Here is a 72,089-nt window from a genome sequence, read left to right as displayed (position 1 = left end):
CCAGTAGTAATTGGCAAACCCTAAAAAACACTGCATCTCCTTTACCGTGGTCGGAGTCAGCCAATTACGCATGGCTGTAACGCGCTCCCCAGAGGTGGAAATGCGATAAACCAGGAAGGAAACGGCTTGTTTGGAGAACACACAATTCTCAGCCTTGACGTACAGGTCATGCTCCAGCAGTCGCCCAAGTACCTTACGCACCAGAGACACGTGCGTGGCGCGTGTGGCAGAATAGATCAGTATGTCATCGATATACACTACCACCCCCTGCCCGTGCAGGTCTCTGAGAATCTCGTCTACGAAAGATTGGAAAACGTCTGGAGCATTCTTCAACCCATACGGCATGATGAGGTACCCACTGTATGAGTTCTGTTATACTCACAGACATTATTCAAACAGTTTTAGAAACTTCAGAGTGTTTTCTATCCAAATCATATGCATATATTAGCAACTGGGACTGAGTAGCAGGTAGTTTACTCTGGGCAACTAATTCATCCAAGCTACTCAATATTTTAATGTAATAATCCCCCAGCCATAAGAAGTTGTTAACTCCTCTAGGGCCAGAAATGAAGCAGACAGCCAGATGGCAGTAGTACCAAATGGTGTCCTGCCCAGAAGGCAACTTGGCATACCAGGAGATTTGCCAAGGTTATCCCTTTGGTTATATCCATGCCACCAGGGTATGAAGCCTATTCTTGGAGGTTCTACACACAGTATGTCTGTGTGTGTGTGTGTGTGTGTGTGTGTGTGTACATACATATACATATACACACACAGTGGGGAGAACAAGTATTTGATACACACAGTGGGGAGAACAAGTATTTGATACACTGCCGATTGTGCAGGTTTTCCTACTTACAAATCATGTAGAGGTCTGTAATTTTTATCATAGGTACACTTCAACTGTGAGAGACTGAATCTAAAACAAAAATCCAGAAAATAACATTGTATGATTTTTAAGTAATTCATTTGCATTTTATTGCATGACATAAGTATTTGATCACCTACCAACCAGTAAGAATTCTGGCTCTCACAGACCTGTTAGTTTTTCTTAAGCCCTCCTGTTCTCCACTCATTACCTGTATTAACGGCACCTGTTTGAACTCATTACCTGTGTAAAAGACACCTGTCCACACACTCAATCAAACAGACTCCAACCTCTCCACACTGGCCAAGACCAGGAAGCTGTGTAAGGACATCGGGATGAAATTGTAGACCTGCACAAGGCTGGGATGGGCTATAGGAAAATAGGCAAGAAGCTTGGTGAGAAGGCAACAACTGTTGACACAATTATTAGAAAATGGAAGAAGTTCAAGATGACGGTCAATCATCCTCGGTCTGGGGCTCCATGCAAGATCTCACCTCGTGGGGCATCAATGATCATGAGGAAGGTAAGGGAACAGCCCAGAACTACACAGCATGTCATATGTCTGTACTCTATGTCTGTACTGCATGCAATACCTATTTATATTGAGGTGGACATCTGCTGGTGCAAGACTTCCCTCAAGAAGAAAACAAACAAAGGAGGAAACAAAGGAGCAAACGCCAGCTAGCTCCAACCATGTTGCCTTGAGGTGCGTCCATCAGAGAGACAGACAGACGAATGTGCTGCAGAGATATACACATACAGTCTAACTCTGCCAGAGGCCACCTCCATCACCCACAATGGCTAGCTCAAAAAGCCCAGTGGAGCTGCTGACAGATTGGGCCTGTTGAGAAATGCAAGCCAAAGTGTTGTCTTCGTCCCAAATGGCACACTATAACCTATTTAGTTGACTAATTTTGACCAGGGCCTATAGTGTTCTGGTCAAAAGTAGTGCACTGAATATAGAACAGGGTGCTATTTGTTATCGTAATGAAAGCAAATTTCTCATATTTGTTACATGAAGGGGCTCATCTCCTCTCGTCTATCTGTGTTGGTTATGAGTAGTTAATGGGGTCAGCTTCCAAGACTTCAGAGTAACACATGCACACACTGTTACGTCCGTCTCTTGGAGGAGGGAACGCAACTGCTACATCTCAACTCCCTGTGGAGTGAAAAAGTATGTGATCATAGGTGTGGGGAAGGACAGAGGCAGAGAAAAATACCATTTACAGGGATTTATTATTCCTTTAACATGGGGAAAAGAGGCTGGACGGAACCAAAGAAAATAAAGTAAAAATGAAAGACTCCCCTCTCCTACCTTACCACTACTTACCTAACTTTTAGCACCACCTGGCGCACTAACAAAAATACAGGGGGTCGTCCGCCCAGGTCTTAGCTAGTGTGCATAGACAGATGAAATACTACGGGTTATGTATGCCCGTATGCCTCAACACTCCCAAGGTGCGTTCCCCTTCCCCCCCTGGGAACAAATTAAACAGAATAATTGACCAATAATTTACGTGAACAATTTCAATTAACCAAAACCACTAAGTCCTATTGGCAAACACATACCTCTGAAGGAGCGGCCTCAAAATCATATCAACAAAACTTTCACTAACCAACACAGGACATAAAAATAATCTCTCTTCTGACAAAGGAACACTGGGTTTTATCAAGCTGGAGAAGGAGTTGGTAATTGAAGAGACAACTGTTTCCCCTGACGAGAGGGAGGAGTCAGAGCGCTAATCAGTGATGGCGGCCGGCCAATCAGCTGCTTTAGGATTCCAGGAAGCCATTTCCTGAAATACACACACATACAAACCCACAACAACACACAAACTGGGGAACGTAACACACACCCACACACAGACACAGGCACACATGCAGAAACATAGACACCCACACAAACAGACACACATACACACACGCACACCTATCCTTTTCAAAATATGAATCAATCCATCTTTGAAATGAAAAGAATCTCAGAGAGTCATTACTTCAATTTTCATATCACACTTTGTGCTTTTTCAAATGATTCGGCTGACAGGCAGCATTCGATCTCCCTCTATCTAGTTCTGACTTGATATGCCTCTTGACATTATAAAGTATATCAAGTTTCTATAGGAGTGCAACAGCCTTCAAAGTCAAAGTGTTGGCAGTGCTGCTAATTGGACTTCCAGACAGGGATAGAGGACAGGCGAAGCATATAAATAACTCCCATATCATTCAGTGGCGGTCGATGCCGTTTAAGATGAACATGGCCTCATTTCTATTATAGCATATTAGATGCTTGTCATTCATATTCCGTTCACCCAGTTCAATGTAACATCGATAGGTTACATGATACTCTAATTTCCCTATACCCATCATGAGGTTGCTGCAACCGAGCCTATGAATGAAAGTTTACAATGTAGGCGTACACAGGTAGAGAGAAATATTTGAGGTGACAGACAGTGACACATGGACAGACAGTTACACATTCAATACCGCCTTGCACATTCTCCAATGCGTCTAGCTAATGTAGGGTGTAATCATGAGTCCAACAGTTGCAAACAAAAGTTTCTATTGGACAAATTCAGGTTTGCTTATCCCCCGTTTTGTTCCGTTTGCCTCCATTTAAGAAACGTTTAACAACACAATCTGCAGAATGAATGCACCCCTAATCGCGTGTATACACAGTTCCTTCTTGTGTCTATGCGCTCTCCCTCTCTCGACTTTTCCCTTCATTTGTGGACTTCAATGCACAACACATCAGCTGTATGTTCCCCTGCTCGCCCAGTGTAGTAGTAAATACCGCACAGCACCCTGTCTCACCTATTACTCTTTTCACCCTATGATCACTTGGCCACACAGCTGATGGACTGTTTCAATAACGCGGTACCTCATTTTGTTTACCTGTCGGCCCCAGCCTCGAACTCAGGTCCTGTATGTAACTGACCCGCTCTGCCCTTTCTTCACCATTTAGCCGTTGTTGTCTTAGCTCCCCTGATCAACACCTGTGATTGCTTTATGCCTCTCTCTAATGTCAATATGCCTCATCTACTACTGTCTTGGCTAGTTTTATTTTATTTCACTGTAGAGCCCTCAGTCTTGTGCCTTGAATCTATTCTACCACACCCAGAAATCTGCTCCTTTTATTCTCTGTCCCCAACGCACTAGATGACCAGTTCTTATAGCCTTTAGCCGTACCCTTATCCTACTCCTCCTCTGTTCCTCTGGTGATGGTGATGGTGATGGTGATGAGGTTAACCCAGGCCCTGTTGCCCCCAGTTCTACACCTATTCCCCAGGCGCTATCATTTGTCGACTTCTGTAAAAAAGTCAAAAAGCCTTGGTTTCATGCATGTTAACATCAGAAGCTTCCCCTCCCTAAGTTCCTCCCTCCGCCAACCCTGATGTCCTGGCCATGTCTGAATCCTGACTTAGGAAAGCCACCAAAAATACTAAAATGTCCTTCCCCAACTATAACATTTTGCGCCAAGATAGAACTGGTGGAGTTGCAATCTACTGCAGAGACAGCCTGCAGAGTTCTGCAGAGTTCTGTCATGCTATCCAGGTCTGTGCCCAATCTACTGCAGAGACAGCCTGCAGAGTTCTGCAGAGTTATGTCATGCTATCCAGGTCTGTGCCCAATCTACTGCAGAGACAGCCTGCAGAGTTCTGCAGAGTTCTGTCATGCTATCCAGGTCTGTGCCCAATCTACTGCAGAGACAGCCTGCAGAGTTCTGCAGAGTTCTGTCATGCTATCCAGGTCTGTGCCCAATCTACTGCAGAGACAGCCTGCAGAGTTCTGCAGAGTTCTGTCATGCTATCCAGGTCTGTGCCCAATCTACTGCAGAGACAGCCTGCAGAGTTCTGCAGAGTTCTGTCATGCTATCCAGGTCTGTGCCCAATCTACTGCAGAGACAGCCTGCAGAGTTCTGCAGAGTTCTGTCATGCTATCCAGGTCTGTGCCCAATCTACTGCAGAGACAGCCTGCAGAGTTCTGCAGAGTTCTGTCATGCTATCCAGGTCTGTGCCCAATCTACTGCAGAGACAGCCTGCAGAGTTCTGCAGAGTTCTGTCATGCTATCCAGGTCTGTGCCCAATCTACTGCAGAGACAGCCTGCAGAGTTCTGCAGAGTTCTGTCATGCTATCCAGGTCTGTGCCCAATCTACTGCAGAGACAGCCTGCAGAGTTCTGCAGAGTTCTGTCATGCTATCCAGGTCTGTGCCCAATCTACTGCAGAGACAGCCTGCAGAGTTCTGCAGAGTTCTGTCATGTTATCCAGGTCTGTGCCCAATCTACTGCAGAGACAGCCTGCAGAGTTCTGCAGAGTTCTGTCATGTTATCCAGGTCTGTGCCCAATCTACTGCAGAGACAGCCTGCAGAGTTCTGCAGAGTTCTGTCATGTTATCCAGGTCTGTGCCCAATCTACTGCAGAGACAGCCTGCAGAGTTCTGCAGAGTTCTGTCATGTTATCCAGGTCTGTGCCCAATCTACTGCAGAGACAGCCTGCAGAGTTCTGCAGAGTTCTGTCATGTTATCCAGGTCTGTGCCCAATCTACTGCAGAGACAGCCTGCAGAGTTCTGCAGAGTTCTGTCATGTTATCCAGGTCTGTGCCCAATCTACTGCAGAGACAGCCTGCAGAGTTCTGCAGAGTTCTGTCATGTTATCCAGGTCTGTGCCCAATCTACTGCAGAGACAGCCTGCAGAGTTCTGCAGAGTTCTGTCATGTTATCCAGGTCTGTGCCCAAACAGTTAGAGCTTCTAAAATCCACCTTTCCAGAAATAAGTCTCTCACTGTTGCCGCTTGTTACAGACCCCCCTAAGCCCCCAGCTGCGCCCTGGACACCATATGTGAATTAATTGCCCCCATTTATCTTCAGAGTTTGTAATGTTAGGTGACCTAAACTGGGATATGCTTAACACCCCGGTCGTCTTACAATCTAAGCTAGATGCCCTCAATCTCACCCAAATTATCATGGAACCTACCAGGTACAACCCCAAATCCGTAAACTCGGGCACCCTCAAAGATATCATCCTGACCAACCTGCCCTCTAAATACACCTCTGCTGACTTCAACCAGGAACTCAGCAATCACTGCCTCATTGCCTGCGTCCGTAATGGATTCGCGGTCAAATGACCACCCCTCATCACAGTCAAACGCTCCCTAAAACACTTCAGCGAGCACGCCTTTCTAACCGACCTGGCCCGAGTATCCTGGGAGGATATTGACCTCATTCCGTCAATAGAGGATGGCTGGTTATTCTTTAAAAGTGCTTTCCTCACCATCTTAAATAAAGCATGCCCCATTCAAAAAATGTAGAACCAGGAACAGATATAGCCCTTGATTCACTCCAGACCTGACTGCCCTTGACCAGCACAAAAAACATCCTGTGGCGTACTGCAGTAGCATCAAATAACCGCGTTATGCTGTATGCAACTTTTCAGGGAAGTTGGGAACCAATATACACAGGCAGTTAGGAAAGCAAAGGCTAGCATTTTCAAACAGAAATTTGCATCCTGTAGTACAAAATCCCAGAACTTCTGGGACACTGTAAAGTCCATGGAGAATAAGAGCACCTCCTCCCAAATGCCCACTGCACTGAGGCTAGGAAACACTGTCACCACCGCTAAATCTACGATAATTGAGATTCTCAATAAGCAGAGCTGAAAAATCTGGACCCCTACAAATCAGCTGGGCTAGACAATCTGGACCCTCTCTTTCTAAAATGATCCGCCGCAATTGTGGCAACCCCTATTACTAGCCTGTTCAACCTCTCTTTCGTATCGTCTGAGATCCCAAAGATTGGAAAGCTGCCACAGTCATCCCCCTCTTCAACGGGGGAGACACTCCAGTCCCAAACTATTACAGACCTATATCTATCCTACCCTGCCTTTCTAAGGTGTTTGAAAGCCAAGTTAACAAACAGATCACCGACCATTTTGAATCCCACAGTACCTTCTCCGCTATGCATTCTAGTTTCCGAGCTGGTCATGGGTGCACCTCAGCCATGCTCAAGGTCCTAAACGATATCATAACCACCATCGACAAAAGTCAATACTGTGCAGCCGTATTCATCGACCTGGCCAAGACTTTCGACTCTGTCAATCACCGCATTCTTATCGGCAAACTCAACAACCTTGGTTTCTCAAAGGACTGCCTTCCCTGGTTCACCAACTACTTCTCAGACAGAGTTCAGTGTGTCAAATCGGAGGGCCTGTTGTCTGGACCTCTGGCAGTCTCTATGGGGGTGTCACAGGGTTCAATTCTCAGGTCGACTCTCTTCTCTGTATACATCAATGATGTCGCTCTTGCGGCTGGTGATTCTCTGATCCACCTCTACGCAGACGACACCATTCTATATACTTCTGGCCCTTCCTTGACACTGTGTTAACTAACCTCCAGACGAGCTTCAATGACATACAACTATCCTTCCAGGGCTTCCAATTGTTCTTAAATGCAAGTAAAACTAAATGCATGCTCTTCAACCAATCGCTGCCCGCACCCGCCCGCCCGCCCGCCTAGCATCACTACTTTGGACGCTTCTGACTTAGAATATGTGAACAACTACAAAAACCTAGGTGTCTGGTTAGACTGTAAACTCTCCTTCCAGACTTATATCAAGCATCTCTAATCCAAAATTAAATCTAGAATTGGCTTCCTATTTCGCAACAAAGCATTCTTTACTCATGCTGCCAAACATGCCCTTGTAAAACTGACTGTCCTACTGATCCTTGACTTCGGCAATGTCATTTACAAAATAGCCTCCAACTCTCTACTCAGCAAATTGGTGCAGTCTATCACAGTGCCATCTGTTTTGTCACCAAAGCCCCATATACTACTCCCCACTGCGACCTGTATGCTCTCGTTGGCTGGGCCTTGCTTCATATTCGTCCTCAAACCCATGGGCTCCAGGTCATCTATCAGTCTTTGCTAGGTAAAGTCCCGCCTTATCTCATCTCCCTGGTCACCATAGCAGCACCATAGCATGCGCTACAGCAGGTATATCTAACTGGTCATCCCCAAAGCCAACTTCAACTTTGGCCACCTTTCCTTCCAGTTCTCTGCTGCCAATGACTGGAACGAACTGCAAAAATCACTGAAGCTGGAGACTCATATCTCCCTCGCTAACGTTAAGCATTAGTTATCAGAGCAGCTTACAGATCATTGCACCTGTACATAGCCCATCTGTAAATAGCCCATCCAACTACCTCATCCCCATATTGTTATTTATTTTATGTATATATTTGTTTTGCTCCTTTGCACCCCAGTATCTCTACTTGCACATTCATATGCTGCACATCTATCACTCCAGTGTTTATTTGCTAAATTGTAATTATTTCGCCTTACCTCCTTAATCTTACTTCATTTGCACACAGTGTATATAGACTTTGCTATTGTTTTATTGGCTGTACGTTTGTTTATTCCATGTGTAACTCTGTGTGGTTGTTTGTGTCGCACTGCTTTGCTTTATCTTGGCCAGGTCGCAGTTGTAAATGAGAACTTGTTCTCAACTGGCTTACCTGGTTAAATGAAATAAAGGTGAAATAAAAAGGCAAAAAAAACTTTCCAAGCCCAACCATATCATACACACAGTCTACATATTTGTTCCCATATTAGCTAAAGTAACGTCGTACTCAACATAGCTAACAGAACTAATGAGTTAGGAACCCTTTATATAAACAATTATGCAGTAACGTTACAGTAAGCAGTCCATACCTACACGTACGCTATCGTCAAAAGACGCAGGCCTCCTTACTGTCCCTAGAATTTCTAAGCAAACAGTTGGAGGCAGGGCTTTCTCCTATAAAGCTCAATTTTTATGGAATGGTCTGCCTATCCATGTGAGAGACTGAGACTCAGTCTCGACCTTTAAGTCTTTATTGAAGACTCATCTCTTCAGTAGGTCCTATGATTGAATGTAGTCTGGCCCAGGAGTGTGAAGGTGAACGAAAAGGCACTGGAGCAACGAACTGCCCTTGCTGTCTCTGCCTGGCCGGTTCCTCTCTCCACTGGGATTCTGGTTCCTCTCTCCACTGGGATTCTCTACCCTATTACAGGGGCTGAGTCACTGGCTTACTGGTGCTCTTCCATGCTGTCCCTAGGAGGGGTGCATCACTTGAGTGGGTTGAGTCACTAATGTGGTCTTCCTGTCTGGGTCCCCCCCCCCGTGTTCGTGCCATTGGGGGAGATCTTTGTGGGCTATACTCGGCCTTGTCTCAGGATAGTAAGTTGGTGGTTGAAGATATCCCTCTAGTGGTGTGGGGACTGTGCTTTGGCAAAGTGGGTGATGTTATATCCTGCCTGTTTGGCCCTATCTGGGGGTATCGTTAGACGGGGCCACAATGTTTCCCGACCCCTCCTGTCTCAGCCTCCAGTATTTATGCTGCAATAGTTTGGTTAGTCTGTTATATTTTCCCCTGTCTTATCCGGTATCCGGTGTCCTGTGTGAATTTAAGTATGCTCTCTCTCTCACTCTCTCTCTCTCCAACTCTCTCCAGTGCCATCTGTTTTGTCACCAAAGCCCCATATACTACCCACCACTGTGACCTGTATGCTCTCGTTGGCTGGGCCTTGCTTCATATTCGTCCTCAAATCCACGGGCTCCAGGTCATCTACAAGTCTCTCTCTCTCTCTCTCGGAGGACCTGAGCCTTAGGATCATGCCTCAGGATTACCTGGCCTGATGACCCCTTGCTGTCCCCAGTCTACCTGCTGCTCCAGTGTCAACTGAGCGGCCTGCGGCTATCCTGACCTGTTCACCAGACGTGCTACCTTGTCCCAGACCTGCTGTCTTCAACTCTCTAGAGACAGCATGTGCGGTAGTTTTTCCAAGCCACCATGCTTCTACACCTGCATTGCTTGCTGTTTGGAGTTTTAGGCTGGGTTTCTGTACAGCACTTTGAGATATCAGCTGATGTCAGAAGGGCTTTATAAATTCATTTGATTGATTGATTTAGCAGTTAAACTGGTGGGCCCTGGTGGCAATTAATTACCTTGACTTGGAAGAGTTCTGGTGTTGTTTTAGATCATCATAGCCAGCTAGCTAATATAGCATCCCTCTCTTTGAGAAGGGTGTTTGAGTAGGCTAAACTAGCTAGCTGCATTTTACATTGTACAAAATCTCTCTCTTGATTCTCCTTCATTTTTGAAGAAATTAATTTGTTAAAAACTCTTTACCTTTTTCCCCCAATAAAGTGATGTTGTATGGTGTGAGGATCTCTACAGTATATAATTCTGTCAAACAAACCATGATTGTGTTAGCCTGGTCCCAGATCTGTTTGTGCCGTCTTGCCAACTCCTATGGTCACTGTCACATTAATGTCATGTCAATGACCACAAATGTTGGCAAGAAAGCACAAACTGATCTTGGACCAGTCCATAGGCTAGCCTTGTATCATTGTGCTTTTTTCTTTCTTTCTTCTTTCTTTTTTCCAGCATGCATCCTCCCTCCATCTCTCTCTCCCTCTTTCACTCCCTTGCTCTCGCTTCCTCACCCTCTCCCTCTCTCTCTCTCTCACTCTCTCCCTCCCTCACTCCTTTCGCTTTCGCTTCCTCACTCTCTCAATCCCTCACACTCGTTTTCTCACTCTCTCCCTCTCTCAATCCCTCGCTGTGGCTCTCCTTCTTTCTCTCTTTCCCTCTCTCTCACACTCCTTTCTTCTATCCCTCCCTCCTTCCCCTTCCCCTCCCCCTGTCTTCTGCCAGGCATCAGGAGAGCAGCATGGAGGGAGAGAGAGAGTAGAGTGAACGCTTGGCTAGTAACAAGCTGAGGTGGAACAATATGCTGTTTTTTCCCTTCAGTTCTTGCCTCTCTTCTGTTCACAACCTGTTGGGTCCTCATGCCTTAAACACACGAGCGAGCACACACATCCACAAACAGATGCACAGACTCACATGGACACACGCACAAACACACACAGACACAATCACGAAAACAGCACGTGCATGCTCCCAATATCAGTCATGATCACACACACACACACACACACACACACACACACACACACACACACACACTGCAGCCCGTCCTGCCTCACAACACTGTCTCCATCCCTAACCACAAATACTGTACGTCACATCAATTTGTGCTTCTTTCACCTCCTTCCCCCCCCAAAAATTGGTCCCTCAACTGATTTTTCTTCCTGGTTTGGCAGAACTACTCCGCCATTCCTTGTTTCCGGCAATCATCTCTCTTCTTTACACCGTTCTCATATAAATATCTTATCCAATCTTCGCTCTCTCTCCCCCGCTACTCTCTCCTCTTCCATCCTATCATCTCTTCCCTCTGCTCAAACCTTCTCCAACCTATCTCCTGATTCTGCCTCCTCAACCCTCCTCTCCTCCCTTTCTGCATCCCTTGATTCTCTATGTCCCCTATCCTCCAGGCCGGCTCGGTCCTCCCCTCCTGCTCCGTGGCTCGACGACTCATTGCGAGCTCACAGAACAGGGCTCCGGGCAGCCGAGCGGAAATGGAGGAAAACTCGCCTCCCTGCGGACCTGGCATCCTTTCACTCCCTCCTCTCTACATTTTCCTCTTCTGTCTCTGCTGCTAAAGCCACTTTCTACCACTCTAAATTCCAAGCATCTGCCTCTAACCCTAGGAAGCTCTTTGCCACCTTCTCCTCCCTCCTGAATCCTCCTCCCCCCCCCCCCTCCTCCCTCTCTGCAGATGACTTCGTCAACCATTTTGAAAAGAAGGTCGACGACATCCGATCCTCATTTGCTAAGTCAAACGACACCGCTGGTTCTGCTCACACTGCCCTACCCTGTGCTCTGACCTCTTTCTCCCCTCTCTCTCCAGATGAAATCTCGCGTCTTGTGACGGCCGGCCGCCCAACAACCTGCCCGCTTGACCCTATTCCCTCCTCTCTTCTCCAGACCATTTCCGGAGACCTTCTCCCTTACCTCACCTCGCTCATCAACTCATCCCTGACCGCTGGCTACGTCCCTTCTGTCTTCAAGAGAGCGAGAGTTGCACCCCTTCTGAAAAAACCTACACTCGATCCCTCCGATGTCAACAACTACAGACCAGTATCCCTTCTTTCTTTTCTCTCCAAAACTCTTAAACGTGCCGTCCTTGGCCAGCTCTCCCGCTATCTCTCTCAGAATGACCTTCTTGATCCAAATCAGTCAGGTTTCAAGACTAGTCATTCAACTGAGACTGCTCTTCTCTGTATCACGGAGGCCCTCCGCACTGCTAAAGCTAACTCTCTCTCCTCTGCTCTCATCCTTCTAGACCTATCGGCTGCCTTCGATACTGTGAACCATCAGATCCTCCTCTCCACCCTCTCCGAGTTGGGCATCTCCCGGCGCGGCCCACGCTTGGATTGCGTCCTACCTGACAGGTCGCTCCTACCAGGTGGCGTGGCGAGAATCTGTCTCCTCACCACGCTCTCACCACTGGCGTCCCCCAGGGCTCTGTTCTAGGCCCTCCCTATTCTCGCTATACACCAAGTCACTTGGCTCTGTCATAACCTCACATGGTCTCTCCTATCATTGCTATGCAGACGACACACAATTAATCTTCTCCTTTCCCCTTCTGATGACCAGGTGGCGAATCGCATCTCTGCATGTCTGGCAGACATATCAGTGTGGATGACGGATCACCACCTCAAGCTGAACCTCGGCAAGACGGAGCTGCTCTTCTTCCCGGGGAAGGACTGCCCATTCCATGATCTCGCCATCACGGTTGACAACTCCATTGTGTCCTCCTCCCAGAGCGCTAAGAACCTTGGCGTGATCCTGGACAACACCCTGTCGTTCTCAACTAACATCAAGGCGGTGGCCCGTTCTTGTAGGTTCATGCTCTACAACATCCGTAGAGTACGACCCTGCCTCACACAGGAAGCAGCGCAGGTCCTAATCCAGGCACTTGTCATCTCCCGTCTGGATTACTGCAACTCGCTGTTGGATGGGCTCCCTGCCTGTGCCATTAAACCCCTACAACTCATCCAGAACGCCGCAGCCCGTCTGGTGTTCAACCTTCCCAAGTTCTCTCACGTCACCCCGCTCCTCCGCTCTCTCCACTGGCTTCCAGTTGAAGCTCGCATCCGCTACAAGACCATGGTGCTTGCCTACGGAGCTGTGAGGGGAACGGCACCTCAGTACCTCCAGGCTCTGATCAGGCCCTACACCCAAACAAGGGCACTGCGTTCATCCACGTCTGGCCTGCTCGCCTCCCTACCACTGAGGAAGTACAGTTCCCGCGCAGCCCAGTCAAAACTGTTCGCTGCTCTGGCCCCCCAATGGTGGAACAAACTCCCTCACGACGCCAGGACAGCGGAGTCAATCACCACCTTCCGGAGACACCTGAAACCCCACCTCTTTCAGGAATACCTAGGATAGGATAAAGTAATCCTTCTCACCCCCCCTTAAAAGATTTAGATGCACTATTGTAAAGTGGCTGTTCCACTGGATATCTTAAGGTGAACGCACCAATTTGTAAGTCGCTCTGGATAAGAGCGTCTGCTAAATGACTTAAATGTAAATGTAATATAGACAACCATTATTTGTGAGCAGCTGTAGGGTGATATATAGTACAAAGCAGTTATGGTGCAACAACAACATGCATTAGTCTTTCACACTGAAGTGTGTGTTTGAAAGAACTTTGCCATTTTCCTGAGTTTATTACTGCAGAGTCTGCCGTTGCCACAGTTACTACCATTTGATGGCTGTTCCTTAATGAGCATGCAAAGCAATCGCTACGGTGTTCACACACACACACACACACACACACACACACACACACACAATCGTTAGTCTTTGCTGCAGTTAATATCATATACCACCTTAACTCTAACAGTCATTAAATTCTGTTTAGTCCCTTACATCAAGGAATGAATGCCATTCTTGTCAGCCACAGTCATAGTAGAGTGATGGCCAAGTAGAGAAGAGAAAGAGGTGAGGCAGGGAGAACGTTTTCTAAATATAGGAAGAAAAACCAAGGTAGAAAAAGGATACAGTATATCACTGATTCAACAGAAAAGGTGCAATGTTAGATAACGGGCAGAAGAGAAGAATGGGGAGGATGGACAAAAGGTAGAAAAACCGCCAAGTAGAGAAGTGGCAGGGAGGAAAGAGAGAAAGGTAAGCAAAAAGGAGATATGACTGATTCTATTGAGCATCTGTGGAGTAGAACGGCTGTGATCACGCAAGAGGGGGAAAGGTGAGTTAACGTCTTTCTGTAAACGCTGCTGTGTTCTGCCAGTCAGCCTGAGCCTGGTGCTATTTAACATATTCTGATATAACACTGAACATGTTCTGCAGATTCACTAACCATGCCGTGAAATGTAAAAAAATAAATAAGACCTCAAGAATAACATGTTCATTTCTAGCATCTAACCAAGAGGAAATGGAGGGAGACAGAAAGAAAGAGAATAACTTCATTATGTTGCCAGCAACAGCATTTCTCCTGGTTTTTGAAGCAGGGAAAATACCAAACCAAGGTCAGGGAAACCATATGGTTGGAGCTGATAGGGAACTATAGGAAAAGGAGGGCCGAACAGGCCCCCATTAACATCGACAAAGGCTGAAGTGGAGCAGGTCGAGAGTTTCAAGTTCCTTGGTGTCCAAATCATCAACAAACTATCATGGTCCAAACACACCAAGACAGTTGTGAAGAGGGCACGACAACTTTTCCCCCTCAGGAGACTGAAAAGATTTGGTATGGGTCCCCAGATCCTCAAAAAGTTCTACAGCTGCACCATCGAGAGCATCCTGACTGGTTGCATCACTGCCTGGTATAGCAACTGCTCGGCATCTGACCGTAAGGCAGCTTCCTGACATCCAGGACCTATATACTAGGTGTTAGGTTGAACTACTTTTAATGAACATATAGTTCAGCTAGAAAACTCCTTGTTTAGCCATGCAAGGCATTCTTCAACCACCTGCCCCGCCTAGCCTGCTGGGTAATGTAGTCTAAATGTTATTAACACATATCAACAGATCTTCATTCCTTTAAAAGAAAACTACTTTTCTATGTAACTACATGTCACATCACATTTGTTTACTCAACCTGCATAACATGCAATTTAAACTAAATATAGTCTGTCCAACAATACTCAATTGTGTCTCTATTTCTTTTCACATAAACAAAACAACTTCTCTCTGCACACACCCTTGCTGCATCCAGGTTCTTGTAGTGATGTCTCAGAGTCGTTCATGATCTCCAGGTTTCAGTTCAGGTAAGTGTTTTGCACTTTTTTCGTGCCGCTGTTTTTGTTTGTCTTTCTGTTTTTCCTTCGCAAGTTTGACTTTGTGAGCACCTCTGGGTGTTAGCAAGTCCTCATGGATGGGTAGGTTGGTTCTGATGCGACGTCCCATCAACATGTGTGCAGGTGAAAGTCCGTTCTGCAGCGGTGCGCTGCGGTAGATAATCAGACATTTGAGGAAATCCTCCTTTCCATCGTGTGCCTTTTTCATCAGACCTTTGGCAATTTTGACTGAACTCTCTGCTAAGCCGTTGGACCTTGTGTAGTTGGGGCTGGAGGTGTTGTGTCAGAATCCCCAGTCGTTAGCGAACGATCGGAATTCAGAACTTGAGAACTGCGGCCCATTGTCTGAGTACAGTTCAGACGCAACCCCATGTCTTACAAAGACTGATTTCAGGTAGGTGATTACAGCTTTGCTGGAGGTAGTTGGCAGTATTGCTACTTCAGGGTAGTTTGAGTAGTAGTCGGTAACAACAATGTGACTTTTGCCATTGCAGTCAAAAATGTCAACTCCAACTTTGTAATACTGGACGAGGCAAATCAGCTTGCTGCTTTGGCCCATAGGTCAAACACAGTTCACATGAAGCAGTGGTCTGGCTGATTTCCTGGTTCATTCTTGGCCAGTACATTACTTATCGTGCTCGTCGTTTGTATTTTTCCTCACCCAAGTGGCCCTCGTGTATTTTCTGTAGCATTTCTTTGCGTAGTGTCAAGGGAATGACAATCTTGTTGCCTTTGAACACTACGTCATCCACAACAGTGAGCTCTGCTCTGCACATCCAGTAATCCTATATTCTCCTTGGACAGTTGTTTTTCTGTGCGGGCCATCCTATCAGTGATGTTGCTTTCAACTCTGTCATTGTGTGGTCAGCTGCGGTCTCTCTTTTGATGTGCTCTATTCTCTCAGAAGACACAGGAAGTAATGAATCCCAGTGTTCTTCTGTGTGTCGAAGCTCTCTTTCTTGTCGACTGCTCGAGAAAGAGTGTTGGCGGCGAACATTAACTTTCCCGGGGTATAGTTCATAGTCACATCATACTTTTGCAGTCTGATCAACATTCTCTGGCTTCTCATTGGATATCCATATAGTAGATGAAGAAATCTGTACCTGCCCTCAGGTGTGTTGAATGAGCATAGCCTTGAGATTGCATCGTCTAGCTTAATTTGCCAGAATCCTGATGAGGCATCAAGCTTACTGAACCACTTTGCTCCAGTAAACTGCGACATTATCTCTTCACTGGTTGGCAAATTGAAATGCTCTCTCTTGATTGCTTTGTTGAGATCTCTCAGGTCTAGACATATCCTGAGATCGCCGTTCTTTTTCACCACAATAACCAGTGAGCTTACCCAGTCTGTAGGTTCATCCATTTCTGTGATGACGTCCATCTTTTCCATGCGTCCGAGATCCTCCTTGAGCTTTTTCCTCAGTGCAAATGGAACTTTTCTGCATACATGCACAACTGGAGTAATTTTGTCATCAGTACATATTTTGTGTTCTCCTGGTAAACATCCAAGACCCTCAAACACCTCCTCATACTCAGCCAGTAGCTATTCTTGGTCATTTTCAGTCTGTGATGTCACTACTTTTTAACAAATTGAGCTTTTCACATGCATTGATTCCTAGAATAGGCTGTACACTCTTTTCCACGATCAGCAGTTGTGCACTGAACTGTTTTCCTTTGTGCTGTAAAGTTATTATGCAGCTTCCTTTGACTGGTACGTTCTCCCCAGTATATCCCGTAACCTGGTTTATCTGTGCTCCAGGATCAAGCTTGAATGGTATTACAGTTTCATTCACAGTCAATGGCACAATCCATTCAGCATTTACTGCATATTTCCACAGAATCAACAAAGACTTCTTCAATCTCCTCCTCGACTGTGTGAACCTTTTTCTTTGTAGCCTCAGCTTTGCAGTATTTTGAGAAATTATTATTTTTCCCACAGTTGGTACAGGATTTGCCACATGCAGGGCAATTTTGGGGCTTGTGGATGAATCCACATTTTCCACATGTAGTGTTTTGATTTCTCTCTTTTGCTTGTTTTAGTTTTGTAAGGAATTGTGTGTATTGCTCCTCTCTTTTTATTGTATACACTGACGTCTCATCCCTGCGCAGCTCTTTAGCTTGTGCTCTGGTGGTTTCAGCTGCTTTATCCAAAGTTAAATCTTGCTCACGCAGCAATCTCTCCTTGAGTCCATTATCAAGTATGCCACAGACTATCCTGTCTTTCACTAGTGAGTCTTTCAGATTTTCAAATTCACACATTTTCCTCAGTGTGTTCAGCTCAGCTCAAATACTGATCAAAACTGACTCACTGTTTCTGATCATGAGAGAAAAACTTGTATCTCTCAAACGTGACGTTCTGGCTTGGTACAAAGTACTCCTCAAATTTAGCCATTAGCACAGTCAATGTCAAGTTTGCCTCGTCTTGCTGAAAGCTATTGTAAATGTCCAATGCATCCTCTCCAATAACATGCATAGAAATGGAAGTTTTCAATTTGACATCATCTCCCCCTGCACCACTGGCTGCTAGGTAGATATTGAATCTCTGTTTGAAACGTTTCCAATTGTCAGCTAAATTGGCTGTTAACTACATAGGAGTAGGAGGACTAAGCCTATCCATGACGGAGAACAGGAACAGTGTCAATTTCTCTTACTTCAGCATGTTGCTCATCAACTTGCTCGTCAACAGATTCCAATGTAGCCTCGCTCTCGCTGCTGTCACTCTCGCTGCTGCGGCTCGTTGTCCTCGCTCTTGCAAACTAGCATCTTTGACTACTCACGTCACTTGACTTGTGGTAGAATGTTCAATTGGGGAAATTTTGGGGAAATTTGCAGAGTTACTCCTTTCTTTTCTCTGTCTCATCATAGCGACTACCAATCTGACACCATTGTATGTTTGTTCCTTAAATAATGACAAACCGGGGCGGTTTAACTACTTTTATTGAACTTATACTTCAGCTAGAATACTCCTTGTTTAGCCACGCAAGGCATTCTTCAACCACCTTCCCCGCCCGCATAGACTGCTGCGTAACCTAGTCTAAATGTTATTACCAGATAACAACACACTAGGCGGTGTCAGAGGAATGCCCACATAATTGTCAAAGACTCTAGTCACCCAAGTCATAGACTCTCAGGAGTGCCAAGTCTAGGACCAAAAGGTTCCTTAACAGCTTCTACCCCTAAGCCATGAGACTAATGAACAATTATTCAACTGGCCACCCGGACTATTTACGTTGATCGCTGTTTATTATCTATGCACAGTCACTTTACAAATGACCTTGACTAACCTGTACCCCAACACATTGACTCGTACCAGTACCCCCTGTATATAGCCTCGTTATTGTTATGCAATTTTCTTGTTACCTCTTTTAATTTTTTACTTTAGTTTATTTAGTAAAGATTTTCATAACTCTATTTCTTGAACTGCATTGTTGGGATTTTAAGTAAGCATTTCACGGTGAGGTCTACACCTGTTATATTCGGCGCATGTGACAAATAACATTTGTATCCAGGAGAGTGTGAGGATTCACGGGTCTAGATAATGTGTCTGGACAAGACATCTCGCCCGTCTCTACCACCATCTGCTCTGGCCATGATGAAGAGGCTGTGTGGTGCAAACCGTCCCATTTGGCTGTTTGAGAGGGAGATTTAATAGATTTCAAACAAGCCACTTGCCAGTCGCCTGTTACCAACTGGGCGAAGAGGGGAAGCCATTGGCATTGTCACGTTTTACCAACTGGGCAACTGCGCATAGGGGGAACACGGTTGGCACATCACCTGTTACCAACTGAGCAAAGAAGAAAGCAACTGTTATGAATTGGGTGAAGGGGGTAAGTCATTGGCACAGGAACAATAAGAACCATAGGAACACTTATACAGTACGTGCCAACCATCAATAATTGCCATGTGTCTCCTAAAAGTGCCACTATCAACATGATCATGTCTCTTGTGACAGACTGGGATATAAGATTATCAAAATAAAGACAAACATCTATTCAATCTGTATTGCTGAAGTGTCACAGATTGTGCCACATACATTTTAAGGTAATTTCCCAATGAGCAGACATATGCAGTGTTTACTGTGAATGCACTCTCTGTTTACGAGGGAACATTGCCTTTTAATTCTAATCATGCTGTAACGCTGAATGACACGGATTGAATAGAGCTCGCGGGTAGCCAAATTAAACCATCCGCAGGCCAAATTCAGTTGAGGAACCCTGCCCTACACAAACAAAGACTGAGCAACACCTATGCCTACATTTACATCAATCGAGAAACAAAGAGCATTGGTGATCAATTCTAAATGGAATTCTCGCTCTACATGTCTGCAACGGTAAAGTGATGAAAGGCAGTCAGAATAATACCAAAGTGAAAGAGATAGTTTGTTCCATTCCAAAGTGGGGCTGGCTCAATGATTTTGTCGCTGCCATGAAATTGCTTCTTTGCAGCTTGGTCTTTTGAGCTGCAGAACATGTTCGTCCTCAGTCAAACGAACAAAGATGATAAAAAATGTCAAGATTACTTATTCAAATTAAGACGATAAAAAACATCAAGATTTTATTTCAAATGATCTTTTGAGCTTGGGTGTACGACACCAATATTTTCTCATCCAAACTAAGATGCTAAAAAAAATTTAAGATTACTTTTAGGACTAACTGTGTAAGTTAATGTTTCACTTAATGTTTTGCTCTAATCAGATACTGGTATTTTAATCATGAGATCCTATATTTCCCTGACACTAATGTTACAATCCATAGATTAAGTCTCACACCAACTCCTCCATTCATGTATGAAGTCATGTTCAAGCATACATTACTCTGTCACTTGGTGCTCGCTGACAGTCAGTGACAGCACAGCTCATGCCTCAATAATGCTGTCCACCAACCAATGTTTCAGAACCCTTTGTGAGGTGTCAGCAGCCTGTAGTCATCCCCAAGTCATTACATAGTGAAACCAGGGGGTTGTATAAAGGGGAGATGAGAAAGAAAGGAGGGAGGAGGAAAAAGAAAGGGTGTCACCAGAGATCTAGGCTGTCCTGATATATTATGGTGAGGAGGAGGCTTACTTCTTTGACTGTGGCATGAATCACCCGTTCACTCTCTCTCTCTAATTGGTAGAACGATGTCCTTAGAACCAATTTACATCAAGAAATGCTGCTGGGCTTGCTGTGGCCAGGCTGTCTCTACCTAACTCAAAGATTGGCCTGCCTAGTCGTGGTCTCTGTACCTGTTGTGGGACTGTGTACCTTTCTCTTTAATGGGGAAGCCTTTCCCCTCCTCTCAGCCAGGCCCAGATGGAAGGCTGCTCTGGAAGAGGCCTCCGAAGTTCAGCGAGATGTGTCTGTCTGTTTGTCTCTCTGTCAACATGAAAAGTAGAGGAACAAACCCTTCTAACATGCTCTGTTCTCTGTGTTTTAATGAGAATCCATTTCTATTTGGATCGATGGAGGTGGAGGTGGTTGTCAGACAGACACCGGGAGATTGTAACGTATATGCAGGGAATCAGGAAGCAGGTGATTAATAATAATAATAATAATAATAATAAACATGATTAAAATACAAAACAGGAGCCGCGTACTGAATGTAACCAAATCCAATACTTCCTGATGACTGAGGCTACAGAGGGCTATATGGAGGGACAGTAATCAGGGTAGTGATGAAGTCCAGGTGTGCGTAATGATGGGGAGCAGGTGTGTGCAATGATGGTTGCCAGCTGTGCGCAATGTGGCATCCAGGACCGGTGGTTAGTAGATAGCGACGTGGAGTGCCCGAGGGAGGGAGCAGGAGTAGGCATGACAGAGATAGAGAAGAGATGGAAATGTCTAGGCTGTTTTGATGTAATGTTCTACGTTAAGGATTTCTCTCTGCCCCATTAATAAATATGGTTGTGACACATTAGATCAGAGATGATTAAGGGGATATCTGTCACACCCTGATCTGTCACAGGTGTCAATCATCTTCCCCATTATCCCCATACCTGGGTTCTCTGTGTGTCTGTTGCCAGTTTGTTTTGTTGGTCATTCCTAACAGTGGTTTTCCCCTTGCTCTTATCTTTTTCTTGTTACTGTTTTCTAGATTTCCCAGTTTTGACCACTCTGCCTGCCCTGACTGGAACGAGCTCCAACGGACACTCAAACTGGACAGGTTGATCTCAATCTCTTCATTCAAAGACTCATCATGGACACTCTTGCTGACAGTTGTGGCTGCTTTGCGTGATGTATTATTGTCTCTACCGCCTTGCCCTCTGTGCTGTTGTCTGTGCCCAAAAGTATTTGTACCATGTTTTGTGCTGCTACCATGTTGTGTTGCTACCATGTTGTTGTCATGCTGTGTTGTTATGTGTTACTGCCTCACTATGTTGTGCTCTTATGTCTCTCTGATGGCAACACCGCCATCCTGACAGTAGAGGACCGGTTTTCCAAAGCCGCCCGAGATCTGCCCCTCCGGGTGGAGTCCCGCAATCTCCAAGATACTTACTCTGCTGTTCGTCTTCTGTTGCCCTGTACCCTCCGTATATATCCCACTTTTCATGTGTATGGGATCAAACCCATGTCTCACAACCCTTTGTCTCCTGTTTCCAGAATACTTTAGTGCACTACCCATAGGGCTCTGATCAAAAGTAGGGCCCTATATAGGGAATAGGTTGCCATGTGGGATGCAACCTGTGTGAACTCCAGAGGTACATGAGGCTTATATTATTAATAATGAACTGGTCCTCTAAGCCCTGTGGGTGGAAGAGTGTTGTATATTTCCTGAAGGGTTTAGTGGTGTGTGAACAAGAGCTAGTATAGCCACTTTACATAGCAGGAAATTAATGGCCATTATGGAGCCTGGTAAAGTGGAGCGTAATGAGGAGCGGAATTCAGAATATAGTCATCGACACAGTAAGAGAGGAATCAATGAAATGATGAAATGAAGAAAGCGAGAGGGAGAGAGAGAGTGGGAGGAGGGAAGAAGTGAGTGAGAGAGTGAGAGGGAGGGAGAAAGAGAGAAACTATAGACAGAGAGAAATGAAAATCTGCCTCTTTCTGACAATCTGATACAGTCTGATACTGTAAAATCTCTAAAGCTTTGAATCATTTCAATCGATCTACAGTAAACACAACATTTTTTTGGCTGACGTGTTATGAAGAGAACCCTTTGAAGAAACGTTTTTGGTTCCTGGAACCAAAACAAAGGTTATATAGCTCACAGTTATATCACTCCAATATATTGGTAACACTCCGCTGTGTGTACTGTGTCACAGGAGAAGGAGCTTCCCTGCCATAAGATGGAGGCGGTGTGACCTCAATCCACCCTGATGGTTGATGTAAGCCACCACTGTGGTGTTGTCCATTCTCACCAGGACATGTCTTCCCTTCAGATGTGGAAGGAAAGACCACAGGGTCAGCAGTACAGCTCGGAGCTCTAGTGTAATGAAGCGCCTGCCGCTCCAAGGAGAGCTGCCCGACCAGCCCTTGCCCCCCTCCCCCCTGCAGCCAATCTGGGAGAAGTCTGTGCTGACCAGCTCCCGGCGGGACATTCTCAGCATCTCCACCCCACCTAAGAGAAAGGAGCAACTTGCCCTGAGGCACTGTGCGGTCACCCGCAGCTGGCGGTGATGGTGGAGCTTCGGGTGCAGCCGGTGGGAGTTGAACCATCGTTGAAGATGCTGGACATGGAGCAGGCGCAGGAGCAGGGGAATCAGCAACGAGGCCACCATCAGCAAGCACAACAGGCACTGGCAGGTCAGGGCGGATACCACCCGCCCCTGCTGAAAGCGGTCGAGGCAAGATAAGATCGCCTGAACCCTTCTGGTGGGCAGGCGTGCTCTCATGGGGACTGAGTCCAGTTCCATGCCAATGAAGGCCCCCCTCTGGGTGGGCGTTGGACGACTCTTATTGTCATTTACAGTAATGCCCAGCCCGCCGATGTGGGTCAGAAGCATGTCTCTGTCTGGCAGGACCTGGGTCCTGGTCGGCGCAAAAACCAGCCAATCGTCCAGTTAATTGAGGATCAACAATCCTTGGTACGTGAGAGGTGCCAGGACAGTGTCCATGCACTTTGTGAAAGTGTGGGGTGCCAAGGAGAGGCCGAAGGGAAGAACCATCAATTCGTAAGCCGCCCTTCGAAAGCGAATCGGAGGTACTGCCAATGAGCTGGGTGAACGGGAACATGGAAGTATGCATTCCTCAGGTCCAGCATAACAAACCACTGGTCCCTGGACACGGCCTGCAACACGCGGTATTGGGACAGCATGTGGAACCTCAGTACCTTCAATAACTCATTTATAGACCCCGTGGCTGCGACACACGTTCTCTTTCATGTTCTCGGCGGACGTCCCTATGGTTTGAGGTACAAACCACCAGGAGTGGAACCACGTTACAATTCCCACCAAAAGGGTTAACCCTATTGGCACGATAGGTAGAGTGTTCCTGTACTATTCCACATTTTCAACATTTTCAATTAAATTATTAATATTGCCACATCAAAACCACCTGAGGCACCATTCAATTCCTTGTTAGATTATTTTATTTTTGCCTTGCCATGCACTATGCCTAGAACTACCTACGTCGACATACAGTAATTGTATCACTAATAAGCCTAGGCCCAGTAAATATGAATCATTTCCTTTCATTTGAAGTCCTGCATTTGGGAATTTATGAAAATAAAATTGCATTATGATGTTCTTGTACGCCAACAATGTTTTTATCATACACTACGTGGACAAAAGTATGTGGACAACTGCTCATCAAATCGCAATGCAAAATCATGGGCATTAATATGGAGTTGGTCCCCCTTTTCATGAAGCTCCAGACGAACAGTTATTGTGCTGATGTTTCTTGCAGAGGCAGTTTGGAACTCGGGAGTGAGTGTTTCGACCGAGGACAGATGATTTTTTACCTGCTATGCACTTTAGCACTTGGTGGTCCTGTTCTGTGAGCTTGTGTGGCCTATCACTTCGCGGCTGAGCCGTTGTTGCTCCTAGACGTTTCCACTTCACAATAACAGCACTTACAGTTGACTGGAGAAAATCTAGCGGGGCAGAAATTTGACAAACTGACTTGTTGGAAAGGTGGCATCCTATGATACTGTCATGTTGAAAGTCACTGAGTTCTTCAGTAAGGCCATTCTACTGCCAATGTTTGTCTATGGAGATTGCATGGCAGTGTGCTGGATTCTATACACCTTGTCAGCAACTGGTGTGGCTGAAATTGCCGAATCCACTAATTTGAAGGTGTGTCCACATGCTTTTGTATACATAGTGCATGTTCTGTCACATAGCCTACAATACGTGTAGAGATGAATCTATAGCTCAGCGGAATAGGCTAAAACAATTATCAGCCTACTATGCACAGCTTTGATGTGTTAGCCTATGAAAGAAAAAAAAACACTTGCAGTGCGCGAGTGTTTACATTATTAGACGTTTGGAGAGCGAGACCAAATCACTGCATGCACCTTTCCCACTAAAGGCTACCGTCAACATTATACAGACCGGTCCTCCTGAGAACAGGACTCCTCTCTTTCAACCAGACACAAGACCGAACAATTCTTGAATCATCCTAATGTTCTGTGAACTCTAAACAGAAGTGAAATCATTTTTGCTTTTCTATTCTTATTTCTGGGGTTGGGAAGTCTGTCATCGTTCTGTTTTTCATGTTCGACCCCTTGGTGAGACAGACCAACTGTAAACTGTGCACCTTGCCCTTTGGCGCGTGAGGATCAGTACACACCTTCCAGCCAATAAAACGCCGAGCAGGCGAAACAAAAGCGCGAGCCGTGTCCGACCAGTCGACCAGTAGTGCTTGGATAAGTTTTCAGCACCACAGACCAGAGAACAGTAACAGTCACAGGCGCGCGACAGTCCTAGTGCCATGGAGCCGTCCACTGCCCCTGGTGCTGAACCGGCTGATTTCGACATGTACTCGGTGATTCCGTTCAATGTCACCTACCCGGACGACGAGATGGGGTTCGTGCCCAACGGGGAAAACTACACCCAGCAGCTCCCGGTTCAGAGCGCCTCCAATATTATAGTAGCCATCTCCATCACCGCGCTCTACTCGGTTATCTGCGTGGTGGGATTGCTCGGGAATGTCCTTGTAATGTACGGGGTGGTGAGGTAAGGCTTTTCTACTGGAACCACCCGTGGCATATTATATTTAGCCTACTATCATTGGTGGGAACTTGCTTTTGAGATTATATGCCTTAATATTGTCTGTAAGAAAGCATGTGAATGCATATATTTGTGGGGATATACGTGGCTGAAAATGTACTTTTCTCAAGAAGGTTTTAGGCTATAGGGGAATCGTGTATTTCGTATAGAAATCGCGTTTTTTTTAATAGACCAATATCTCATGTGTGCCTCTCTTTGTGTTAGTTAAGCAAACCGTGTATTTGTCAAAAGCAAGCACAGGGCGCAAATGAATGATAAAATTAATGATTTTCTGTGATTTGAAGATGCTTCACTCTATAATACTTTTTTGTTGTTGTTGCTTTTGTTCAACAAGGAAACATTTTCGCTGGCGAAAGAGTAAATCAGTGTTTACTCGCGCGTGAGGACCAAAGGAAAGAGAGAGTCTGGTGGAGAGTGTGTGGTGTGTGTGTGCCTACTACACAGCACTCAAAAGAGTACTCAAATTGGGCTATCTTAAAAAAAAGTTTTATTTTCAAATGCTCCCATTTTACAGACAATAATTAGGATCAACGGGATTCTATTATTGGCTATTCCCAATCTGCACCCTCCCTTCATTTAAATAGTACTGATGTCAGTGATGGGTTTTTTGTTTATGATGACATTACCATGCTGAGTGTATTTTTAAGGATAATCATTTTGCCCACATCACAAAAATGCTCTAACAACCCCCCTCTGATATGTTCATAGACATGGCAGGCGATGACCAAACTTGGAGGACTGAACCCACACAATGTGTACCTAACTGAACCCTAGCAGTGTACTAAACTGAACCCTTGACAGTACTAAACTGTCTGGCATTATAAGACAGTGAGTATCCAGTCTAGTAAACTGGATGTCCAGTCTAGTGCACTTACTTCTGTTACTGCCCACTGCTGTCAGACATTATAAAACCGTATCCAGTCTAGTAGCTCTGAATCCACTAATAACTTTATTGCCCACTGCAGTCAGACATTATAAAACCGTATCCAGTCTAGTAGCTCTGAATCCACTAATAACTTTATTGCCCACTGCAGTCAGACATTATAAAACCGTATCCAGTCTAGTAGCTCTGAATCCACTAATAGCTTTATTGCCCACTGCAGTCAGACATTATAAAACAATGTCCAGTCTAGTAGCTCTGAATCCACTAATAACTTTATTGCCCACTGCTGTCAGACATTATAAAACAATGTCCAGTCTAGTAGCTCTGAATCCACTAATAACTTTATTGCCCACTGCTGTCAGACATTATAAAACCGTATCCAGTCTAGTAGCTCTGAATCCACTAATAACTTTATTGCCCACTGCAGTCAGACATTATAAAACAATGTCCAGTCTAGTAGCTCTGAATCCACTAATAACTTTATTGCCCACTGCTGTCAGACATTATAAAACAATGTCCAGTCTAGTAGCTCTGAATCCACTAATAACTTTATTGCCCACTGCTGTCAGACATTATAAAACAATGTCCAGTCTAGTAGCTCTGAATCTAATAATAGCTTTAGGGTTGGAATTTCTGAATTGAATTAAATTCAAACAATGAATTAGAATTTAATTTGAATTGGCCTCACCCCACAGGAAGCAGAATGTGAATTTAATTGAAGGAAGAAGAATTGAATTAAAACCAATTGAAACCAATTCAATTTAGAAGTGAAACATGAGTCTCATTCATTTCACAAATATTTTTATCAATGCCACTTATTAATGCAAATAATATACACACCATTTCAAATCTTAATTTGATTATAACTTAGATGTGAAGTAGTATTTCGCTTTGGCATGTCTCCATAAGGAAGTGTTTGATCTAATGCATTCTGGGATTTTTTTATTTCTGATATTTCGAACATTAAGGGAATTATGGATTATTATAGACAACTCACAACATGGTTTTAGAATATTTCCAGACCACTATAATAATTTACAATTGTTTCAAGAGAATGAGTTTAGAAAATTAAATGTTTCAACCTTATGCTATTGTAACCAAAATGATGGGGATGTGTAGAATAAATAAGTCATTTGAATTTAATTAAATTTATTTTAAATAAATTACACTTCCTTTCATTCAAATTCTGCTTCCTGTGGGGTATGTCCAATTGAAATACAATTCAAATCCATGAATTGAACAGAATTAAAGAGCAATTCGTGTCTCAATTCATACTTCACCCCAATCCTGTTATATACAGTGCCTTCGGAAAGAATTCAGACCCCTTGACTTTTACCACATTTTGTTACATTGCAGCCTTATTCTAAAATGTTTTAAGTAGTTTTTTTCCCTGTCACCAATCTACACACAATACCCCATAATGACAAAGCAAAAACAGGTTTAGACATTTTTGCTGATTTATTCAAAATAAACTGAAATATTACATTTACATAAGTATTCAGACGATTTACTCAGTAATTTCTTGAAGCATACTTTTTTTAAATAGTTGCTGCACAGCTATTTTCTGGTACTTCAGAGATGTTTGATCGTGTTCAAGTCCGGGTTCTGGCTGAGCCACTCAAGGACATTCCGTTCATCTTTGCCTCGATCCTGACTAGTCTCCCAGTCCCTTCCGCTGAAAAACCTTCCCACAGAATGATGCTGCCACCACCATACTTCACCGTAGGGATGGTGCCAGGTTTCCTCCAGACGTAACGCTTGGCATTCAGGCCAAAGAGTTCAATCTTGGTTTCATCAGACCAGAGAATCTTGTTTCTCATGGTCTGAGAGTCTTTAGGTGCCTTTTGACAAAGTCCAAGTGGGCTGTCATGTGCCTTTTACTGAGGAGTGGCTTCCATCTGGCCACCCTACTATAATGCCTGCTTGTTGAAGTGCTGCAGAGATGGTTGTCCTTCTAGAAGGTTCTCCCATCTCCACAGAGGAACTCTGGAGTGCTGTCAGAGTGACCATCGGGTTCTTGGTCACCTACCTGAGCAAGGCCTTTATCCCCCGATTGCTCAGTTTAGCCAAGCGGCCAGCTCTAGGAAGAGTCTTGGTGGTTCCAAACGTCTCCCATTTAAGAATGATGGAGGCCACTGTGTTCTTGGAGACATTCAATGCTGAAAAAAATATGGTACCCTTCCCCAGATCTGTGCCTCGACACAATCCTGTATCAGAGCTCTATGTACAATTCCTTCAACCTCATGGCTTGGTTTTTGACATATATAGACAGGTGTGTGCCTTTCCAAATAATGTCCAGTCAATTGAATTTACCATAGGTGGACTCCAATCAAGTTGTAGAAACATCTCAAGGATGATCAATGGAAACAGGATGCACCTGAGCTCAATTTCGAATCTCATAGCAAAGGGTCTGAATATTAATGTAAAATGTAAAAAATATATATTTTTCGCTTTGTCATTATGGGGAATTGTGTGTAGATTGCCAAGGAATTTTATTTACTTAATCACATTTAGAATAAGGCTGTAACTCTTGACATAAAGAGCCAGGAGGCTACTATCAGTATGAACTCTCCTCTCTGGTTTTCAGGGAAAAGATACGTATAGTGGCCTCTTCTGCTGTTTCCTGTCAGATAATGAAAGGGGTTGTCATGACAATGGACATTAGTTGGTTTTCCGAGAGCCATATATTTAAGAGAGTTCGTCCAGGTATTAGAACGGATGCCATGTTAGCTCCTTTATTCTCAAAATGTTGGTGATGTACAATATGAGAGTGCCTCCGACAATTCCCTATGAAATTACTCGCTGTCAACAAGCAAAACAGAGCAGTGGATTTAACATCATTTTTTTTTTTATTAGCATTCGGGATAATGTGTGTCCAGGTCAGTACTGTGTTTTGGTTTCAACAAACTACATATCTGCTTTCACTTGACATCTTCATAGGTTTTGAAAACTATCAGAAATAAACAGCACAATACGGAAGTGTCAATTATCACTTAGCAACAGCTGTGGAGGAGAAAGTGGCGCTCTCAGAACATTCAGAGAGAAACCGCTTTGGCCCAACTCTCAAAATATAGGACTCTGGTTTCTCCCTGTGGAGGTGCTTTAAAGGGGTTTTACTAGATGGTAGGCCTATACAGCTACGGACGGAAGTTACTTTTCGTGGCAGGTTAGGAGAATATACGCAGCAGGTTAGGAGAATGAACGTAACAGGTTAGGAGAGTTAGATTAAGGTTACGAAAAGGGTTAAGGTTAGGTTAGCTAAAATTCTCTCCTAACCTGCTGATACAGTATGATATGTGTTCCCTTCAGTGTAAACAGCAAAAAGAAACATGGAATCTGATCTTTTGACTCCAGATTTATACCACCTCCATATGTGGATCTGATTTCTGATACAAACCGAATCCTCTGTCTGGACGCACAGATCAGATTCTTTGCTCTAAAGTGGGGTTTTCTTTGCACATGACCTGCCATTACCATGACTACCACCCCAAAATGTAAGGAGAGAGAGTGAAAAAAAAAGACAGAGAGAGAGAGAGAGAGGCAGTGACAGAAACAGAGACAGAGACAGACAGAGAGAGTGGGTGTGTGAGAGGGAGAGAAACAGAGAGAGACAGGGAGAGAGAGCGGAGAGAAACAGAGAGAGACAGAGACAGAGACAGACAGAGAGAGTGGGTGTGTGAGAGGGAGAGAAACAGAGAGAGACAGGGAGAGAGAGCGGAGAGAAACAGAGAGAGACAGAGACAGAGACAGACAGAGAGAGTGGGTGTGTGAGAGGGAGAGAAACAGAGAGAGACAGGGAGAGAGAGCGGAGAGAAACAGAGAGAGACAGAGACAGAGACAGACAGAGAGAGTGGGTGTGTGAGAGGGAGAGAAACAGAGAGAGACGGAGAGAGAGCAGAGAGTATTTTATTATTTTATTAGGATTCCCATTAGCTGTTGCTGAAGCAGCAGATCCTCTTCCTGGGCTCCACACAAAACATAATACATGACATAATACAGAACATCAATAGACAAGAACAGCTCAAGGACTGAATTACACACATTTATTGGAAGAGACAGGGAGATATGAAGTGCGGAGAAAGTGGTGAGGTTGAGTTGGGTTCGATGCTTTCTGATTCTCTGAAACTGTGTGCTAGGCATGGAGTAATCAGCCTTACACAGGAAAGAAGCAGGAAAGAAAACATTGACTAGTGGAGTAAAATGAGTGTTTTAGCATCCACAGTCAGTCGCTATTGTTCATTCACTGTGAATCGTGATCGGCATTGGATATTCATTTTGAAAACACAGCAAAGTGAGTAATTAAGCTATTTAGTAGCCATCTACAGTATCTCCCCTCCCTCTGTTCTAGAGCGCTGTTGACTGGATCCATCTGGCATTCCAGGCAGGCTAAATCAAACACTCAATGTATTTGAAAGAAAATGAATACTATTTGAACCCAGGTGCCGGCTGCTTCAGAGGGAGAGCTGCCTGGGTAGATATGAAGGCTATGTTTTAGTATCCATAATAGCATTACTTATAATACGAGCCAAAGAAGACTCTTTTGTGATTACTGACTGAGGGGACTGAGGGGAGAGCTGGGGCTGACACCACCAATAATGTGGTTCATCCCTCTGTAACATAGCCCAGGTCAGATGCATTCGCTCTGCTAGCCAGCCAGACACACACACACACACACACACACACACACACACACACACACACACACACACACACACACACACACACACACACACACACACACACACACACACACACACACACACACACAGAATCAGTAATAGTGTAGAGATGATTGTACCCAATGTACTGTGCTATGACCTACATTTAAATGGCTAATGTTATGAATGAGGGTGTGCAGTTGATAAAATTACTTCTTTGAGTGGTGTAGCTGATGTACTAGGTGGTGTACTTGGTTTATTCATACGCAGGGCATAAGCAGAGCTGTCTTAGGAGGAAAACTCCCAAACGGGGGAGAATCATCCTATGAGCTTGAATAAGATGAACTGTGGTATACACCATAAGCTGACATCTTATAACTCTGATTAGGTCGAAATCCTTTCTTTGGGGAAATACATCAGGGTTTACCAAAACAAACAAAGAGCAGCAATTCCTGCCTGAAATATTGTACCCAGTGGAGTGGAAGCTTTAGTTGGGTGTTTTTTAGGACGGGTGTGAGTCAACACCAGCTCCCGTGTCTCGCTGCATGTCTACTCTCTTACTCAACAGTGTGTGTGTGTGTGAAGTGTGTGTGTGTGTGCGTGCATGTGCGTGCGTGTGTGTGAGAGAGAGCTCTCGTGTGTTTGTTCAGGGAAGTGGTGGGAAGCGAAGAGGGGTCGAGGGCACTTCCGCGGAGTATGGAGGAAACAGTGGGGTAGAAATGATGACAGATCAGAGCTGCAAATACACATTTTGACATCTTTCCCATATTCAAGTCATTTTAAACATATTCAAGTTATTAGCCTTATGAACATAGAAACTTGGTTGCTGTTTCTGTGCCACAACTGTTAAAAAATGTATACATCATTACTGGTAATTAGAATGTGTTCTTAAGTGTGAGTTTGGTGTGAAGTGTGATTTTACGATTGCTTACTAAAATGCGGTTGTTTACCTGTCCTATTTCTAAATACATCATGTCTAGTTGGGCACCACTCAGATGTTATTCTGGCCCACCAAGCCCAAAAGTTTGAGCACTGCCAGTCCAAATGCTAATGTCTCCAATTCACAGTAAACTTACTGAATGAAGGACCCTCATAAAAGAGTGAGTACTCTTTTGACTGTCTCCAAGCAGTGTGACAAACTGATGTTTGAGTCTGTGTCTCCCATGCACCACATTACTGTGTCAGCCCTCTGAGCTAAAGCCTAGGTAATAACTCATAGAGCAAACACAACTTTTCAGGTCTGAGGCAAGGTTAGCTATCAAGCAAGCATGGTTTACCAAACCACCTCCGTTACAGCAGCAAGACACACTACATGGACAAAAGTATGTGGACACATGCTCGTCGACCACAACTCATTCCAAAATCATGGGCATTAATATGGAGTTGGTCCCCCTTTTGCTGCTATAACAGCCTCCACTCTTCTGGGAAGGCTTCACACTAGATGTTGGAACATTGCTGCAGGGACTTGCTTCCATTCAGCAACAAGAGCATTAGTGAGGTCAGGCACTGATGTTGGCCGATTAGGCCTGGCTTGCAGTCGGCATTCTAATTAATCCCAAATGTGTTCGATGGGGTTGAGGTCAGGGCTCTGGGCCGGCCAGTCTAGTTCTTCCACACCGATCTCTGCAATCCATATCTGTATGGACTTCACTTTATACACGGTGGCATTGTCATGCTGAAACAGGAAAGGGCCTTCCCTAAACTGTTGCCACAAGGTTTGAAGCACATAATCGTCTATAATGTCATTGTATGTTGTAGCGTTAAGATTTTCCTTTACTGTAACTAAGAGGCCTAGCCCGAACCATGAAAAACAGCCCCAGACCATTATTCCTCCTCCAAGCATGATTCATCAATCCGGAGAACGCGTTTCCACTGAGTCCAATGGTGGCAAGCTTTACACCACTCCAGCCGACGCTTGAAATTGCACGTGGTGATCTTAGGCTGCCGATGAACAGTTTTTGTGCTGATGTTGATTCCAGAGGCAGTTTGGAACTCAGTAGTGAGCGTTGGAACCGAGGACAGACAATTTTTATACGCTACGCGCTTCAGCACCCAGTGGTCCCGTTCTGTGAACTGGTGTGGCCTACCACTTTGCGGCTGAGCCGTTGTTGCTCCTAGACATATCTAGTTCACAATAACAGCAGACCAGGGAAGCTCTAGCAGGGCAGAAATTTGATGAACTGACTTGTTGAATGTCTCTGAGTTCTTCATTAAGGCCATTCTACTGCCAATGTTTGTCTATGGTGATTGCATGGCTGTGTGCTCAATTTTTATACACCTGGCTGAAATAGCCGAATCCACTAATTAGAAAGCATGTTGACATACTTTTGTATATATAGTTCATCTTTTCATGGTGTGCTGCCTTTGGCTGAAATGGACACATATCGGACTGGAGCCCAGTGAACATGGTTCATACTGGACCGAATGATTAACTTGTGGTGACAGACTATGATCAATGGCTCTGGGTGTACAAATGTTGTCTGTGGTCTGATGAAGCTGTGATCAATAAGACAATAATCAATATTCACCAGCGTCAGGAGAAGGAAGTATTCAATTTCCATCCGGTTTGTCCTGGAACCAAGGCCACTGACTGACGTTTTTAAAAATGACCCTCTGTTCCCTGCTGCTGGGAATTTAACAAACGCACACACAAATACACACACGACCCTCTGTAGCCTGCAGCAGTGATTCTAACAAGGATCTGCCTCCTCCATATGTTGATTAACCTCTAAGGCAGTAGTTTTCAACCTGTGGTCCGTGGTACTTTTTTTGGTGCAATTTATTTTCCTTCAAAAATAAAAACTGTTGGGGGTATTAATTATATTATAAGAAATGTTAATTTCTTTAAAAAAATACAAATTGTTCATAATAATAATAATAGGCCTTTTTACTGTTACATTCATGGATAAAACGGACTCAAAATTTGTCCGGCAAGATATTTAATGATAAAACATTTAGTGACTCCACAAATAATGGTCCTCAAGAGGTTTTGACGGTGATTTGGTGGTCCACTGAATGGAAATGGTTGTGAATCACTGCTCTAGGGACACGAGATGACAGGGCAGGACAGCAATGACAGCTCCACAGCTACAATCCCCAACTAGACTGACATCTATGATACTATCGCAGTTACAGATCATGGTTCTCATTTTGAACAGCATGATTTAACATGACATTGGAGGAAAATATCCCACTGTTTTCAAGCTTTTCAGGCATCCAAACAAGGAGAATTGACCACCCCTATGAACCTGTGGCATTAGCTAACTACTACAGGTCCAGAACCAGTTAAACGGATGGCATGAACAGAGTGGGCACCGTGGGAAAATATCAAAAGCTCATCTTCCCCCTCCTCTTCTATGATTAATGCATGCACAGGTGTCATCCTCAAAGGGAAATGGAACATAGCATATTGTGGTGAAACCTGCCTTGGTGCTGTAACATGATGACAAGATGCTTCAGGTTGTCAGCTACACCCCCTTTAAAGATAGCAGGGAGGGACCGCCTATCTTAGCCAGTTCCTTGAATCGACTGTACCGTACAGTGCTGTACAGAACACCGTATCCTTTCAACATCTTGCCAGTATCTGGCCACTTGTGTGTTCTCAGCTCCTGTATGTGTAACATCGTGCACATGTGACATTATGTCTCTTCCCCCACCGCCCACCCGCCTCCTCTCCCCTCGTCTAGCCACTTCATCAACATCCATCCACACAAACAGAGCCCAGAGGCCACCCACTCGATGCGTCTTTCGTTGCATCTCCATCTCCGTGTGTGTGTGTCTCTGTGTGTGTGTCTATCATGGGTAAGCCCTGGCTCCTGTAACATTGGTTCAAGGCAGAGGGGAGTGGGCCATGGTTAGGGCAGGAAAGACAAGAAGGGACATGGTCCCAGCATGGGTCTTGGTGGTGGAGGAGAGGTGAGGGTGGGTGTGCCCTGACCACGCCAGCTCAGATCAGGGCTAGCGATAAGGATGCTACATATGCAGAGAGCAAACCCATCCAATGGATATAATGACTGCCTGTGTTTCACCGTCATCTTATAAATATGAAAAATATAACATGTAATATCTAATTCTCTCCTGCTGACAGTGGCGCTAGGGAGCACAGACAGATTCATAGATGAAGTTATGCTGAATCAAAGGGTTCTAACAGACAGAGAAAGAAATCTCCCATCAAGAACAATCTTCCCTAGCGGTAAAAGAGTCTGTAACCTGCTATAGTCTGACTCATCTGAGCACCGGAAACTTCAGACAATAGATTTACTCTGTCTCTGGCACCCCAGTACATGACTCAAGCAATATTTCCTAAAACATATCTTCCTTGCCCCATTGAGATATAGTTGTGATACACTATGAGCAGGTTCACAGCAATGGACAAGTGATGTGTTTGTACAACAGAGACCCATTTAGAAACCACAGATGGGATGCATTATAGATGTAGGATCTTAATTTGAGCCAGTTTGAGCCAGGAAAAGAATCCTGCAGCAACAGGAAATGTGAATGATTGTGTGAATAATAAATAACGGACATTTATGTAGGGGTTTATACGTTTTGCGTATAAAGGGAAAATCAAGTCTGAAATTTCTAAGTGGACATTATAAACTTCAGAAGCCTTTTTACACCTCAAATAAACAACACATTTTAATTGTCCTGCATTATATGAAAGTTATCCTGTAACAGGGTGATCAAATTAAGATCCTACATCTGTATACAGTACTGATATTATTAAATGTGACAATAAAATCCAATGTATAACTTTACAGCATAGGAATGGAGCTAAAAAGCTGGAAAAGCATATTGTATAAGTCAGGTACAGGATGTTGTTCGTTGGAATGATTCTTGACAGATTTGTTTTGCGTTCATCAATCCCTCCACATAGCCTGTCTCTACTTTTAACAGTGGGATTGTTTAATTGCCAGGGCTGCGTTTATGGTGTAGAGAGTGACTGATACCCTGGAGAGGCAGAGCCAGTAGATCAATGACCATCTTACTGACTGACACCAAGACCCAATACAGACAGAGATGGCGAGAGAGAACCAACAATTAATCTAGTTAACCTTTTGTTTGATAGAGACAGGTGCAATTAAAACAGAAATACATTGAATAGACAATATTTAGATCCACTGACCTGACCTTGTTTTAAGTTAAAGCGTTTGTCCCTGAGTTGGCCCATATCACAATGCCTGTCACGACTCTTCACACACACGCACACGCACGTACACGCACACACATGCACACACACACACTTTTGTCACACACGCACTTTTGTTGTAAAGTCTGTTCAATGTCGGCCAGTTGACTTGACCTGACAGGGATCACAACACATCTGTCAGATGAACAATCAAGAAGGTGGCTTTAATGGACTATTTCAATCGGGAGGGTCTAACCCTCCTGTGGGAGCCGTTGAAGCAGAAGAGAAATCAGCAAATCACCAGCAGCTCTCAGTCCACATACTCGACAGTCCTGTCCCCTCTCACCCCTAACCCACCATCAGTCTCATAAGCAGATGGGATGCCTAAACATGGAATGGTCATCACAGTCCTGGCTCAAGGCCTCTTTGCTGACTTACAGCAAAGAGACATTTTGCATATGGGTGATCCTTTGTAGCTCATTTTGTAGAGTATTCCCAGACTACCCATAAGTAAAATGTATGCACGCATGACTTTAAGTCGCTTCAGATAAAGGTGTCTGCTAAATGGCATATATATATATTATATTACATTATAGCACACACATGCACGCACACAAGCACAGACACCGACATACATACACATACACTCCACAGACCTAGATTATAGCCCCAGTCTCCAGAATGATTTGGCTGGTAGTGTTTATGCACTTCGAGATGTAAATTAGTACATGTTATCGACCATATCTTAAAGAGGGAGAAAGGGAATGGGAAATCAATAGGCTATAATGTATTTATTACTGAGCGACAGGGATCAGGGTTATTCCACCTCATGTCAGATTGTTCTGAAATCATTTATGTTGTTAGAAACAGACAAGATAAGCATTCCTGCAACAGTCCTAATTTCTTACTCAGTCACCAGCTTCATCAAAAAGTGCATCGACAACGTCGTCCCCACAGTGACTGTACGTACATATCCAAACCAGAAGCCATGGATCACAGGCAATGTCCGCACCAAGCTAAAGGAAAGGGCTTCCGCTTTCAAGTGGCGGGACACTAATCGACACTAATCGACTCCGTAAGCTTATAAGAAATCCCGCTATGCCCTCAGACGAACAAGCAAAGCGTCAATACAGGACTAAGATTGATTCCTACTACACCGGCTCTGACGCTCGTCTGATGAGGCAGGGCTTGTAAACTATTACGGACAACAAAGGGAAACGCAGCGAGCTGCCCAGTGACACAAGTCTACCAGACGAGCTACATGCATTTTATGCTCACTTCGAGGCAAGCAACAGTGAAGCATGCATGAGAGCACCAGCTGTTCCGGAAGACTGTGTGATCACGCTCTCCGTAGTCGATATGAGCAAGACCTTTAAACATTCAACAGTCACAAGGCCACGTGGCCAGATGGACTACCAGGACATATTGAATATTATATGAATTTGGGTGCAATCAAGCAGCTTAATTTCTCAGAGATCAAATTATATTTCAGCAAAAGGATTTAGCAGGAATGCTAATTTTATATTTTCTAACTACAAAAATGATTTCTTAATCAATCTGAGATAGTGGGTGTAATGGCTTGCTGAAATGACATGGAACGACCCAAAAGGGAGTTAGGAGTAGGAGCTTACAGTCCCTGTCAAAGACTGACCAACGCCCAAAGCTGATTTCCATTTTCCAGTAAATGTTGTTTACTTCATTCTGAGTGTTGATTGGTTTGATTTTGTTGTCCTTTTGACTTTTGAACATCAATAGCTTTTATGGTGAACACACACATCTGGACCATTAACTAAATGGACTGTACAAAATATTCACTTAATGTATCCACAGAGCCACAGTGCAAAAATCTATTGACAAGTACCGTTCTCACTTAGGCACACCAATTTCAACACAGCATATTCTGTAACTCTTAGAGCATTTTACATACAGACCAATGGGCTATGACTAATATAATACTGTTTTGAAGGCAAAGTAGGTTAAGATATAGTATATCTCTATGAACACATTTATATTGTGCCTTCAGAGAGATTCTGACCCCATTAGGCCAATATCTCTAACTACTCTAGTGACTCAGCCAACATGCTCCCCACTGGGCAAAAACTGGTTGAATCAACATTGTTGCCACATAATTTAAATCCCAAAAATCTACGTGATGATGTTGAATCAATGTTTTGGGTCAGCAGGTCACCTAGGGGTGAAAGGTAGCCTAGTGGTTAGAGTGTTGGACTAGTAACCAAAAGGTTGCTGGATTGAATCCTTGAGCTGCCAAGGTAAAAACCTGTTGTTCTGCTCTGTACAAAACAGTTAACCCACTGCTCCTAGGCTGTCATTGTATATAAGAATTTGTTCTTAACTAACTTGCCTATTTTTATTTTTTATTTTTTTATTTCACCTTTATTTAACCAGGTAGGCTAGTTGAGAACAAGTTCTCACTTGCAACTGCAACCTGGCCAAGATAAAGCATAGCAGTGTGAACAGACAACAACACAGAGTTACACATGGAGTAAACAATTAACAAGTCAATAACACAGTAGAAAAAAAGAGAGTCTATATACATTGTGTGCAAAAGGCATGAGGAGGTAGGCGAATAATTACAATTTTGCAGATTAACACTGGAGTGATAAATGATCAGATGGTCATGTACAGGTAGAGATATTGGTGTGCAAAAGAGCAGAAAAGTAAATAAATATAAACAGTATGGGATGAGGTAGGTAAAAATGGGTGGGCTATTTACCGATAGACTATGTACAGCTGCAGCGATCGGTTAGCTGCTCAGATAGCAGATGTTTGAAGTTGGTGAGGGAGATAAAAGTCTCCAACCTCAGCGATTTTTGCAATTCGTTCCAGTCACAGGCAGCAGAGAACTGGAACAAAAGGCGGCCAAATGAGGTGTTGGCTTTAGGGATGATCAGTGAGATACACCTGCTGGAGCGCGTGTTACGGGTGGGTGTTGCCATCGTGACCAGTGAACTGAGATAAGGCGGAGCTTTACCTAGCATGGACTTGTAGATGACCTGGAGCCAGTGGGTCTGGCGACGAATATGTAGCGAGGGCCAGCCGACTAGAGCATACAGGTCGCAGTGGTGGGTGGTATAAGGTGCTTTAGTAACAAAACGGATGGCACTGTGATAAACTGCATCCAGTTTGCTGAGTAGAGTGTTGGAAGCTATTTTGTAGATGACATCGCCGAAGTCGAGGATCGGTAGGATAGTCAGTTTTACTAGGGTAAGTTTGGTGGCGTGAGTGAAGGAGGCTTTGTTGCGGAATAGAAAGCCGACTCTAGATTGATTTTAGATTGGAGATGTTTGATATGAGTCTGGAAGGTGAGTTTACAGTCTAGCCAGACACCTAGGAACTTATAGATGTCCACATATTCTAGGTCGGAACCATCCAGGGTGGTGATGCTAGTCGGGCATGCGGGTGCAGGCGGCGAACGGTTGAAAAGCATGCATTTGGTTTTACTAGCGTTTAAGAGCAGTTGGAGGCCACGGAAGGAGTGTTGTATGGCATTGAAGCTCGTTTGGAGGTTAGATAGCACGGGCCGGAAGTATACAGAATGGTGTCATCTGCGTAGAGGTGGATCAGGGAGTCGCCCGCAGCAAGAGCAACATCATTGATATATACAGAGAAAAGAGTCGGCCCGAGAACTGAACCCTGTGGCACCCCCATAGAGACTGCCAGAGGACCGGACAGCATGCCCTTCCGATTTGACACACTGAACTCTGTCTGCAAAGTAGTTGGTGAACCAGGCAAGGCAGTCATCAGAAAAACCGAGGCTACTGACTCTGCCGATAAGAATATGGTGATTGACAGAGTCGAAAGCCTTGGCAAGGTCGATGAAGACGGCTGCACAGTACTGTCTTTTATCGATGGCGGGTTATGATATCGTTTAGTACCTTGAGCGTGGCTGAGGTGCACCCGTGACCGGCTCGGAAACCAGATTGCACAGCGGAGAAGGTACGGTGGGATTCGAGATGGTCAGTGACCTGTTTGTTGACTTGGCTTTCGAAGACCTTAGATAGGCAGGGCAGGATGGATATAGGTCTGTATCAGTTTGGGTCCAGGGTGTCTCCCCCTTTGAAGAGGGGGATGACTGCGGCAGCTTTCCAATCCTTGGGGATCTCAGACGATATGAAAGAGAGGTTGAACAGGCTGGTAATAGGGGTTGCGACAATGGCGGCGGATAGTTTCAGAAATAGAGGGTCCAGATTGTCAAGCCCAGCTGATTTGTACAGGTCCAAGTTTTGCAGCTCTTTCAGAACATCTGCTATCTGGATTTGGGTAAAGGAGAACCTGGAGAGGCTTGGGCGAGTAGCTGCGGGGGGGGGGGGGGAGCTGTTGGCCGAGGTTGGAGTAGCCAGGAGGAAGGCATGGCCAGCCTTTGAGAAATGCTTGTTGAAGTTTTCGATAATCATGAATTTATCGGTGGTGACCGTGTTACCGAGCCTCAGTGCAGTGGGCAGCTGGGAGGAGGTGCTCTTGTTCTCCATGGACGTCACATTGTCCCAGATCCTTTTGGAGTTACAGGATGCACATTTCTGCCTGAAGAAGCTGGCCTTTGCTTTCCTGACTGACTGCTTGTATTGGTTCCTGACTTCTCTGAACAGTTGCATATCGCGGGGACGATTCGATGCTATTGCAGTCCGCCACAGGATGTTTGTGCTGGTCGAGGGCAGTCAGGTCTGGAGTGAACCAAGGGCTATATCTGTTCTTAGTTCTGCATTTTTTGAACGGAGCATGCTTATCTAAAATGGTGAGGAAGTTACTTTTAAAGAATGACCAGTCATCCTCAACTGACAGGATGAGGTCAATGTCCTTCCTGGATACCCGGGCCAGGTCGATTAGAAAGGCCTGCTCACAGAAGTGTTTTAGGGAGCGTTTGACAGTGATGAGGGGTGGTCGTTTGACTGCGGATCCGTAGTGGATGCAGGCAATGAGGCAGTGATCGCTGAGATCCTGGTTGAAGACCACGGAGGTGTATTTGGAGGGCCAGTTGGTCAGGATGATGTCTATGAGGGTGCCCTTGTTTACAGATTTAGGGTTGTACCTGGTGGGTTCCTTGATGATTTGTGTGAGATTGAGGGCATCTAGCTTAGATTGTAGGACTGCCGGGGTGTTAAGCATATCCCAGTTTAGGTCACCTAACAGAACAAACTCTGAAGCTAGATGGGGGGCAATCAATTCACAAATGGTGTCAAGGGCACAGCTGGGAGCTGAGCGGGGTCGGTAGCAGGCGGCAACAGTGAGAGACTTATTTCTGGAGAGAGTAATTTTTAAAATTAGTAGTTCGAACTGTTTGGGTATGGACCTGGAAAGTATGACATTACTTTGCAGGATATCTCTGCAGTAGACTGCAACTCCTCCCCCTTTGGCAGTTCTATCTTGACGGAAAATGTTATAGTTGGGTATGGAAATCTCCGAATTTTTGGTGGCCTTCCTGAGCCAGGATTCAGACACGGCAAGGACATCAGGGTTAGCAGAGTGTGCTAAAGCAGTGAGTAAAACAAACTTAGGGAGGAGGCTTCTGATGTTGACATGCATGAAACCAAGGCTTTTTCGATCACAGAAGTCAACAAATGAGGGTGCCTGGGGACATGCAGGGCCTGGGTTTACCTCCACATCACCCGCAGAACAGAGAAGGAGTTGTATGAGGGTGCGGTTAAAGGCTATCAAAACTGGTCGCCTAGAGCGTTGGGGACAAAGAATAAAAGGAGCAGATTTCTGGGCATGGTAGAATATATTCAGGGCATAATGCGCAGACAGGGGTATGGTGGGGTGCGGGTACTGCGGAGGTAATGATAAGAGAGGTTGTATCTCTGGACATGCTGGTTGTAATGGGTGAGGTCACCGCATGTGTGGGAGGTGGGACAAAGGAGGTATCAGGGGTATGAAGAGTGGAACTAGGGGCTCCATTGTAAACTAAAACAATGATAACTAACCTGAACAACAGTATACAAGGCATATTGACATTTGAGAGAGACATACAGCGAGGCATACAGTAATCACAGGTGTTGATTGGGAGAGCTAGCTAAACCAGTAGGTGAGACAACAACAGCTAATAAGCTAGCACAACAACTGCAGATAAAATGGCATTGACTAGGCAGAGAGGGTCGGATTAACTACACACAGAGCCTGAGTGCGGCTGGGGCCGACAGATAAAACATAAACAAACAGAATGGAGTACCGTGATTAATTGACAGTCCAGCAGGCATCAGCTATGTAGCCAAGTGATCACAGTGTCCAGGGGGCAGTGGTGGATGGGACAGGGAAGCTAGACTGGCGAGTATTATCCAGGCAAAAAAAACTGGCTGGCTGTGCTGAAGGTAAAAGCCGCTAGCAGTGGCTAATAATGACTAAATAGCTTGTAGCTAGTTAGCTGGTTAGCTTCTGGAGGTTCTTGAATGTGTTCTAAAAAATGTAAAATAATAGCGATTCCGTATCACATTGGTTGAGGCAGGTTACCGGAAGGTATAATCTAATTAAAAATCGAAAAGAGATTGAAAGTAAATATGGGTCCAGTGAGTGGATGGGCTGGCTGGGGATGCGGCGATTCAGACAGTTAGCAGGCCTGTGCTAACAAGCTAACAGTTAATAGGCCGGGGCTAAACAAGCTAGCAGTTAGCAGGCCGAATTAGCCTAGTTAAACAAATGTGGAAAACTAATTGGATTTGCAAAAAGACATCAATGTAATGTATTTTTTTTCATGTTATTTGACAACTCAATCAAATTTAAATAAAAAAACTGGACGTTGAACTGATGTCTCTGCCCAGTGGGTCTTGGGTCTAATTACAAAAAAGTCAAGATAATATTCTTTGCAGGAGTTTTTTAGAGGAATAATATCTTAATGCAGCAAATAATCCTAAGCGGTCCTCAGAGTGCTTGATCAGACACTAACAAGCCTGAAGTATATCAATTATCTTTAATCACTCATTCAGAAAGAAATAGAACCGTGTATGAAGAGAATTAGAATAACATGTTTTGCTGTTCCACGCATGTTCAAGAGATCGATTAAGTGATCATGCCCGAGAAGCTGGTGTTTGGGGGATATCGGTATGGGTGTTGTTAGGCCCCAAACACCGGCTTTGAAGGCATTATCACTTTTACACAACTGGTTACCAACATATTCAAATAATGATGACACATTTTCATTAAATGTTATTTTGATTAATTTATTCATACCATTTCAACCTTCCACAAGATATAGTCCTGAAACAAACTTCGGGTTGCTACCCAAGCCGGCTGGTCGTTCGTTCTATTGGTTTGGTCGCCAGAGACGCGACCCAGGCGTTCAGTCTTTTTGTTCTGTTTCTATGGAAGTCGTTCATTCTAAATGTTCCATTGCCATACTGGCTGGCAATGTTCTTATCCGTTGCTTGCTAGCTAGCCAACTACGGCTAACTTACAGTCACGTCAAACAGTGCATACAGAAAAACAACAGTAGCTGCATTTGTTTAAGCTGTTTTCTTGTGACATTTATTTGGATACATCCATAACAATGAGCTAATGAGGCACGATTTTGCCTGGCATAGAAAATGTCCTCTGTCGTAAGGACACTGTTGTTCAGAGGAGCTAGCCAATAACACAACTAACACAATAACTTCAAACTGAAGCTGGAAAGACAGCAAACTACCTGCACTTCATTACACTTTGCTTTTTTTCAATTGACATTTCTTTGTATATATCCATGAAAATGATGCGAACTGAAACACTGCCTTTCTCTTTCTCTCTCTCTTGTCCCAACTCCTGACCCCAACACGTTCATTACTATGGGACAGTTGGAGATCGAATTTGAAAATTGAAACAATGTGGCAAATGTCGGAGAGAAAGACAGCAAATTTTATTCAAATCTCCATTGTTGAAGACTAAATGTTAGTCTAAAAGAAATGTGAGATAATGTCTAGATGCTTTTTATAGAGGAGATCAAGATGATAACTTCCCTGCCTGGCTGATGAGACAGTGGATTGCACAGTCAGATGGAACAGAGTAGATAGCCATTTTAACATCATATATTTAGCCGGTTGGAACTTGTGGAATAGACAACGGTTGGAATGCGCTTTTAACTAATTAGCATACAGGATTAGACCTACCCGTTGTATAAATATTTTTAATCACTTGTTCACAGAGAAATAGAACAATGTGCAAAGAGAATTGGAATGACATGTTCCAAATGTTTCTCTGCTCAACATATACAGCAAGAGGCAAGTAGTTTGAGCATCTTGGACGTGAGTGAAAACACAGGGACAAAACTCTACAGAATATACAGTTGAAGTCGGAAATGTACATACAGTACACCTTAGCCAAATACATTTAAACTCAGTTTCACAATTCCTGACATTTAATCCTAATAAAAATTCCCTGTTTTAGGTCAGGTAGGATTACCACTTTATTTTAAGAATGTGAAATGTCAGAATAATAGTAGAGAAATGATTTATTTCAGCTTTTATTTCTTTCATCACATTCCCAGTGGGTCAGAAGTTTACATACACTTAATTAGTATTTGGTAGCATTGCCTTTAAATTATTTAACTTGAGTCAAACGTTTCGGGTAGCCTTCCACAAGCTTCCCACAATAAGTTGGGTGAATTTTGGCCCATTCCTCCTCACAGAGCTAGTGTAACTGAGTCAGGTTTGTAGGCCTCCTTTCTCGTACAAGCTTCTTTTTTTTTACCCACAACATTTCTACAGGATTGAGGTCAGGGCTTTGTGATGGCCACTCCAATACCTTGCCTTTGTTGTCCTTAAGCCATTTTGCCACAACTTTGGAAGTATGCTTGGGGTCATTGTCCATTTGGAAGACCCATTTGTGACCAAGCTTTAACTTCCTGATTGATGTCTTGAGATGTTGCTTCAATATATCCACATAATTTTCCTTCCTCATGCTGCCATCTATTTTGTGAAGTGCACCAGTCCCTCCTGCAGCAAAGCACCCCCACAACATGATGCTGCCACCCCTGTGCTTCATGGTGCTTCCCTTTTTCCTCCAAACATAATGATGGTCATTATGGCCAAACAGTTCTATTTTTGTTTCATCAGACCAGAGAACATTTCTCCAAAAAGTACGATCTTTGTCCCCATGTGCAGTTGCAAACCGTAGTCTGGCTTTTTTATGGCAGTTTTGGAGCAGTGGCTTCTTTCTTGCTGAGCGGGCTTTCAGGTTATGTCGATATAGGACTCGTTTTACTGTGGATATAGATACTTTTGTACCGGTTTTCTCCAGCATCATCACAAGGTCCTTTGCTGTAGATCTGTGATTGATTTGCACTTTTTGCACCAAAGTACGTTCATCTCTAGGAGACAGAACACCTCCTGAGTGGTTTGACGGCTGCGTGGTCCCACGGTGTTGATATTTGTGTGCTATTGTTTGTACAGATGAACGTGGTACCTTCAGGCTTTTGGAAATTGCTCCCAAGGATGAACCAGACTTGTGGACGTCTACAATTATTTTCGGAGGTCTTGGCTGATTTCTTTTGATTTTCCCCTTCGTGTCAAGCAAAGAGGCACTGAGTTTCGGTAGGCCTTGTAATACATGCATATGTACACCTCCAATTGACTCAAATTATGTCAATTAGCCTATCAGAAGCTTCTAAAGCCATGACATCATTTTCTGGGACTTTTCCAAGCTGTTTAAAGGCACAGTCAACTTAGTGTATGTAAACTTCTGATCCACTGGAATTGTGATACAGTGAATTATAAGTTAAATAATCTGTCTGTAAACAATTGTTGGAAAAATTACTTGTGTCATCCACAAAGTAGATGTCATAACCGACTTGCCAAAACTATAGTTTGTTAACAAGAAACTTGTGGTGTGGTTGAAAAATGTGTTTTAATGACTCCAAACTAAGTGTATGTAAACTTCTGACTTCAACTGTAGCTTTCTATAACAGTGTATAACAGAAAATTCTACCATCCGCACCAACCGCTGTCATTACTGACTGCAAAATCTTTTTAACTTAATTATCGTTCACCAAGGTTGAGATAAATTCAAAGTCAATTTTGTAGGTGAATTGAAATTAAATTAATTCATGTCAAAATCATCACAGAATACAACATACGGTTTGATAGCAACATCTATTTAACAAATGTCTCCACCCACAGATACACCAAGATGAAGACATCCACCAACATCTACATCTTTAACCTGGCTCTAGCTGATGCCCTAGCCACCAGCACACTGCCCTTCCAGAGCGCCAAGTACCTGATGGGGACCTGGGCCTTCGGAGAGGTCCTCTGTAAGGTGGTCATCGCCATCGACTACTACAACATGTTCACAAGCATCTTTACCCTGACCATGATGTCTGTGGACCGCTACATTGCTGTGTGCCACCCAGGTAAAGGGAGAGAAGCATTCCAAATGGCACCCTATACACGTTATGGTGCACTACTTTTAACCAGAGCGTATCCTCTCGCAAATAGAAATGAAAGGGAGCCTAGAGCCAATAACACTCACTGTAATATAAGTTGCAACTGAAACGTAATCTTCTGTGTGTCACCCAGTGAGAGCCCTGGAGTTCAGGACGCCCGCCAAGGGTAAGATCATCAACGTTCTGATCTGGGTTCTGTCCTCTGCCATCGGAGTGCCCATCATGGTCATGGCGGTGACCAAAACAACAGACAGTGGTGAGAAAGTAACGTTAAACTAGCTAGCACGTTTTTGACACTTCTTTCAACGTCTTTCTTGTATATTATCCCATTAAATAAGAGAATAAGTCACTATTCCTGCAAATTTACAGTACAGTTTATTACATCTTTGGTCAAATATCAATTATCTCTATAACATAAACTTCCTACAGTCTCCTCTCTAGAGCTGTCTCACCACCGCTCTCTTTAAACGTGTCTGACTCCTCTCCTTCTCTCCTCCACCCATCCCCCCCTCTCTTCTCTCCTCCACCCCTCTCTACTCCTAGGTCAGACAATGTGTACACTGAAGTTCCCCGACCCTGACTGGTACTGGGATACAGTCACTAAGATCTGCGTTTTCATCTTTGCCTTCATCATCCCTGTCATGGTCATCACCATCTGCTATGGTCTGATGATACTGCGTTTGCGCAGCGTCCGTCTGCTCTCCGGCTCTAAGGAGAAGGACCGCAACATGCGCCGCATCACCCGCATGGTCCTCGTGATTGTCGCGGCCTTCATTGTCTGCTGGACGCCCATCCACATCTTCATCATCATCAAGACTCTGGTGGAGATCGACTCTGGGTTAGTCGTTATGTTTTGTGTACTTTTATTTTCTTCGGTCAAATTACTTTGGGTGTGTTGGAAAAGGGCATCAAATAAAATGATGCATAACTTATTATGATTCATTATTAACAGGAACCCCTACGTGAAAGCCAGCTGGCACCTCTGCATTGCACTGGGCTACATGAACAGTAGTCTCAACCCTGTTCTCTACGCTTTCCTGGACGAGAACTTCAAGAGGTGCTTCCGGGACTTCTGCCTGCCCTGCCGGACCCGCGTGGAACGCAACTCCCTCAACAGGGGTCGGAACGCCAACCGGGAGCCCGTGTCCGTCTGCGCTCCGACTGTAGCTGGGACGGAAAGGAAGCCCGTATGACTAGGCATGGACCAGATCCCTCGTGGTTCTCGATCCAGGAGGGTCCAGCAAGACCTGCAGTCTGAGATCACCCAGATCTCCACAACGGAATTCTGACAGGACAAACAATGATTTAGTCAGACTCACACAGAGGTGTCAGTAAAGGAGGTTCCAAAACACACCATACCTTCTTTTTTTTTAGACCTCATCTTCGACATTCCTACCAGTGAGATTTAGGAACTCTCTTTATTGTAGCTCAGAAGTAGAGAGATTCAATTCTTCATCATAAATCGTTTTCAATAAAACTCTACACACATCTCTGTGAAGGTTCTATCTAGAGACAATCTGCGAAGGTGCCAGGCCTTTTTGAGTAGTGAATTTCTGGTTTATGACAAATGGATGTCTGGCTGCAGAGTGAATACACAGGATGTTGTCAAGGACAGTGGTCCAAAGTATACGACATGGTTTTGTCAACAAGTCATCCCTGTTTGTGACTGATGACAAGCTGCACACATATGGGACTGGGGTTGTTTTGAAAATAAGACAACAGGGTAAGGGAAACCACTGAATGAGTAGATATGTAGACATCTGAAATGAGGACGTTTGACCCAGGAGGGGTTGGAGAAAACACCCAACACTGTTCAGTGACAATGACAGTTGTTACAGCTGACGGACTTCGCAAAGATTCAAAATGCTAAGCAGTGGTCTATTTTTTATCTCATGTACCAGAGACTGCATCATCCATCTTGAAGTAGTGTGAATAGACAAGACAGGCTGTAGCATGGGTACAGTACACTGTGAGTGGGATGTCAATGCTCCTGGCTACAGTAGCCTTGTGCTTTGACAAACTGAGAAAGTGGAGAAGCATGGATGTCCAACCTTTGTTTATCAGACCTTTCTGTTCTCTGGGAAGCAAGCACCTGTAAACTAACATCGATGATGAATTTTCAAAGATTGCTGACGCATATTCCATCACGCTTGACTAAGAAAAAAAAGTTATTTTCTACTTTCCATCTACAAAAGGCAAAACAAATACATTGCACGCGCCACAGAGGAAGAAGAAACTACAGATCCATTGTGACAGGTTGGATGATGGATGAAAACACACTTTAGTGCAATGCACTGGGGCACGAGACACTGAAACAAAATGGGAAAATGGGGCTGATAGCTACATGAATCTGCAAACAATGGAAATCTACCACAGAGCTCTGTGCCTGCCTGTGCTCCACTGCTGTACCATAGAATTTCCTCCCAGACACCTCGGCTCTCGGCTACAAACCTAATAGACTTTCATAGATCGGAGCAGAGAGGTAGAAGGGACCACTGAGAGGAATAACTAGAACACTGAGGGTGGAGGAGCAGAACAGCCTAATCTAGATCTACACTCTGTGTGAATGCATTACTACTCTGATGAATGTAAAAATGAAACAACAACAGCAAAACAACTTTAAAAATGACAAGCCTGAAGAGTATGGCGGCTTGTGAGACCAAGACAACAAACCTCTTGAGAATCACTGAGCATGTACATAGCTGAACCAAGTGAGATTTGGAAAGGACTTTTACTATCTGTTTTACTGTGTAATTGGAGAAAAACATTATGTCATTTTGCAAATTAAATCGATGGCAGATTAGAGAGACTTAACTATGGCATTAAGTCATGATAAGATTCCTAAGAAAGATGATGACAGCGCTCAATTTTACCTTGAGGGCTTCAACTAATTATAGTGATTAAGATTAAAATTATCCTTCATATTTCATAGGCTGTAGGCTATAATTTATGACTTTATTATAGGGTATAAATTATCCCGGTAACCTTGCAAAACATCAATGCTGATGAAAGATCAAGCCTGTAAATCGTTCCATAGATTGCAACCCACATGGCACCCTATTCCCTATATAGTGCACTACATTTGACCAAGTAGTGCACTATGTAGGGAATAGGGTACCATTTCAGAAGTAGCTATATTTTTTACTGACCTTGGGCATGATGCTATGTCATGAACCACTATGACAAGCCCAAAAATGTGGACGAGAGGTTTGTGAATCGTTTTGCATAATGATACTAGCTAGCACAGACTACAGATGAAAAGAGAATATAATTAATTACTGTTTATGTCGATGTCAGTTTAGATGACATAGTCTAACTATTAATGGTTAGATGTTAACATTTTGGCATATTTCTAAGAAGATGAATGTGCATGTCTGTGGAAATACTGAAGTCAGAAGGATGCAACATGTACCACAACATTGTAGTTTGCTGAAGGTAAGGAAACCAAAATCAGTTCCAAACTAAAATCACTTAACGTGACTTTGTAGATATAGATATTCTCAGAACTCCAACATATTATTTACGTAGTTGGCTAACTTTTTCAGTGACAGGTGAAACTAACTGGCTTCCGTTTGTGTATGTGATTCTGTATGCTGTTTTGATGATGACTATCGCTCCATTTTCACAGTGATATTTGATTAAATAGCTGTATGCTTTATTAGCTACTGTACTGCATAACTGCTGAGGCTAGTCTTACATAAAAAAAGAAAATAAGAGAGAAACAGATTAAGTCCCATTTATAGAATGAGATTATTTTCATCCCGTATCTTCAGTATATGTCCTGGCAGTGAGTGAAAATGCTTCAGGTCTAATAACACAGACTGCTGAATTATTTACGGCCGAATCCGTTTCTGCTTTTTGTTCTCTTTGCTTTTGTCAGTATTCCTGACAGACACACTTCATATTATTATGTGGATCTAAAAGGATGTATTTACATGGCTTCTACAAAGAGATATAGTCTATTCAAATGTGGAACAGCCTTCACATTATTATGTATAACAGATGTGATATTGATTACATGCATTAGCTTTGCAAACAAGCTCAAATCGACAGGGTAGAGATGTTTAAGTACTGTACTCCAGTGTAACAATGCTCACAACTTCTGTAAATGAATTGTACATCTAAATATGGTTTTACCACCCTTTAATACACAGTAGGACCATAATGGTAAAAGGTACAGTACAGTACATCAAACTGACAAATGCCACAAAAATAGAAAATGACCACTTAGCCACCCATTTTTACTAGAGCAACAGTTGCTAATAGCCTACTATAACCTTTTTGCCTCTGAGTGTCTGTTATAGAACGATGGATTTTATATTGATCAAGGCTAACTCCCACATAGTATTTCTCGGAACCGCTGTCAATAGCTACAATACTGCAATACAATTGTAACTTTCCTTTCTCTTGTCATGTGTGTCACACTTTGTGTTGAATATCTAATTTCATTATTTAACAATCTATCATTCATGGTTTTTATACTTATACACTGAGTGTACAAAACATTAAGGACACCTTCCTAATATTGAGTTGCACCCCCCCCCCCCCCCCCCACCCCCTTGTTGACCCCAAGGCCTGTGCTGGCCTGTGTTGACTCCAATGCTTCCCACAGTTGTGTCAAGTTTGCTTGATGTTCTTTGGGTGGTGGACCGTTATTGATACACACAGGAAACTGTTGAGGATGGAAAACCCAGCAGCATTGCAGTTCTTGACACAAACCAGTGTGCCTGGCACTTACTACCATTCCCCATTCAAAGGCACTTAAATATTTTGTCTTGCACATTCACCATCCGAATGGCACACATACACCATGCGTGTCTTAATTGTCTGAAGGCTTGAAAATCCTTCTTTAACCTGTCTCCTCCATTCATTGACATTGATTGAATTGGATTTAACAAGTGATATCAATAAGGGATCATAGCTTTCAACCGGTGTCACCTGGTCAGTCTACAATATGTCATGGAAAGTGCAGGTGTCCTTAATGTTTTGTACACCCAGTGTATTTTGGTAAAGCGTTATATAAATAGTCAATGTGCAGATGTTCAACAAACTAGCTGTAGACTATCAGCAGGATATCAACAGTATGTTTTTAGCCTATAGATTCACTATTTAATCCAAATATAGCTTTACCTCTTTTTTTCTAGCACTGTTCTTCTGCCCTGCTTTGGATATTGCAGTTAGGGAATTTTGTCATTTTTATGAATTAATATACATTTATAAGTAACTCCTTTAAAGACTATTGAATACTGGAACATTTCTGTAAAATGTATACAAAAAGCTGTATGTTTGCTTATATTCAATGTATTGCCAGAGACTGTAAGGTATTTGTGCTAGTCACACTTGAACCCATCATGATTAACTTTACAGTGCTCATGCAGTGATTCTTATAGTTTATAACTTACGCTAGCTAGATGAGTATCTATTGTAAAATGCATTGATGAATTAACAGCAAGCCAAGATGTTTTACAAGAAGCTTCTCGGATTGTTGATTAAAACAACAACAAAAATCAATAAAATGAACACGGTAGCAAATTATGTTTCCCAATTTGTAAAAATCATGGAATGATATGTAGAACCAACACTGTCTCACACCCATTCACATTATGTTGTGGTGTTTTTGTGGCCATCCATTTCGTATGATATGTTACGTCCTCCATTTTGTATGATATGTTACGTCCTCCATTTCGTATGATATGTACGTTCTCCATTTCGTATGATATGTACGTTCTCCATTTCGTATGATATGTTACGTCCTCCATTTTGTATGATATGTTACGTCCTCCATTTTGTATGATATGTTACGTCCTCCATTTCATATGATATGTACGTTCTCCATTTCGTATGATATGTACGTTCTCCATTTCGTATGATATGTTACTTCCTCCATTTTGTATGATATGTTACGTCCTCCATTTTGTATGATATGTTACGTGCTCCATTTCGTATGATATGTACGTTCTCCATTTTGTATGATATGTTACGTCCTCCATTTTGTATGATATGTTACGTCCTCCATTTTGTATGATATGTTACGTCCTCCATTTCGTATGATATGTACGTTCTCCATTTTGTATGATATGTACGTTCTCCATTTCGTATGATATGTACGTTCTCCATTTCGTATGATATGTTACGTCCTCCATTTTGTATGATATGTTACGTCCTCCATTTTGTATGATATGTTACGTCCTCCATTTCGTATGATATGTACGTTCTCCATTTTGTATGATATGTTACGTCCTCCATTTCGTATGATATGTACGTTCTCCATTTTGTATGATATGTACGTTCTCCATTTCGTATGATATGTACGTTCTCCATTTCGTAGGATATGTACGTTCTCCATTTCGTATGATATGTACGTTCTCCATTTTGTATGATATGTACGTTCTCCATTTCGTATGATATGTACGTTCTCCATTTCGTAGGATATGTACGTTCTCCATTTCGTATGATATGTACGTTCTCCATTTTGTATGATATGTACGTTCTCCATTTCGTATGATATGTACGTTCTCCATTTCGTAGGATATGTACGTTCTCCATTTCGTATGATATGTACGTTCTCCATTTTGTATGATATGTACGTTCTCCATTTCGTATGATATGTACGTTCTCCATTTCGTAGGATATGTACGTTCTCCAATTTGTATGATATGTTACAAATTGTCTGGTGGTGGAATATCGGTCGCATAGTATCATACGTTTTAGCGGTCTTACATTATCATGCGTCTTGTTGCGTTAGCATTTGTGGCTAACGATAGCTGGGCTAGGGGTTAGGTGTGTTCTATGTCAAGTCGAGGAACTGTGGATGGATAGCTAAACTATTAGTTATTGTCTTCACAGTACATTAAAACATTCAAAAACAGAAAACAGAAAAACAAAGACCAGTGGCACTTTACTTGGATAATCAATCGGTAGATGCTCTACAGACTATCTACCAGTGGAGGCTACTGAGGGGAGGACGGATCATAATAATGGCTGAAATGGAGTGTATAGAATGGTGAAACCATGTGTTTGATACCATTTCATTCACTCCATTTTGGCCATTATTATGAGCCATCTTCCCTTCAGCAGCCTCCACTGCTACCTACAGACTATCAGTAACATTTCAACCAACTATCTACTAATCTTAACCCTAGCTCTCTCTTGCTCTAACACTAACCTTAACCCTTGTCTTAACCATAAACGTAACCCTTACCTTAACCCTTATTCTAACCCTAATCATAGCAGTTGCTTATCAACAGATAGTTTGTTGGTAGTATGGAAATCAGGACTATCCAAATAAAGTGTGACCTTCCCTATAGAATCCATTTTGAACCAATACGTCTAGTGTAGTCAAAAACATGATTTCCTGTTTTTCAAATGATATTTCCATACTATGAGGTCAAAATAACACTCTGAAATTAGGACAATTCTGATAATGCCCTTTTAGTGTAACAGTTTCAGCCTGTTCAGGTGGGATGAATTTTGTGACCCACAGCATGACATCACAATCTGATCTGATTATTCTGACCGGTCATATTTTATTTGCATATGTATCCTCCTACTTTGAAGGGGTAAGCGGGGTAGGCTCTCTAGTCTAGACTGCGTAATCAAATTCATTCCACGGAGGGCCGTGTGTCTGCAGGTTTTCACTCTACCCTTGATTTGATGGATGAATTAATGTCACTAGGAACTCCCCTCACCTGGTGGTCTAGGTCTTAATTGAAAGGGAAAAAAAACAAACTCGCAGACACTTGGCCCTCCATGGAATGAGTTTGACACCCCTGGTCTAGACGATTCTATTCGCCAATCAGGGTTGTGTATGTAAATATATTTACATTTGTATCAAATCGCCCACACAACCAGACTGAACATTTTAATGACAAAAGGAGGCTCAGGGAAATAAATTAACCTTTATTTTTTTAAATGTACAAATGTTCATAAAATAAACACCTACAGTGATTTATTGGACACACAGTAATGATTTTAAAAAATAAATGAAAAAGACAGCATGGGGTTTTTAATGCAAGCAAGCTTAATAGAGGCTTTCTTCAACTTCAAAAACTAAAACAACATCTGAGAAACTATCTACTGGCATTTTCCATGTCACAGAAATCATTGCCCCTTTAAAATAACCCATCAATTCATCCATGACCAGAAATCCATTTTAAAGTTCTGCCGAAGTCTTTAAATAAAAAAAGTCAGTCATGAAATTAAACAGATCCCTTCAATATGAATGCGCCACAAAGATGGCCCCAAGGCCTCCGTCAGTGAGCTCTAGCGTGCAAGTCCCATCACTATCAGAAAATGAAAGTTCCCACTCTGTTTGCCTTCTCTGCAGATCCAGCCAGCGACATCATCCACTGCAGTCACCATGGAAACCAGGGTACCAACCACACTACCCACAGAGACACAGTGTTCGCTTCACTGAAGCATCTGAAGTGTTTCTGTTTCATTAATGGGAGTTTTCTTTCTACCAGCGTCATATTAATTACCCTTAGTGAGGTGTTGGATTGAAACAAAGTGAAGAGAGATATTTACATGAACTTAACTACAATGGAGGGCAGGCCATATTTAAGGACACCGTAGCTCTGTATGTTGGTTCAGATGTACATATTTTCGGGAATTCTCAGCAATAATACGAAAATGTAGTCCATGATCCTCATGTGCCCCCTTTCAGAGGGCAATACAGAATTGTTGTTTCTCACTTCGAACTAGTGAATTGAATCCATACTAATCAGGGCACTGGTTAAACAAGAGCAGACTTTGGCCGTGTTTGAGATGATCAATTTTGCTCAGTCGCTGATCACAGAGAAAAAGGACTGATCTACAAAAAATAATGAGTAGTTATTTAGGATGCAAGGTGATTTGTCAATCAGTTTGTCTGTAGTTTCCGAACGCAACAGTCAATCTGAAACACAAACAACCTCTCAGTAAGAATACTTAGTTCTGTTAAACTACGTGGCCTGTTGCCTCTGATGTACATCGCTCTTTGATCAGAAGAGTGTGGCATTAATGTTGTGGAACAGAAGTCGTGAACAAGAGGCTATCGCCATAGAATATAGACTATACTTTGATCTTAATCTTTTAAGTTTATACTTGAAAAAGAAGAAGAGGATGAGAGAGAAAGGGAACTAGGGTTGTGGGCGTGATGAAAGACTAAAACAAGGAGAAAGAGAATTATTCATATGAGGAATACAAAGGGGTTCAACAACTCCATACCCTTATAGCTTTATAGCTCACCATTTCTCATGGCTAAAGGACCAATGGGGACAGAATCTGGCTATAGAATCTTACAACATGCAATAGATTATATAGGATCGTATAATATTTTATTAGATGGAAGAAGGCCTAGAATGCCTATCATTGGCTAATTGGCATGCTCCATTAAGCATCGTTCGTCCCGAGAGCTGCACTCCCAAGGTTATCATTCCCCTCGCAGACTTTTGTTATCAGATACAATAGTCTTCACTGTAGTAGGCTCTCTGAATGCTAAAGCATCCCTCAAAAGGATGTTGTTTGTCTCAACGTAAAATGAATCATCCAATTCGTTATGCTTGTAAAACATTGCCTAAAGGCTATCTTAACTCTGTATAATGATCATACTAGGGAAAATATAGTGTCAGATACGGTAGGAAAGGCTACAGGTTTTTAACAAGAACTAGGGTCGTAAAATGAAGGCAACTTTGTCAAAATTCCCAGGTTTTCCAGAAATCCTGGTTGGAAGATTCCTGTAATTAGAAGGGAATAATAAGGAAATCCGGAATCTTCCAACCAGAAAACCAGTGAGTTTTTGTAAAGGACACGTTATTTTTCCTCCAGGTTCCAATCTGATTAGTGTGACTGATCTCTCTGAATAGGATGCCATTTCAGATGCAACCCCAGTCTCATCCGATTACCGTGACTGACACTGGTTCTAGTGATGAATATCTTCAGTAACATGATCTTATGCAAAACGGTTGGATGAGAATGATATTCAGATCACAAACTCTCCAATGACAATAATGGATGATCATATTGATCTTCAGACTGGAGCTGAGTTGACAGAGAGGAACGAGTGATGTTATCATTATGCTGAAGCATGGGGAGTCACAGTGAGGTCAGGGATAAGGCTATGGCTGAAATGACAACCCCATTCACTCAACTAGCTCCCACAGTCTCACGTCAAATCTCAACGTTTTCCAGAAATGTTTTTTAAAAATCTCAAAAACAACATTTAATCACTGGATTTGAACTTGCAACCTTCCTTCGTCTGGTTCCTTCTCTTTGGCAGTTTTGGAATCAGAGGCAGATGCTTACGACCATCCGCCGTCCGTGTCCACAACGCCCTACAAAAACTAAACCTATTTGAAGGAAACAGCACTCACTATTGCCCCTATAGGCTGGTTTCCATGTCATCACCTGGCATCCTCAGACATGGATGGATGTTGAATACTGACTTGTATTACAGGTGACCTGGCTGATTCACTATATAGTGCATTACTTTTGACCAGGGCAAAATAATCCTGCATCAACAGCATTTGAACGTTTAGTCCATGATGTTGTTTGATCAGTGGTTAGACGATTAGCTGGTCGAAAATAGGCTACATGAAAAGTACAATACGGTTAATATAACTGTGTGTTAGTTTGGTTTTTCAGTGAATTTGTAAATCACAAAGCTCATCTGTGGTGCAGGAAAATTCTCAGCAACAAAAAAGTGATCAAATTAAGATCCGACATCATTAAGCATTAGGGTGCAATTTTGATTGTACACTATGTGACTATAACAATTGTCCAGAAGGAAAAGCATGGGGTGTCACATTGAGGCTAGGCATAAGCTGTCTGCATGAGGATGTGGAATGAAGATATTGGTCTTAATCTGTTTTAACTGGCAAGCGGACTGCCTGTGTTGTTATCAGCCTCAGACAGTGTGTGTGTGTGTGTGTGTATGTGCGTGTGCATGGTTAGGATTCATAGACCTGAGTGTCTGGTGGTACTGATAGAACGGGGAGGCCAGGTGAGACGGTGTGAGGTGCCCAGTGGGCATGGAGAGACAATGAATGCCTCCCTGCATCTCCACACGCACACATGCACACGCGCACACACGCACAAACATTCATACACATGCACGCACGCACGCACAAACACACACGCACACACACACACACACACACACACACACACACACACACACACACACACACACACACACACACACACACACACACACACACACACACACACACACACACACACACACACACACACACACACACACACCCCCCATCTGCCAGTGGGAATACTATGAGCAACACTATGGTTTGGGACACAATGTGTGCTTTCTTACGGTGTCAAGTTAAGTTAACTCAATATTACTAAAGGTGTCCTGCGGGGATTGATTTTGGAACATGTCCTCTTTACTATTTATATAAATAATATTGGTCTATGAGCTACCTGTAACATTGATCTGTATGTAGATGACACTGTTATGTATACTATGGTTGACCAGGCTATGATGGAGCTGCAATCTGATTTTGTCACCTTGCAGAAAGTCCTTGTTGCTTTAAAACTGGTACTTAATGAGGGAAAAACTAAATGTATACTGTTTTCTAATTATCTTAGAAATATTGCAGATGGCTTACACATTTACAGTGGGGCAAAAAAGTATTTAGTCAGCCACCAATTGTGCAAGTTCTCCCACTTAAAAAGATGAGGCCTGTAATTTTCATCATAGGTACACAGACAGAATGAGAACAAAAATCCAGAAAATCACATTGTAGGATTTTAAATTTATTTACTTGCAAATTATGGTGGAAAATAAGTATTTGGTCACCTACAAACAAGCAAGATTTCTGGCTCTCACAGACCTGTAACTTCTTCTCCTCTGTCCTCCACTCGTTAGCTGTATTAATGGCACCTGTTTGAACTTGTTATCAGTTCACAACCTCAAACAGTCACACTCCAAACTTTACTATGGCCAAGACCAAAGAGCTGTCAAAAGGACACCAGAAACAAAATTGTAGACCTGCACCAGGCTGGGAAGACTGAATTTACAATAGGTAAGCAGCTTGGTTTGAAGAAATCAACTGTGGGAGGAATTATTAGGAAATGGAAGACATACAAGACCACTGATAATCTCCCTCGATCTGGGGCTCCACGCAAGATCTCACCCCGTGTGGTCAAAATGAACACAAGAACAGTGAGCATAAATCCCAGAACCACACGGGGGGACCTAGTGAATGACCTGCAGAGAGCTGGGACCAAAGTAACAAAGCCTACCATCAGTAACACACTACGCCGCCAGGGACTCAAATCCTGCAGTGCCAGACGTGGTAAAAACTCAACTCGTCGTGTTTGGAGGACAAACAATGCTGAGTTGCATCCAAAGAACACCATACCTACTGTGAAGCATGGGGGTGGAAACATCATGCTTTGGGGCTGTTTTCCTGCAAAGGGACCAGGGACGACTGATCAGTGTAAAGGAAAGAATGAATGGGGCCATGTATCGTGAGATTTTGAGTGAAAACCTCCTTCCATCAGCAAGGGCATTGAAGATGAAACGTGGCTGGGTCTTTCAGCATGACAATGATCCCAAACACACCGCCCGGGCAATGAAGGAGTGGCTTCGTAAGAAGCATTTCAAGGTCCTGGAGTGGCCTAGCCAGTCTCCAGATCTCAGCCCCATAGAAAATCTTTGGAGGGAGTTGAAAGTCCATGTTGCCCAGCAACATCCCCAAAACATCACTGCTCTAGAGGAGATCTGCATGGAGGAATGGGCCAAAATACCAGCAACAGTGTGTGAAAACCTTGTGAAGACTTTTGACCTCTGTCATTGCCAACAAAGCGTATATAACAAAGTATTGAGATAAACTTTTGTTATTGACCAAATACTTATTTTCCACCATAATTTGCAAATAAATTCATTAAAAATCCTACAATGTGATTTTCTGGATTTTTTTTCTCATTTTGTCTGTCATAGTTGAAGTGTACCTATGATGAAAATTACAGGCCTCTCTCATCTTTTTAAGTGGGAGAACTTGCACAATTGGTGGCTGACTAAATACTTGCTTGCCCCACTCTATGCTTTGGATGGTTCTTTCATTGAGCAGGTTTCCATCTATAAATATCTGGGCTTTTGAATTGACAATAATTTGACATTTGACATTAGCTTGTTAGGAAGCTGTGATATAAAGTTGTCTTCTTTTATAGAAATAAATCATGCCTCTCCCTAAACTGTGAGGATCGACACTGGAGATGAGAAGCAGGTACACAGAGTGAACATTTAATAACCAATGTGCATGAAACAGAACAGGAACAGCGTCTGGACAGGGGAAAAACAATGACATCATCGCTGACATAAGGAACAAAGTGAGGAGCAGGCAGATGTAGAGGGGGTAATCAACAAAGTAACGGAGTCCAGGTGAGTCCAATATTGCGCTGATGTGACAGGTGTGCGTAATGAAGGGCAGCCTGGCGTCCTCGTGGCCCAGAGAGGGAGAGCAGGCGTGACATAAACAGCAGGAAGCAGATTGTACAGTCAACTTCCCTGCCAGTTCTTTACTATGATGACACCATTTATTAGAATGCAGAAGCCTCTACATACAATTTAAGGAAAATCATCAAGGATAACACAATAAAGCTTAAAAGCTTATTTCCATTGTGGTCCTTTTGAAGAGGGAAGACGGAGGGGGAGGGGAAATGCAACAAGGTTAAGCAGCAATAGTAGTGGCAACAGACAAAGTTGTTGTTTGATTCATAACATGAGATAATTAGTACAATTCCCTTTCCTAATAAACAACTATGGACAGGTACATCTCCCTTGTCTCACATACCCTTAATATATAAAACAATGTTGAATGAATGTATTGTATTTGTACCGTTTGAAGCTGTAGTGTTGATTCTGTCATTTGTAGTTGATTTTATATTTATTGATCATTTTGAATGTGTTGTATTGGATTGTTGTCCTCGGGGAACCATTGTCAATGAGACCCTGGTCTCAATGGACTCCCCTGAATAAATCAAAGTTCAATAACATTCCTATTTGTCCTCACACCTGCAATGAATGTGAATAGTTCGATGTTGGAGGACCTGCAGAGTTGTTTGTGTTTAACTGGTGTGGAACAGAAACATGGAATGGGATTGTCAAGATGAGGAATGAGTCTGTGGGTATCCTAATCTCTCCTTCAATACCCTTTTAAGGTCATTCAAAAGAAATTCAACAGAAATGGTAACGCAGATTTTGATTCATTACAGCTACAGTAAAATGATTTGGGAAAACACACAAGACCTTCGTTTTTTTCCTTTCTATCTCAATTCTTCTCAATGGTCTTGACAAATGTAACTTTTTAGATTGTCAGGTTCATGTTGGTGTCATGTCAAGTTCACCCTGTGTGTGTTCAACTGTTTGAATGACCGTCCCCCTCGTTTCTTTCCATCACAATCCTCTTCTTCATGGTACATTTAAAAGTTTCTCATGGTTGGGTACGTTCAAACATTTTCATGCAGTTTCTATTATGACATTGTATTACTATTCTATTAAACCTTTTGACCCACATCCGTCTTTTTAAGAGACATTTCAAGGATTGTGACCATGTCTATCTTGGTTGAAGGATTGTGACTCAGAGGTAGACAAAAAAAAACAACAGCTACAAAACAGCCTCCAATGTCCAAACATGAAATAAAAATGTCCCTATTTGCTATCCTGAATCATTTTATGGCTATTTTATCTCGGTGCAGCCATGCATGTGTAGTGTATTACTCAACCTACTTTCAGACTCCTTTCTCTGAGGGCATCGCTTTCTCTATTTATTTTATTTTTTTATTTCACCTTTATTTAACCAGGTAGGCTAGTTGAGAACAAGTTCTCATTTGCAACTGCGACCTGGCCAAGATAAAGCATAGCAGTGTGAACAGACAACACAGAGTTACACATGGAGTAAACAATTAACAAGTCAATAACACAGTAGAAAAAAAAATGGGCAGTCTATATACAATGTGTGCAAAAGGCATGAGGAGGTAGGCGAATAATACAATTTTGCAGATTAACACTGGGGTGATAAATGATCAGATGTTCATGTACAGGTAGAGATATTGGTGTGCAAAAGAGCAGAAAAGTAAATAAATAAATAAAAAAACAGTACAAAAACAGTATGGGAATGAGGTAGGTGAAAATGGGTGGGCTATTTACCAATAGACTATGTACAGCTGCAGCGATCGGTTAGCTGCTCGGATAGCTGATGTTTGAAGTTGGTGAGGGAGATAAAAGTCTCCAACTTCAGCGATTTTTTGCAGTTCGCTCCAGTCACAGGCAGCAGAGTACTGGAACGAAAGGCGGCCAAATGAGGTGTTGGCTTTAGGGATGATCAGTGAGATACACCTGCTGGAGCGTGTGCTATGGATGGGTGTTGCCATCGTGACCAGTGAACTGAGATAAGGCGGAGCTTTACCTAGCATGGACTTGTAGATGACCTGGAGCCAGTGGGTCTGGCGACGAATATGTAGCGAGGGCCAGCGGACTAGAGCATACAAGTCGCAGTGGTGGGTGGTATAAGGTGCTTTGGTGACAAAACGGATGGCACTATGATAGACTGCATCCAGTTTGCTGAGTAGAGTGTTGGAAGCCATTTTGTAGATGACATCGCCGAAATCGAGGATCGGTAGGATAGTCAGTTTTACTAGGGTAAGCTTGGCGGCGTGAGTGAAGGAGGCTTTGTTGCGGAATAGAAAGCCGACTCTTGATTTGATTTTCGATTGGAGATGTTTGATGTGAGTCTGGAAGGAGAGTTTGCAGTCTAGCCAGACACCTAGGTACTTATAGATGTCCACATATTCAAGGTCGGAACCATCCAGGGTGGTGATGCTAGTCGGGCATGCGGGTGCAGGCAGCGATCGGTTGAAAAGCATGCATTTGGTTTTACTCGCGTTTAAGAGCAGTTGGAGGCCACGGAAAGCAGTGCTGTACGGCATTGAAGCTCATTTGGAGGTTAGATAGCACAGTGTCCAATGACGGGCCGAAAGTATATAGAATGGTGTCGTCTGCGTAGAGGTGGATCAGGGAATCGCCCGCAGCAAGAGCAACATCATTGATATATACAGAGAAAAGAGTCGACCCGAGAATTGAACCCTGTGGCACCCCCATAGAGACTGCCAGAGGACCGGACAGCATGCCCTCCGATTTGACACACTGAACTCTGTCTGCAAAGTAATTGGTGAACCAGGCAAGGCAGTCATCCGAGAAACCGAGGCTATTGAGTCTGCCGATAAGAATATGGTGATTGACAGAGTCGAAAGCCTTGGCGAGGTCGATGAAGACGGCTGCACAGTACTGTCTTTTATCGATGGCGGTTATGATATCGTTTAGTACCTTGAGCGTGGCTGAGGTGCACCCGTGACCGGCTCGGAAACCAGATTGCACAGCAGAGAAGGTACGGTGGGATTCGAGATGGTCAGTGACCTGTTTGTTGACTTGGCTTTCGAAGACCTTAGATAGGCAGGGCAGGATGGATATAGGTCTATAGCAGTTTGGGTCCAGGGTGTCTCCCCCTTTGAAGAGGGGGATGACTGCGGCAGCTTTCAATCCTTGGGGATCTCAGACGATATGAAAGAGAGGTTGAACAGGCTGGTAATAGGGGTTGCGACAATGGCGGCAGATAGTTTCAGAAATAGAGGGTCCAGATTGTCAAGCCCAGCTGATTTGTACGGGTCAAGGTTTTGCAGCTCTTTCAGAACATCTGCTATCTGGATTTGGGTAAAGGAGAACCTGGAGAGGCTTGGGCGAGGAGCTGCGGGGGGGCGGAGCTGTTGGCCGAGGTTGGAGTAGCCAGGCGGAAGGCATGGCCAGCCGTTGAGAAGTGCTTATTGAAGCTTTCGATAATCGTGGATTTATCGGTGGAGACCGTGTTACCTAGCCTCAGTGCAGTGGGCAGCTGGGAGGAGGTGCTCTTGTTCTCCATGGACTTCACAGTGTCCCAGAACTTTTTGGAGTTGGAGCTACAGGATGCAAACTTCTGCCTGAAGAAGCTGGCCTTAGCTTTCCTGACTGACTGCGTGTATTGGTTCCTGACTTCCCTGAACAGTTGCATATCACGGGGGCTATTCGATGCTATTGCAGTCCGCCACAGGATGTTTTTGTGCTGGTCGAGGGCAGTCAGGTCTGGAGTGAACCAAGGGCTGTATCTGTTCTTGGTTCTGCATTTTTTGAACGGAGCATGCTTATCTAAAATGGTGAGGAAGTTACTTTTAAAGAATGACCAGGCATCCTCAACTGACGGGATGAGGTCGATGTCCTTCCAGGATACCCGGGCCAGGTCGATTAGAAAGGCCTGCTCACAGAAGTGTTTTAGGGAGCGTTTGACAGTGATGAGGGGTGGTCGTTTGACTGCAGCTCCGTGGCGGATACAGGCAATGAGGCAGTGATCGCTGAGATCCTGGTTGAAGACAGCGGAGGTGTATTTGGAGGGCCAGTTGGTCAGGATGACGTCTATGAGGGTGCCCTTGTTTACAGAGTTAGGGTTGTACCTGGTGGGTTCCTTGATGATTTGAGTGAGATTGAGGGCATCTAGCTTACATTGTAGGACTGCCGGGGTGTTAAGCATATCCCAGTTTAGGTCACCTAACAGAACAAACTCTGAAGCTAGATGGGGGGCGATCAATTCACAAATGGTGTCCAGGGCACAGCTGGGAGCTGAGGGTGGCCGGTAGCAAGCGGCAACAGTGAGAGACTTATTTCTGGAGAGGGTAATTTTCAAAATTAGTAGTTCGAACTGTTTGGGTATGGACCTGGAAAGTATGACATTACTTTGCAGGCTATCTCTGCAGTAGACTGCAACTCCTCCCCCTTTGGCAGTTCTATCTTGACGGAAAATGTTATAGTTGGGTATGGAAATCTCTGAATTTTTGGTGGCCTTCCTGAGCCAGGATTCAGACACGGCAAGGACATCAGGGTTAGCAGAGTGTGCTAAAGCAGTGAGTAAAACAAACTTAGGCAGGAGGCTTCTGATGTTGACATGCATAAAACCAAGGCTTTTTCGATCACAGAAGTCAACAAATGAGGGTACATGGGGACATGCAGGGCCTGGGTTTACCTCCACATCACCCGCGGAACAGAGAAGGAGTAGTATGAGGGTGCGGCTAAAGGCTATCAAAACTGGTCGCCTAGAGCGTTGGGGGCAGAGGATAAGAGGAGCAGGTTTCTGGGCATTGTAGAATATATTCAGGGCATAATGCGCAGACAGGGGTATGGTGGGGTGCGGGTACAGCGGAGGTAAGCCCAGGCACTGGGTGATGATGAGACAGGTTGTATCTCTGGACATGCTGGTTGTAATGGGTGAGGTCACCGCATGTGTGGGAGGTGGGACAAAGGAGGTAACAGGGGTATGCAGAGTGGGTCTAGGGGCTCCATTGTGAACTAAAACAATTATAACTAACCTGAACAACAGTATACAAGGCATATTGACATCTGAGAGAGACATACGGCCAGGCATACAGTAATCACAGGTGTTGAATTTGGAAAGCTAGCTAAAAACAGTAGGCGAGGCTAATCCGCTAGCACAACAAACAGCAGGTAAAATGGCGTTGACTAGGCAACGGGGCCGACAGGTAAGACAAACAAGCAGAAAGGAGTACCGTGATTAATGGACAGTCCAGCGTGCGTCAGCTATGTAGCCAAGAGATCAGTGTCCAGGGGGCAGCGGTGGATGGGCAGGGGGGGCTGGGCTGGCGAGTGTTATCCAGTTTTTTTTTTTTTAAACTAACAATGACTAACTAGCTTGTAGCTAGTTAGCTGGCTAGCGTCTGGAGGTTCTTGAGTGTGTCATAAAAATAAAAATAAGAGTAAAAGTAATAGCGATTCCGTATCACATTGGGTGAGGCAGGTTTCCGGAAGGTATAAACAAATTAAAAATCAAAAAGAGATAGAAAGTAAATGGGGTCAGAGAGTGATTGGGACGCGGTGGTTCAGACGGTTAGCAGGCCTGTGCTAACAGGCTAACAGTTCGTAGGCCCGAGCTAGACAAGGTAGCAGTTAGCGGACCGGAGCTTGACAAGCTAGCCGTTAGCAGGCCGAATTAGCAAGCAGGGAGATAGCGAGGGCTAGAGAGTTAACCTTTGGGGGACGTCGCGATGGGGTGAGTCTGTTTATTCCTCTTCATGCGGTGAGCTGGAGATACAGCGATTCAGAAAGCTCGCGGGCCTTGGCCAGCAGATGGATCTTTGGCGATGTCGCAGCGGAAAAGCCTGTTGAAACCCCCTCGGACGATTATGTCGGCGGACCAGTCGTGATGGATCGGCGGGGCTCCGTGTCGGCAGTAGAGGGTCAGTAGAGGGTCCAGGCCAATTGGCAAATTAGGTATTTTTGGACCTCTTCAGCTAGTCGGGAGATGGGCTTAGCTCGAGGCTAGCTCCAGGCTAACTGGTGCTTGCTCTGGGACAGAGACGTTAGCCAGGAGTAGCCACTCGGATTGCAGCTAGCTATTTACGATGATCCGGTATAAAGGTTCAGAGCTTGCGGTAGGAATCCGGAGATGTGGTAGAGAAAAAGCAGTCTGATATGCTTTGGGTAGATGTCGCGCTGGTGTCCTAGTTAGCGTTGAAGACCGCTAGCAGTGGCTAGCTAGTAGCTAGTTAGCGGCTAGCTTCTGATGAGGGTTCCGGTTCTAAAGTATAGAAAAAGCAGATCCGTACCACATTGGGTGATGCGGGTTGCAGGAGAGTATATTCAGCCTGTAGTTGGAAAGTGAGATTAAAATATGTACGAAATATATACAGAAAAAAAAACGAGGAAAAACTATATTTACACTATACAGGACGGGACAAGACAAAACACACGTCCGACTGCTACGCCATCTTGGAATATAACTGACAGCTGTCAACGTAGTGACAGTTTAGCACAAAGCCAATATGTCTAAGTATCCAACAAAGCCTCAAAACATTGATATCATAAATGAAAGCTCAGAGACGATGATGGGGAGACAGTCAATAGAAGAGTTGAAATGCCAAAGCCCACGCTCAACACTGTAGAACCAAAACTAGATAGTGGATGTTGGGAGTTTCAAAGCAGAACATCCATTTGTCAGAAGTAAGGACATGATAACTCAAACACAGACTAAAGGTGTCTCTCTCTCTCTCTCTCTCTCTCTCTCTCTCTCTCTCTCAGCTAGTCTGGTGAGACAATGCTGCTCATGCTGAATATAAAGACACTATCAAGAGTTTATACCAAAGCAGGGACTTTTAATAAAGAGACCAAGCACCAAGGAGTTTGGTGAACATGTAACACGAATACAAAGAAAGTCCTGACTAGAGTTTAGCTGCCAGCTCTGGGAGTTTTAATACTTTGAACAGGAACTCAGAACGTAAAGTGAGCAGGGAAAGACTAAACTTGAAGACTAATCAATAAGAGATCATAGCTTTCAGCTGGAGTCACCTGGTCAGTCTATATCATAGAAAGAGTCTTAATTAATCTTAGTCTTCTTAATGTTTTGTACACTCAGTGTATATAGCAGTTATTCTGAGAAGTTTGGTCGACATGAAGGTGTATTTATTCAAACTTTTTATCCTAACTTCAACGTCAGTCGAATTTTTACTTAGTCATGTTGCATTGATGTCAATTTGATTTATGGGCTGGATTTGATTTATGGGCTGTTAAGTCTCTTCTGTTCCTGGAACTTGATGTTCCAGTGGGGTGCAGCCTGTTTATATTTTTCCTGACTAACCTTCTGCCCTACTGCGTATGTGACTGAATTGACACGGCTTCTCCTCATCCTCACTGTTAATGGCTGTCAGCACTTGTTAAGGTGGCTGTCCAAACAAATAATGCAACTAATGAACTGAAAACACCAGCCTCCGGGCTGAGAGCATTATGTTGACGTACGTGTGTGTGTGTGTGTGTGTGTGTGTGTGTGTGTGTGTGTGTGTGTGTGTGTGTGTGTGTGTGTGTGTGTGTGTGTGTGTGTGCGTGTGTGTGTGCGTGTGTGTACATGCGTGCGTGCGTAAGCCTCGTGGATGACCTGTGGTAGGAGTGAGAGAGAGTGTGTATTATTAAGGAATATTATATTATAGATCATACTGAAAGCACTCTGTTCTCTCTGTCCGGGCTTTCAGTCCTGCTGAGCCTTCTCTTACGACCGATTGATGGCTATTTTCAAGAGGTCCTATTGTACAGGTAGGAGATAAGAAGACAGGGAACAGTATTGTATACCCACATCAGGTTCAATGAAAATCTTAAAAATGGGGTGATAGTTTTGTGCAGAATTTTCATCTATGGGTTTGAAACGTTAATCCATTTTCTGTGACATTTCGGATGAATAGAGTGAATTCAGAAGAAACAGATGGAAAAGAATGCTAGACAATCTGACCAAACAGACTAAACTATTGTCCCCCAAACCCATTAGGCAAATAGATGCCTGGAAACTGCCAACAGATTAGATGTGGAGTACCTTAAATAGCCCATTCATTAAGAAGAGAATCACAAGGAACATACATAACAGTTGAGGCAAAACATGTTGCTGTCTTTACCTTTGTTATAGCATGTAATCAGGTTCAAGGACTTAGTTATAGTGTGTCTCCAAAAGAGAGATAATGCATAACAGTAGACTGAAATCCAGTTTTGTGCTAACATTCCATTCCTTGTACACATCATGTTTGACACGACAAGAACTGGAATGTTATCCCAAGCAGAATGGTACCCAGGCTATACAGGAGGTTGGTGGCACCTTAATTGGGGAGGACGGGCTCCTGGTAATGGCTGGAGCGGAGTAGGTGGAATGGTATCAAATACATCAAACACATGTATTTGATACCTGTGTTTGATGCCATTCCATTCGCTCCATTCCAGCCATTATTATGACTGGTACCTACAAACACTATAACTACCTTCTAGCAGAAATATAAACAGATAAACATGCTAATATAATCGCATTCTAGCTGTGTGGGTATAACAGGCATTACAATAGATTATGGGACATTGCAGTACATTCTGTTGCTGTTTCTAGAGTGTTTAGGTGCAGAAAATACTGTGGTTGCGTCTCAAAATGGCAACTATTCCCTATATAAAGCACTACTTTTGACCAGGGACCATCTAGGGATGCAGACTACGCCATGGTGACCACTTCCTGGAGTAACTCAAAAGACATCTTGAACAACCACTTATAATTGTTTTTGCTCTCAACTCTTGTAGGGAGACAACATCTTTCATCTATTCCAGGAAGACAAGAGTATACAGCATTTGTCCACTTTCAAATCCCCAAATCTTCTCTGGCCTCAACCACGAACATCTCTCAGCAAAGAGTTGGAAAAAACGATCAAGATATACCGCAACAGCGATCGATGGTTGCTATCATTTACAGAAGAACAGATTGCCTGTTGATGTCCTATAACTTTGCCATGGCAGAACGCTTTGCATTAACAGATGGGTCACCTAGATAATGAGGCTATGTGCAAACACATCAGGGACATCTGTCCCTCCTCTTCCCAGCACAGATGGAGCTGAAGGTGATCAACACATCTCATTGACATTCACTTCCGGAAGGGGCTTTAAAACAGGAGATCAGGAAATGGCATCCTATTCCCTATATAGTGCACTACTTTTGACCACGGGTCTGTTCAAAAGCAGTGCAGTAGGTAATAGGGTGCCATTTCGGATGCAGCCAAAGACACTTAAACATGATTTTCAGTCTGGACCGGGCTGTTTTATGCAGTGGAGGACATATTTTATGACCCATTACATTCACTGACTCAACACTATAAAGGAAAAGGCTGGTGCCATAATTTAGAACGGACAATATAGTTGAGGGACACACGCACAGTTGAAGAAACTGAGATCTTGATTGCTCCTAGCTAACAGCCTGGGTTTGGTCATTGAAAGGTGTTGCTTGTGGTCCTTTAGTTTCTAGGGAAAGTACAGCGCATTCGGAAAGTATTCCGGCCCCTTAACTTTTTCTATATTTTGTTATGTTACAGGCTTATTCAAAAATGGATTCAATTGATTTTTTTTATCCCTCATCAATCTACACACAATACCCCATAATGACAAAGCAAAAACAGGTTGTTAGACATTTTTGCAAATGTAAGAAATATCACATTTACATAAGTATTCAAACACTTTACTCAGTACTTTGTTGAAGAACCTTTGGCAGCGATTACAGCCCAGAGTCTTCTTGGGTATGATGTTACAAGCTTGGCACACCTGTATTTGGGGAGTTTCACCCATTCTTCTCTGCAGATCCTCTCAAGTGCTGTCAGGTTGGATGGGGAGCATCGCTGCACAGCTATTTTCAGGCCTCTCCAGAAATGTTCAAGTCTTGGCTCTGGCTGGTCCACTCAAGGATATTGAGACTTGACCCGAAGCCACTCCTGCGTTGTCTTGGCTGTGTGCTTAGGGTCGTTGTCCTGTTGGAAGGTGTACCTCTACCCCAGTCTGAGGTCCTGAGCGCTCTGGAGCATCTTTCATCAAGGACCTCTCTGTACTTTTCTCCGTTCATCTTTCCCTAGATCCTGACTAGTCTCCCAGTCCCTACCACTGATAGAACATCCCCACAGCATGATGCTGCAACCACCATGCTTCACCGTAGAGATGGTGCCAGGTTTCCTCCAGACGTGTTGCTTGGCATTCAATCTTGGTTTCATCAGACCAGAGAATCTTATTTCTCTTGGTGGGAGAGACCTTTAGGTGCCTTTTGGCAAACTCCAAGTGGGCTGTCATGTGCCTTTTATTGAGAAATGGCTTCCGTCTGGCCACTACCATAAAGGCCTGATTGGTGGAGTGCTGCAGAGATGGTTGTCCTTCTGAAAGGTTCTCCCATCTTCACAGAGGAACTCTGGAGCTCTTTCAGAGTGACCATCGGGTTCTTGGTCACCACCCTGACCAAGGCCCTTCTCCCCCAATTGCTCAGTTTGGCCGGGCGGCCAGCTCTATGAAGAGTCTTGGTGGTTCCAGACCACTTCTTCCATTTAAGAATGATGGAGGCCACTGTGTTATTGAGGACCTTCAATGCTGCAGACATTTTTTAGTACCCTTGTGCCTCGACACAATCCTATCTCGGAGCTCTACGGACAATTCCTTCGACCTAGTGGCTTGGTTTTTGCTCTGACATGCACTGTCAACTGAGGGACCTAATATAGACAGGTGTGTGCCTTTCCAAATCATGTCCAATCAATTGAATTTACCACAGGTGGAATCCAATCAAGTTGTAGAAACATCTCAAGGACGTACCTCAGCTCAAGTTCGAGTCTCATAGCAAAGGGTCTGAGTACTTACAGTACCAGTCAAAAGTTTGGACACACCTACTTATTCAAGGGTTTTTCTTTATTTGTACTATTTTCTACATTATAGAATAATAGTGAAGACATCAACATTATGAAATAACACATATGGAATCACGTAGTAACCAAAAAAGTGTTAAGCAAATCAAAATAGATGTTATATTTGAGATTCTTCAAAGTAGTCACCCTTTGCATTGATGACAGCTTTGTACACTTTTGGCATTCTCTCAACCAGCTTCATGAGGTAGTCACCTGGAATGCGTTTCCATTAACTTCTTATGGCTGCAGGGGCAGTATTGAGTAGCTTGGATGAAAGGTGCCCAGAGTAAACGGCCTGCTCCTCAGTCCCAGTTGCTAATATATGCATATTATTATTAGTATCGGATAGAAAACAGTTTCTAAAACTGTTTGAATGATGTCTGAGTATAACAGAACTCACATGGCAGGCAAAAACCTGAGAAGAATCCAATCAGGAAGTGGGAAATCTGAGGTTGGTCAATTTTCAACCCAGCCCCTATTGAACACACAGTGGGATATGGATAAAGTTGCACTTCCTAGGGCTTCCACTAGATGTCAACCGTCTTTAGAAACTTGAATGAGGCTTCTACTGTGTTGTGAAGACGGATGGGAGCTCTTTGTGGTCTGTCAGAGAGCCAGGTCCTGGTCATGCGCATTTCACATGATATAGCGACCTGCATTCCATGGCTTCTCTACAGACATAGGAATACTCCGGTTAGAACTTTATTGAAGATTTATGATAACAACATCCTAAAGATTGATTCTATACTTAGTTTGACAAGTTTCTTCGACCTGTAATATAACTTTTTGAAGTTTTCGTCCGACGTTCGGCTGGACCTGCACGAGCGTTTGGATTTGTGCACTAAACGCGCTAACAAAAGTAGCTACTTGGACATAAATAATGGACATTATCGAACAAATCAAGCATTTATTGTGAAACTGCGATTCCTGGGAGTGCATTCTGATGAAGATCGTCATAGGTAAGGGAATATTTATAATGTGATTTCTGATTTCTGTTGACTTCAACATGGCGGATCATTTTATTTATTTTCTGAGCGCCGTCTCAGATTATTGCGTGGTTTGCTTTTTCCGTAAAGTTTTTAAAAATCTGACACAATGGTTTTATTAACCTGTTAAGTCGACCCCCTACTTTTTCGAACATTCTGTTAAAAATCGCGCAACATTTCAGCGTCCTGCTACTTATGCCAGGAATATAGTATATGCATATGATTAGTATGTGTGGATAGAAAACACTCTGACGTTTCTAAAACTGGTTAAAATACGGCTGTGACTATAACAGAGCCTGCATTTCATTGAAAAGCGCAAGAAAATCTGGAAAATATATCAATGCGCCACTTGCATGTATTGTCTATTGGAAAGCAAATTAAATGGGGCTGAGTTTGCAAGTCCTACAGCTTCCACACGATGTCGCCAGTCTCGTCATTTGCCTGGCCTTTGTTTCTTGGTGAAACGAGCGAGAGAGAGTCCATTCCTTCCGGTCTCCGACAGGATGTTTTGGATGAGAAATTTCGGAACATGATTTCAAGACGTGGAGCTATTGAATACACATCGCCCTGTGATCAATTTGATAGATTATTAACGTTTAC

General features: G+C 43.6%; 1 protein-coding gene across 1 annotated transcript; it reads left to right on the top strand.

The window, feature by feature from the left end:
• The first annotated feature begins 24,804 nt into the window (after positions 1–24,804).
• Positions 24,805–51,767, top strand: LOC115131460 (delta-type opioid receptor-like). The gene is made up of 5 exons (XM_065020427.1): positions 24,805–25,162; positions 45,980–46,212; positions 46,379–46,509; positions 46,794–47,083; positions 47,198–51,767. The coding sequence occupies exons 1-5, from the start codon at positions 24,918–24,920 to the stop codon at positions 47,436–47,438; spliced, it is 1,140 nt and encodes a 379-aa protein (XP_064876499.1). The 5' UTR covers positions 24,805–24,917; the 3' UTR covers positions 47,439–51,767.
• Positions 51,768–72,089: the final 20,322 nt, after the last annotated feature.

Source organism: Oncorhynchus nerka, linkage group LG7, assembly GCF_034236695.1.
Source record: "Oncorhynchus nerka isolate Pitt River linkage group LG7, Oner_Uvic_2.0, whole genome shotgun sequence".
In the NCBI taxonomy this organism is placed as follows: domain Eukaryota; kingdom Metazoa; phylum Chordata; class Actinopteri; order Salmoniformes; family Salmonidae; genus Oncorhynchus; species Oncorhynchus nerka.
Note: the sequence above shows the minus strand (reverse complement) of the source record. Positions and strands in the feature narration are given on the sequence as shown.

Bases quoted from the DNA above. Each gene is read 5' to 3' on its own strand.
- LOC115131460 (XM_065020427.1), top strand. From the start codon at position 24,918: ATGGAGCCGTCCACTGCCCCTGGTGCTGAACCGGCTGATTTCGACATG. The intron at 25,163-45,979 runs GTAAGGCTTTTC...CTCCACCCACAG, and splicing joins GTAATGTACGGGGTGGTGAG to ATACACCAAGATGAAGACAT. The intron at 46,213-46,378 runs GTAAAGGGAGAG...TGTGTCACCCAG, and splicing joins CATTGCTGTGTGCCACCCAG to TGAGAGCCCTGGAGTTCAGG.